At 38.8% G+C, this 59,163-nt stretch overlaps 1 protein-coding gene across 5 annotated transcripts; it reads left to right on the top strand.

Moving 5' to 3' along the window:
- The first annotated feature begins 1,467 nt into the window (after positions 1–1,467).
- On the top strand, positions 1,468–33,777 carry LOC119648706 (flotillin-1). 5 transcript variants are annotated; one of them, XM_038050517.1, is made up of 8 exons: positions 1,468–1,820; positions 11,918–11,993; positions 12,050–12,404; positions 12,650–12,661; positions 23,836–24,306; positions 24,437–24,580; positions 24,643–24,807; positions 33,462–33,777. In XM_038050517.1, the coding sequence occupies exons 1-8, from the start codon at positions 1,769–1,771 to the stop codon at positions 33,513–33,515; spliced, it is 1,329 nt and encodes a 442-aa protein (XP_037906445.1). In that variant the 5' UTR covers positions 1,468–1,768; the 3' UTR covers positions 33,516–33,777. The 5 variants fall into 5 exon arrangements, with proteins under 5 accessions (XP_037906445.1, XP_037906460.1, XP_037906468.1 ...); XM_038050532.1 differs by lacking the exon at positions 33,462–33,777 and adding an exon at positions 31,146–31,970; XM_038050540.1 differs by lacking the exon at positions 33,462–33,777 and adding an exon at positions 25,679–26,223.
- The last annotated feature ends 25,386 nt before the right edge of the window (positions 33,778–59,163 follow it).

Raw genomic sequence — 59,163 nt, forward strand, 5'->3', positions numbered from 1 at the left:
GTGATATCACCTTAAAGTATGATATTACATTACCATCACCGAGCGTGATCCAAACATTACAACATCATCTACCATTGCCGCATCAGGAAGCATCACCGCATTACCAAGCACCATCGCATTACTTAACATCATTGCATTACAAAAATAATGTTGTAATATAACATCACCTAACATTAGCGCTCCTCATAGTATAAGTCGCGGCGGCAGTTGTCGTCACCGACGCCAGGTGTCGGGCTGTCTTTGGGCTTATTTTCGGTTGGCAACGGGCTGGCATCGGGCTGACTTTCAGACTGGTTTCGGACTAGCTTTGGATTTGCTTTAGGTTGGCTTCGGCCTGGTTTTGGACTGGTTTTTGGATTGTTTTTGGGTTGGCTTTGAGCTTCCTTTAGGTTTGCTTCGGGCTGGTTTTGGGCTGCTAGCTTTGGATTAGCAAATGATTTCGGGGGCATGCGCATATGGGAATGCAGATTCTTGGCTTTTAGTTGTAGATTGTAATGTTACGTCTTAGAATAAATGTGACATTGGTCTACGGAATATTTCCTAGTATCATACAAGCGACCGTGGCGACTATCGAGTGCTGATATCGACCATGAGTTGCGAATCTGTACCCTCGGCCAGCTATGATGTGAAAAGGTGATTTTGATTTTGAGTGTGATAGGCAAAATTTAATTATGCCAAGCAAACATAACATTTAAGTAAAGTAATGCTCGTTCGCAAAAATCTTGATCCCCTAATCTTTGCATATGAAAATATTGTACTGTCCATTATCTTATGTCTTTATGGGATCTGTTTTTTTTCTCCTTTTGCATGAGCATTCCTTTTTCAATGATACTTATTTGGCGCTGTCGTATCCTTTACGTTTTGAATGTAATAAATGCATGCCAAATTATTCTAGTAATATGTAATATTTGCTCATATGGGCTGCTGAACGTTAATGTTTAATGTTGATGATATAACATCATATGCCCTGCTAAGGTGATGAAAGTTGGTGCTTGTGATATTACTTTGTAATATTACTTTGTAATATCACCAAACAAAATTAAAAAATAGATATGATATCACATTATCTACTAAGAAAATATTTTGCGCACCTCTACTTTACACATATCTTCTTCTGAAATAATAAAAAAAAATGTTGTTTCTTTTTCGTTGGTGTGGATAATTTATTCTTGCAAATACCGATATTTCGGGAATCACTTGTTCCCTTCATCAGTGCTAACAAGTTCTCCTTCTGTTTTAGTGCAAATACGTATTTCAAAATAAATATTCTGTTGTCTATGCAATTAAGATTTCGAGGACAGTTCTCTGGAATGTGGGAAAAATAAAAGAATAAAAAAGCGAGAGGAAGGACGTAACGCATTCCATTTCGCGCCTTTCTCGCACTGCATAGCCATCTCTCATAGTTTTAATAAAATGTACTAGTTTCGCTTACAATTAATTTCAACGGCAACCCGTCTCTATGTTTACAATGCGCAGATGTCAAAACAGGAATTAATGGCGATTTGTTGAGGAAAATAGTCGGCGATTTTCCTATTTTCCTTCCGACCGGGCCGTCTGAAATCAAAGGACTTATTGTTCAAAATCACAATAAAGCTAGCTCGACTTCGTGTTCGACTCCTTAAATACGGGATTCAGTGCAAATATATGTTCTGAGTGGCTATTTTAGTGAAGTGGAGTATTCTTGAGTTTATTCTTATCATTTTTGGATGATTGGCGCCCCGATTGGTTTTTGGGGTAGTGAAGTGTTTGGCTGAGTTTCGCAGAAAACATGGCTTGGGGTTTTGTTACTTGCGGTCCCAACGAGGCCCTCGTTGTTTCAGGTGAGTTAGAGACTTTCCGTAATTAGTCAAATGGTGATAGAATTTTTTACCCCCGCCTGTCGCTGCACAGGTCTGCATTCCGCCATAGTAGCAATTAATATACACATTTTATTGAGCAACAACAATATACTATGCATGTGTGAAATGATGTCATCGCAAAGAATGTCTGCTCTGACCGGGCTGACCTTTAATCTGTATCTGGGGTGGCAAGGGCAAGCCGCGAGTGCCGCCTTTTGATTTCTGTCTCACTATTAGTTGAACGAAGCTGATCCTTGCACTTTAAAACACAAAAAAGACTGAAACCCTTTACAAATGAAATGGACATTTCTAAAAATATTCTCATACACATAATCAATATCAAAGCAATCGTCCTTAGGCTTTCTACATGTATATGACGCCTGCATCCTGTCCTCAATGAATTAAAAGCCGACAATATGATGAAAGGACTTCCGTGAAGCAGCGATGAGAAACTTGTGGTTAGGGAGTCTGGTCGGTGTGGGTGGGAGGTGGGAGGAAGTCTATTGCCATTATTAGAACAAATGTTACAATTTTTCATTGATTTTGAGGGAAGTGGCGCTTTTTTGTAGATGGGGATTCATCGTGACGACCGAGCGACCGATTCGATGACTAATCGACACACTTAGTTAACGGGTCAATTAAGACCCCAATTAGCAAATACAAGAGAAAAATAAAGGGGGAACAATCCTCTGGAGTGTTTGAAATTGTGCATTCGCTGACGAAGCAATCGTGAAGCTTATCATTGCCAGCATTGAGAGTGAGTCTCGTGTGCTTAAATTCTTCGCATTTTGCACAGTTCAGAATGGCGCGTTCAATTGTTTCTGATTTATTCGCTTTTGGATAAGAAATACAATCAAACTGGGTAATAGAAGATATATGCAATAGCAGCGCCAGACAAATACGATTTGAATAAAAGAAATTAAGTGTTCTTATGTATAGTGAATAATGTAAAATGGAATCCAACAGCATATTATTAAGTGAGGGTTTTCTTGTGTTCGATAGTTGTTTTCTCGATTTTCAGATAAAAAATCTTAAGAGAGAGAACTTGAGAGGCGCAGCGTCCGTTGAAAATGTTTCCGGCTTTATAATTAGAATGGATTTATTTTTCAAATTGAATATAAACAAGTCGGGAAACCGGAAACTTGACGCCTCAGATATAAAAGGTTTTGTGTTCCCCTATGTGTGGAGCATAATGTAGTTCTCCATTGGCTGATAGCATTGACCCGAGATATTTAAATCGTTCAGTTCTGGGCAGGTTACTGCCATTGCCAGAACTCAGCGATTTAAATATCTGAGTCAATGCTATCAGTCAATGGAGAACTTCATAATGGAATTGCTTCACGGATTAACGCAACCTGGATGAAGTTGCATTCCACAATTGGTGTTCATTGTGATTGACGTATCAGCGCACGTCCCAAATCTAAAATTTACTGCAATGTCGTCCGTCTGCCGCTCTCTATAGTTCTGAGTGTTGGCCGACTATAAAAGACAATGAACGGCGTCTTGCGATAATGGAAACGAAGATGTTGCATTGTAGTGGTGACGTGACATGCTTTGATCATGTCTGAAATGAGAATATCCGCGATCGATATGGGGTTGCACCGATCGTGGAAAAACTACGAGAGAGGCGTTTTCGATGGTGTGGTCATGTAATTCACGCTAACGAGAATTCACTTACCAATATTGGTCTGAACATCAATTATTCTCGTTAATTATGACGTCAGCATCTTATTTGTATGGCTTGGGATGCTGTTAATTCGCACGAAATTGATAAGTTTGAACTGTTATAACTTTGGCGTTAATGGCTAGATTTCCATGAAATTTAGCATGCATATACGAAATATTGTCCTCTATGCGGGTAGTCCTAGGATGAATTTAAGGGGGGTTTTTCAGTAAATTTCTAAAAGTTAGTAATATACTATTAGTAAGTTTATTTGAGCAGATATCGGAATGGGACATATTTTGAGGCCTAGATTTCGCGCAAGCGCGAATTTTCTCGGATTTTTAGTTTGGGTAGTTTCCGAAAATGAGTCCTGTCTCACTTTAAGTGCGTACATTTTGACTCCTTACTCACGCATTTTGCAACTCACGCGAACCGGATGATGTACAGTGATGAACAGTAGACGAATAATTTTAGAAGCTACTTAAAGTGAAGTAAGGATGGGAAACTACGGGAGGAGTTAGGGAGAAGAGTTAACAGGTAAATAAGGTAGCAATGTTTACAACTTATTAAGAAGTTAAAAATTCGATAGATAGCAACAAAACTAACTAAACAGTTCTCGCAACGTCTTCCAACTAATTCTGAAAATCTGTTGTAAAGAAGAGTCGCCAAGAGACTAGATCACATTAATATGATGCTTTCATATACACTGTGTCCCATATTTATAGGGCCACATCATTTTTTGAGGATATGCCAATTTTTGGGTGGATAAATGAGTTGAATTAACGATTTTTCCGTGAATGTAAGTGAAATTCCACTCGTTCGTTTATTTGGACTTTTTTTTCACAAAAATGGGTGTCGCAAAATTTATAGAGACACGAAAGGAAACTTCTAATTCGTAAAATAATATAATTTAAATTCGTAAAATAATATAATTTAAAATATATAGTTTTCAGATTTAACTTTTTTTTCATATTCTAAACTTTTTGAATGTCATTAACATACAAACTAGCATTATTGTGCGTGAATTCCCAAAGTAATTCAAGTTGTGTTTTTCTTTGAATTCAATTTTTTCCGGAGGGAATTTATATGCACATGTTGTATCCCGCATTTGTAAAGAAGATTCTCGACGTATTTTCCTCATTTTCAAAGTGGATATTCCTACCCTACAAACAGCGGAAATTTCCGGGTATTTTCGCATTTACCTGGTACATGTAGAAATAGGTTTCCGAATGCTTTTTGGCCAGTTCAATTTTGCTTGTGCGTTGATAACATTCGAGATAACGAAACAATTACGGAAACAGCGAAAGCATTTTCTGCAGAAGAAAAGGCATTAATTGATGCGTATGAGAAATCAGGAAAATAATATATGTACCAGTATGTAAGGAATTTAGGTAACGAAACAGTTAAGAAGAAAGATGGACTACGGTCAAAGATCAGATCGTGAAAAAAGAAAAATAGTCACCGCCGCTTGTCAAATAATAAAGGGGTGTCGAAGAATAAAATATGAAGTTGATCCTCACGCCGATTTTTTTTTACATTTTTTTTTTGTTTTTTTTTTTGAATCCTTTAATTCAATGCGTTCGCAGCAAAGCGGAAAAGTTATCAGGGGAAATTTTGAATAAAACCCCCAATAGGGAGGATATCATTTCCGACATGAACGAGTACTTCCGCAACTATTCTCGGAGATCTCCAGTATTTTTTCTATTCTACGTTTAAATCACAGTTAGCATAGATGAGCATGGTTAACTAACGCCTATCTTACGCTAGTTGTTTACTGCCGTGGCTTTCTTTGCCTTTCTATCAAGGATTTCTCAACGATTAGTCTGGTCCAATCTAATTTTCGGAGCAAGCTAAATAGCGAATAAGCGTGGGTGTTCCTTTTTAAATATTTTAGTAAATAGTTATTGTTAATTGACTTTCTTATTCATTTCAACTTGCTTTAATAATATAGTTTCCATCAATTAATGAAAATTCATTTGAATAAACACTTTTATTTTATGAAGCAGTTAGTGGCGCTACCACAACTCCAATTTTTTTCTAAGGACTTGTAGAGGTTTGGTAGTTGACTTTGCCTGGGTTTGTTATGCCACTCCATCCTCGATATCATTGCTTAAAATCGCAATGTGACTGAATTTATCAGAGTTCCACCAATCTTATGATGTGTATTCTTGGTGTTCGACGAACTAGCATGTACACTCTTAGACTTGATTTTCGACACATCCGTAAAGAGATTCAAAGAATCTCTAAGTACAGGTTCAGGCCCTATTTAAAGCTTTACAGCAAAATGATCGGGAAATTTTTTTTACATGTAAAAAATTAAATTCAACCAAGTATGTTTTGTTAAATGTGAACCAAAATGTATATTTATAATTCACTTCTTATGATAACGGCTCCAGCTAATCCTAAGTATTTTGAATGCGAATAGTAAGCAGGGATCACTTCTGATTGTCTTTTTAAAATTTCTTTGTAGTATCAGACGGGAATTGAATGTCGGACTTTTGCTGACGGCTACCGCATGGGAGCCGATTCTGAAGGATCTTGATTAAAAGATTCCATATAAGGATGTGGGCTCTGACAACACCTGCTTGCGAACTATGGGTCGAGTCAGAATTCATCGTCCAGTGAACAAAATCGAGTTTTTTTTTCTATCTGGCATTAATAGGGAGACTTTTTTTTATCATTGTTTACATTTTTTTATTAATTCGGTAACAATGACGAAAGTTAGGGAATCATCCTTTTTTCGGCTCCTATATTATGTGTAGTTGCCAATAGACTTGTGGAAGACGTCAGGTTTCATTCAATTTCGTAAATGGAAAACGTGGTTAAAGCAGTCTGCTGAAGATATGGCTGCAAAATCTTCAGCTAGTGATCAGCAGTCATCTCCAAACCCTCACTAGGAACCAGCTTTATACAATGACTTAGATTTATTCGAAAGGAAGTCTGTGATTAAGGGGAACACTTGAAACTATCATGCAAATGGGGATTCGATGTCAGTACCAATCGTAGCCACTATACGCTCACCAATGACGCATCAAGCAACGATGAATATTTCAGAGTGAAATTATGCGGTGTTTCCAACGATTAATTAATTGAAATAATAAAACTTGTTGTTTTCTTTTTTTCGTTGGTGTGGGTATTTATTCTTGCAAATACCGATATTTCGGGAACCACTTGTTCCCTTCATCAGTGCAAACAAAGTTTGCTAATCTATAGACATTATCGTTCTATTTATACTACTCTATACTATGATATTATAATACGACTAAAAACTTATATCTAGGTCCTGAAAAAGAAAATAAATATTTAATTTAACTACCTAATAGCTAATGTATCTTAAAACTTATATCTAGGTCCTGAAAAAGAATATTTAATTCACTTCCTAATAGCTAATTTATCAATCCTAAAACAAGACGAGATTATTTTACTTTAAGAGTTTTCTAAACAATGGGGAATAGCAGTTACCCAAATCTGAGTTCAACCTAGTGTCAACCGGTTGTTTGTTGATGAACCAGCTTTCGTAAGCATCCAGTTGGTTAGTCTTTCTACTTGCTTTAGGACTTTCAAGTCATCAGCGCTTACTTTATGGCCGCATTCGACCATATGTTTTGCCACCCATAGATTTAGTGGGTTTTCGGGAGTGCTTTACAGCCAGCTCTGCCTCCTTCATGTGCTCCCTAAATCTAGTGGTTGCCAATCTTTTTGTCTGCCCGATATATACCTTCGGGCAATCCGAGCAGGCGATTTTATAGATGCCGCTCATCTCTTCCACCGTTTTTGGATCTTTTTCCCCCGCCAGCTGGGTTTTTAGCTGGTAGATACGGCTTGATCCTACCAGCTGTATGTCAAACCTTTTCAATGTCCTTTGTATGTGTTTGGACAAGTTTGAGAAGGTGACACTTGATCTTTTCTGAGCAGTTAAGGTTGATTGTTGGCTATAGAGTGTAGTAAGATTACTACGTTTCTAACCTTCGGGTGTGTTTCTTAATCATTGTTTCTATGGTGGCGCTGGGGTACCCGTTTCTTCATAGCCGTGTCCAAGATATAGAGTTTTTCGCTCAGGTAGTCTTCCTCAGTGAGCGGAATTGTTAAGAGGCGGTGGATCATGGTGCCATAAGCAGCCATTTTGTGTTGGTAGCTGTGGAACGAAGTGGCCGGGATGATTTGACAATCAAACGTCAAAATGGACAAGTTACCTTTTCTATTTTCAGGAAACCGACCAGCACTCAACGCACCATCCCGGCCACTTCGTTCCACAGCTACCAACACAAAATGGCTGCTTATGGCACCATGATCCACCGCCTCTTAACAATTCCGCTCACTGAGGAAGACTACCTGAGCGAAAAACTCTAAAGAAGAGAAAAAGGATAATATTTGTTTGATGGCAGGCCACACGTAAGGACTTTAATTTTGGACAAAAAGTGCTTAAACTGCTTTGTCCACAATCGCCTTCATCATTGAAAGCACCTGTAAGGACCAGGAATGTATCGAAGGTTTATTTCTTATATTAAAGGATGTTCTAAGTCTATTCCTGCGAAATGTCTCCCTAAGTTTCTTATTCCACCATAATTATTGGGCTTTGCTTGGGAGATTGATGCATTGACAAGATTTTATAATGAACTGAGCCATACGTTCTAGACTTTTACATTAAGTAGTAGACTGCTGTGTAAGCGATTTACATAGACCTTTTCAGTAGTTTCTCTCGAGTGTTTGTACGCCTTGACTTTTTTATATAGGTTCGCTTTACTCTTTTGCAGTTGTAGGAGTTGCTAGCCATAAACATATACTGAGGCGATATCAAGGGTTGCTGGCCCCGATTCTCTTCAGCATGTATTGCGGTTGGATCACTTATGCTTATCTCAGGGTCTTGAGAAACATGAAGGTTTTTATTTGTTAAATATTCATCCGAACGCACAGGTCCTGTAGTTATTTCGTGAGATTACGTTTTCTCCCTTTATTCATTTTCACTATCAGAAACAACAAACGTCTGAGTCGATTGTTTTAGTTACGCCCTCTTTCTACCACTTTACCAACTAATTTATAAGGTATAGTAATTATAGTAATTTATTCCATTTACTATAATTTCTATATAATGGAAATTCTCTGAAAGAGTTCGATTTCAATATCATTGGTTTACTTTGATAATATTCAGTACTGCTTTGCAATATGTGCTAGCATCGAGCATGCGAGCATATTCGGTTTTACACAGCTCAGTCCATTTGAAGGAATGTGAATAGTATTTAAAACTTATAACAGAAGAATACCTTGAATTGAAGTCTAGGATGACTTCACATTAAATATCGTGAATCTATTCATCATGTATTGGGTCTTGTATTTAAAACCTGCCAAAAACTATTTTTTTGGAAATTGAGTTAAAAATATTAACATTGGCCATGTTTGGCTCTTATAAAGTTAAATTGCAATCCACTGAAACTTCCGTAAGGTTGTCGCAAAATAAATGGGAAAACTCATGTCTGTGTGTAAACACTTCAGCAACTTTGAGTATACAACGAATGACTCTAATGTTTTGTTGATTTTTAGGGGGGGTAATAACTGGCCTACTGTCGCCAGGATTACATTTCGTGTGTTCATGTAGTCTAGACTCAACTGACACGGAGGAGGGTTTTTTACGTTCAAGTTCCTCCTTTTTTGCATTCAAATTGCCAAACCTACAAATGTTTTCAGTTGAACGATATCCCTTGCTCTAACCTACACAATTTTCGGTTTCATATTGAAATGGAGTTGTTTGTCCATGGATATCATGCTTTGCCGCTATATATAGAATGTTTATGAGCGGCTACAAACCGATTGAGAATTAAGTGTGCATGCCGAGTGGGAAGAATTTTATTTTCTGCGATGACGAATCATGACAGACACTTTGGAACACTGAAGTGGGGAGTTTTGATTAAGATTGCGGAGAGTGAGGCGAAACTGGAATCTGGATATTAGCCGATAGATAAAACGTAAAATGTTGATAACCCATTTTCGAGTCTACCCTTCCTTTTTATGCAATACATTGCAGCAGATTTTCGCTTCTCTTTAGGCAACTATGTTAGGTACAATGAATTGAGACATTGAAATTGAAGTTAATATTGAACCTATTGGATCGAAATAAGAAATTGGTTAGCAAAACAAAATTATAAATTCTATTGTTTTGTATTCCTTTTATTTCTAAGCGATTACACAATTTTTTTTTTTCATCTGCGCTGATTTTCTTTCCAGCGAGCGTTCTCTTGTTTTCTCCTATCTAGGGTCGAAAATCACAACCGATAACAGCTACGATGATGAAATCCACGCACGGTTGTTGTTAGCCAACAGAGCCTATTTCAGCTTACAAAGACTATTCCGCTGGAAACGTCTCACCATAGGGTCAAAGCTCTTACTGTACAAGACTATGATCTTGCCAGTCTTCTTGTATTCCTCGGAAACTTGGGTTCTTAGCAAGAAAAATTGCGAACTCTTGGCCGCGTTCGAGAGAAGAATCCTCCGAACAATTTTTAGCCCCCTTGATGAGGATGGACGATTCCGTAGCCTACACAATGACGAAATCTATGAGCGATACCGTGACCGTCCGGTTGTTGACAAAATCCGGCTCAATAGGTTACGGTGGGCGGGTCACTTAATCCGTATGGATGAGGATGATACCACCCGGAAAGTGTATAAGGGCAATATCTATGGTAGAAAAAGAAGACGAGGCAGACCCTGCTTAAGATGGAGCTATGGCGTAGGTCAGGACGCCAGACAGCTTTTAGGGATATCGAATTGGTGGACCTCGGCGCAAAACCAGGATGTCTGGAGTTGCTTATTAAGGCAGGCCTAGACCGGATACCGGTTGTTGCGCTGTTGATGATGATGATGTTCTCTTGTTTGAGAACAGGAAAAAAGTCGCTGTTGGTAAAATCTGGAGAATACGGTGGATGCGGAAGCAATTCGGAGCCCAATTCCTGCAATTTTGCCAACGTTTTCATTAATTTGTGACACGGTACATTGTCTTGATGAAACAGCATTTTCTTTTTCTTCAAATGGGGCCAGTTTTTCGCGATTTCATTCTCCAAACGCCGTGGCTTCCAGACAATTTTTTTTCGCCAAAGGGCAATGCTTTTCTTCAAACTAGCAAAAGTTGCTTCACTTAAAATGTTCTATCCCACAAACGAATATTCCAACAGCTGTCAAATTCATATACGTGTCCTTTGAAGGTTAGGGTTAACTAAAGATCGCACGGATTTAATACTAATAGCGCCAACGAACTTTTCAGCCCAGCTTTTACTCCCTGGATGTATTAGAATAATAATCGTTGGCACAACAATCCATATTGGATCACATAAAACCGCTACGTGGGGCATAGCACGTCAACTATACCTACGGACTTCGCTACTGTTCTCTGGCAATACGCCTCAGCTTCCATCCCTTGCCGGCTATCCGCTCCCCCGGCATACTTTCGTTCTTCTTCTATTACTTAATATGTGGCCTATTCACTGCTACTTACGCCTTCTGATCAACACAATGACAAGTATTTGGCGCATACGCCGGGGAAGTTTCTCATTTGTTATTGCCAGAGTACTCAAAGAGTCAGAGTATTGTTCATGGGCCAGAGTACCCCGGCGACACGACGCATATATTAGTTAACGAAATCTTGGAGCTTTCGAGCAACAGTGGGGGTCACCTTTCTACTTCCTCTTATACCTTTCCCTCTTATACCCTTCCTGGGAATCCGAGAGCTTTCTCAGGCAGTGAAAGACGGGGATGTTTGTTAAGTTTCCGAAAAAGGGAAGGCAGGTCTTAAATACAATTAGAGGGGTAATAGCAAGGCAAAGATAATAGCTAAAATAATCGTGAACAGCATCAAGGAACAACTCAAAAGCTTGATCGATAGAGACAAAGTTAATTTCCGCTAAACCTGCGGGTTATGTTGGAACCGTGCGCGGAGTTTAGATCTCCGCTTCATCTCCACTCGGCGCAGAACAGTTGAGGACAGTGTTGGGCTCTCAGGAAGGAATTGAAGTAGATATCGGAGGGTCGTGTACGAAAGGGGGTGAATGGCAATCATATATGTTATTATTATATTTTGCTCGAAACCTTGTTTTTGGAATCGGGAGGAAGAATTTTGTATTGTTTACGCGGTCATATAGCCGCCATTTTGTACACACTTGCCAATAATAAATTTTTTTCTTACTCTTGAAGAGTTGCTTAATTGATTGGTATATTGGTAGTGAGTTATAGTTTAAACATATACTCACAGAACAATCTCGAATAAACGTTCTTTTGAGCCTCCCAAACAGATATAACCCTTTAATTGAGAGGAGGAGACCAAAAACAGTCTTAGGGCTGATGTCAGCAGTTAAATAGAATTGTGTTCTTTCAAAAACTATTTGCGGATTTGTTTTTAAAATTAGTATGTATTTTACTGTGTATTTTTCAGGATGCTGCTACATGAAGCCTCTTTTGGTTCCAGGCGGTCGAGCGTTTGTGTGGCCAACCATCCAACAAGTGCAAAGGTGCAGTTACTCTTTTCACTAGAATCTACAATTTTTTCATGACTTTGTATTTACAGGATATCTTTGAACACAATGACATTACAAGTTGAAAGTCCATGTGTTTACACAAGCCAAGGTGTTCCGATATCAGTGACTGGTATTGCACAAGTGAAAATTCAAGGACAAAATGAAGATATGTTGCTGACAGCATGCGAACAGTTTCTCGGTAAATCCGAAGCTGAAATTCAACACATTGCTCTCGTTACGCTGGAAGGTCATCAGAGAGCCATCATGGGATCAATGACAGTTGAAGAAATCTATAAAGATCGGAAAAAATTCAGCAAACAAGTATTTGAAGTTGCATCCTCCGACTTAGTGAATATGGGCATTACAGTTGTTTCGTATACATTGAAGGATATTAGGGATGAAGAGGTAATTGCTGTAAATATTATTATATGGAAGGAAAAAAAGAAGTATAAGATAAAGTTGATTTAGAAGAAAACGTCATTTGGCAAATTATAGCTAAAAGGTCTGAGAACCGTTTTATTGTTAGAATGTTTCTGTTGTAGTTGGTTCAGATTTTCGAAAATTGTATTTCTTTATTTCTTCTCTAAGTAGACATAAATTTGAACAATTTTCCTTTTGATTCTTTTTGCTATCAATTTTAATAAAAAAAGGGTGATTCTAAGGTATGTTTATTTGTTCCTACAAATGGTTGACTATATTTTCATTTCTATGTTTAATATCATCATACATTCTAGTGCGTAAAGGTTTCTGTTACTTCATATTGATTATTTCTTTTATTGTCACCTTTTTTGGTTTTACTGCTTCAGTTCAATATTTACCAAAAAAAAAATGTCTCTTTGATGTGTAGATGTCATAATCAATGTTAACATGCAACCATAATGGATGTTATTTTTCGAAAATTCTCCAATTTCAACATTTTGCATTATATTCATAGTAACATTACTGTAATTCTAAAGGCGTAGTAGTCAATTTCGTAGCGCATTGATAAGGCTTGGTGTTATTTATATGGCGTTTTTTATTTCGTCGGTTAATGTATCGACATAACAATGTTGGCATAAAGAAAAGGCGGAATATATTTCGAAATATTTAAGGCTAAGTATCAACTCTTAAAAGCTGTAGGTAACACCTAACGCTGGCTGAAATACACATTTTTGAAACTCGTAGGCGACACCAATGCTTAGTTGGGTTCTCATATTTATTCACTTTCAATTCTGGAAATTGTGTGAAAATAATTTCTAAATGCGGATTCCGCCATTTGTTTATTAATGCATTTCATGTTTTAAAGCAATTTTTTTGATATTTTATAATTTTTAATAAGAAAGAAGGATTACATGAAAGGGTAGCAAGATCCACTTGTATCAGTTAATGTCAAGTTGATAGAAACCTTTCATCCATCATCATCAACGGCGCAACAACCGGTATCCCTTCTAGCCCTGCCTTAATAAGGAACTCCAGACATCCCGGTTTTGCGCCGAGGTCCACCAATTCGATATCCCTAAAAGCTGTCTGGCGTCCTGACCTACGCCATCGCTCCATCTTAGGCAGGGTCTGCCTCGTCTTCTTTTTCTACCATTGATATTGCCCTTATAGAATTTCCGGGTGGTATCATCCTCATCCATACGGATTAAGTGACCCGCCCACCGTAACCTATTGACCCGGATTTTATCCACAACCTGGTATCGCTCATAGATTTCGTCATTGTGTAGGCTACGGAATCGTCCATCCTCATGTAGGGGGCTAAAAGTTGTTCGGAGGATTCTTCTCTCGAACGCGGCCAAGAGTTCGCAATTTTTCTTGCTAAGAACCCAAGTTTCCGAGGAATATATGACGACTGGCAAGATCATAGTCTTGAACATTAAGAGCTTCGACCCTATGGTGAGACGTTTCGAGCGGAACAGTCTTTGTAAGCTGAAATAGGCTCTGTTGGCTGACAACAACCGTGCGCGGATTTCATCATCGTAGTTGTTATCGGTTGTGATTTTCGACCCTAGATAGGAGAAATTGTCAACGGTCTCAAAGTTGTATTCTCCTATCCTTATTCTTCCTGTTTGACCAGTGCGGTTTGATGTTGGTTGATTTGTCTTCGGTGCTGACGTTGCCACCATACACTTTGTGTTGCCTTCATTGATGTGCAGCCCAAGATCTCGCGCCGCCTGCTCGATCTTGATGAAGGCAGTTTGTACGTCTCGGGTGGTTCTTCACATGATGTCGATATCGTCAGCATAGGCCAGTAGTTGGGTGGACTTGAAGAGGATCGTACCTCTTGCATTTACCTCAGCATCACGGATCACTTTCTCGAGGGCCAGGTTAAAGAGGGCGCATGATAGGGCATCCCCTTGTCGTAGACCGTTGTTGATGTCGAATGGTCTTGAGAGTGATCCTGCTGCTTTTATCTGGCCTCGCACATTGGTCAGGGTCAGCCTAGTCAGTCTTATCAGTTTCGTCGGGATACCGAATTCTCTCATGGCGTGTACAGTTTTACCCCGGCTATGCTATCATGGGCGGCTTTAAAGTCGATGAACAGATGGTGCAACTGTTGTCCATATTCCAACAGTTTTTCCATCGCTTACCGCAGAGAGAAAATCTGATCTGCTGCTGATTTGCACGGAGTGAAGCCTCTTTGGTATGGGCCAATGATGTTGTGGGCGTATGGGGCTATCCGGCTTATCAAGATAACGGAGAATATCTTATAGATGGTACTCAGCAACGTGATACCTCTATAATTACTGCACTGTGTGATATCTCCCTTTTTATGTACGAGACAGATAATGCCTCGTTGCCAATCGTCAGGCATTGATTCGCTGTCCCATACCTTGAGCATAAGTTGATGAACCACTTGGTGTAACTGGTCGCCTCGATATTTAACCAATTCGGCTGTAATTCCATCGGCTCCTGGCGACTTATGATTTTTTAGCCGATGAATTGCACGGACTGTTTCTCCTAAACTTGGTGGTGGCAGTATTTGTCCGTCGTCTTCAGTTGGCGGGACCTCCAACTCACCGAACCCATCGCTCCAATATGCCCATTCTGTCGGAAATCAGATTTTCCTCTTTATCTCGGCAGGATGAGCATCGAGGTGTATAAGGCTTCATCCTGCTGACTTGTTGGTAAAACTTGCGCGCCTGGTGCGGTTGCTCCCTGTACTTTTCTAGTTCACAGACTTGTTGGTTCTTCAAGGCTTCCTGTTTCCGTCTGTGAAGTCGCTTCTCCGCTCGACGGAGTTCGTGATAAGTCTCTGCGCGTGCCCGCGTTTTTTGAGAATGCAACATTAGTCGGTATGCGGCATTCTTCCGTTCCGTTGCTAGCTTACATTCATCGTCAAACCAGCCGTTCCGACTCCTTTTGCGGCTGGGGCTAAGTATGTTGGTGGCCGTATCCACGTTCTTCAGGTGATTGTGAAGATAATTTATTGATGCTTCATTTCCAGGTCCTCTGTTGACTGCGGTTATTACGGCATCCATTTCCCTCTTATAGGTGTCGCGGAGGGTTGTGGTGTGGATGGCTTCAGTGTTCACTCTCACCTGATTGTCAGAGGGGATTCTAGGTGGTATTGTTATTCGAGCTCGGAGCACCATGCCAACGAGATAGTGATCCGAGTCTATATTGGCCCCCCTATATGTTCTGACATCAAGGCTGAGAGGTGGCGGCGTTCGATCAACACGTGGTCAATTTGGTTGAAAGTGGTCCCGTCTGGAGAGGCCCACCTATGTTTGTGGACCACTTTCCGCGCAAACCAGGTACTTCCAACAACCATTTCGTGTGACCCTGCTAATTGAATAATCCGCAGTCCGTTATCATTTGTTTTTTCGTGTAAGCTATGGGAGCCAACGTATCGCCTGAATACGGGCTCCTTCCCTACTTGGCTGTTAAAATCCCCAAGTATGATTTTGATATCATTTCTGGGACAGGCTTCGAGGGTTCGTTCTACTGCCTCGTAGAAGGTATCCTTCTCCGACTCTGCAGTCTCTTCTGTAACAGCAGGTTTCATTTTTTGGCTGACTAAGAAACCTACTCCGAGCACATGGTTTACTGGATGACCGCTATAATATATGGTGTAGCTGCTCTTCTCCAGGAAACCGGTCCCTGTCCATCGCATCTCTTGTAACGCTGTTATATCAGCCCTATATTGGGACAGGGTATCGGCTAGCTGCTCATCAGATTTATCTCTGTACAGGGAGCGTACGTTCCATGAGAAAATGCGCAAATCGTTAATCCGTTGTCGTTGGTGTTGGTTCAGCAGGCATTTCCCAGGTTTTATGCTCCATCGTGGGTACCAATCCACGTTTCGCCCTGGGACCTATACTACCCTTTGACCACCACCACCACCCTTTCATTAGATGTGTATATTATATAACCTCACTCGAAATGAAGTGTTGGATTTCCTTTTGTTCCTTTTGTCTTGCTTTTCAATTTATATGAATATTTGTCCGAGTCTAGGTTCAGAAGAACATTGAATTAAAGACATTTTAAATTGAACCGAACTGGATCTGTAATTTTTTTAATTATTACATTGACATTTAATATGTTAATATGCCGCGCTTCACTACTGCCGACTTTTGGTTTTCTACCTCGGTCACTCTCTCCCGCTTGCAATATAAACTTCATCTTTCTTTGAGGTGTGTTCGGATAGCTTCGTGGTTAGAGAAAAAGGCTGTCGTACGAAAGGTCATGGTGCGAATCTCGCTAGTGGCAGTGAGATTTGACGTCGGATACCAGTCGACTCAGACTACCTGAGTCAACTCAGGGTATTAATCTCGGGCGAGCGCAATGCTGACCATATAGCCCCCTATAGAGTACTGTGATCCTTTGGTGTACCGTTACGGTCCTGATTGAAGTGCTCCAACACACTTTGAAGCCCTGATTCAATATGGATTGTTACGCCAACGTTATTATTATTTCTTTGAGGTGAGATATTAATTAATAAAATTTCAAAGAATTTCGCTGGATAGATTTTGGGCTATGGTGGCAGTCGATTTTCAACATGCAGTTTCGAGAAAAACGCATTTAAAAAGTAAAATGCGATTTTTAGCCATAAAACCTTAACAGGCAGTTAATCTGCTATACCTAATCCATGAACCTTAGATTTCTTCAAGAAACACATAGCGAAGTCATTCGAAGGTCATTCGGGCCGACAAATACGAGCTTTATTACGGCGATCGACATAAATCTGGCATGTGACTTATCACATGTATAATTTTCGGACGACTCCGAATATCAAAAAATCGCTTTGCCCATATATTCTATACTATATCTAGATGCAATTGGTGCCAAAAAAAATTCGATTCCTCGGATCCGACACACGGGATGACCCTCTTAAAGCCGTTTAAAAGCCATCAAGTTTTCGAGGCCTGCGAACACCTTATCTATTTAATGTTGTACTTTCCGAACGAATATCAGAAAATTACTTTACTCAGATATTATATATTCTATTCGAATGGAAAAAAGTTACTTCTCGAACCCGACACACGGAATAACCCCCTCTAGGCCGGGCGCAAGCTGAGACGTAGCTTGGTGAGATCGTGATTTTGTGAAACAAGGAATCAATGCAACAGCAAATGTTCGCACGCGGTGAATTAAAGTATTCTACGAATTTTTCACGAATCCGAAAAGCTTGAGATCCATTTCGAGCACTGGTTGGGGGAAGTGAAAGCAAATATTTATCAAATATGTCCAGGTTGCGAAATTGGTGCTTACTTTACATTCAAAAGGTGAACGAAAAAAACGAGAACGTGAAGTAAGGATACCAAAACAGCATTCCATAATGTGGTTCGCCCGTGAAAGTCTATAATTAAACACTTTGTCTTCGTAGCTATTAGAAACACTTCGTGCTGGGTATGGCCGCATCAAATTTTTCGATAAAGGAAATCTCGAGAAGCAGGTGGAAGATTTTTAAATACTTTAGTATTTTCCTGATTTTTTTCGCCAAAACACCGTTAGCAAAGGTGTTTGCATCGCCAGATCTTCTCATTAACCCAACATCATACTGATAAACTGGTAGTCTGAATCAACAGCGGCCATTAACACAGTGGAGAAAGTAATTTTGTAATTAAAAAATGAGGATCCGGTGTTCGCTCCCGTTTTTATTATAATGTGTTTCCGTGGAAATCCGTTCAAAGCCATGAACAATTGTCCCAAATAGCTTCTGTACTTGTTTTACAATATTCGATATTGGCGGTCGCTCATTCTACAGCTGCAATACAATCACAATACGTGTAGACATATGAGTGATGTGTAGATATATAATTAAGGTTGTAACATATAGTATTGAAGGAAGGAGTAGCTCAGAGGCTAGGAAATCCAACTTGTACCCTGTAAGTCCCTTGCTCAAATCCAACACACCGCAAACATTTTTATAATCACATCAATTATTTGTAATGGAAGATCTCCCTCTCTCTCGTATTTAGGGTTCTTGGAAAACTCCTGTTTTCATTAGCCGTGTATAGCGTAATAGCAGAACGAAACCAAAATAACTAACAACTTATAACATTATTTTAGAGAATTCTCACCGAACGATATTCGTTTCGAAATAACAATTTCTATCATACAGGTTCTGAGGCCAAAGTAATTTGGGAAGAGTTAAGGCATTCCTTAAAAGATACGCTTAGGAGACAAAGAACATTTGCGAGAAGTGGTGTTGCAGCAATTTCCATAAAGAAGTGGAAATATTACCAGATGGGGTTTCTTTAGCTTTATACAGTGAGAAGAGCGGGGACAAATTTGATAGACAAACCGAAGATCTCCACACAAATTTGCGAAAATATCCATCTTTATCATCAACGGCGCAATTGCCAGTATCCGGTCTAAGTCTGCCTTAGTAAGGAACTCCAGACCTTCCGGCAGTTGTACCAGAATAGCAAAAGCTCACCGATCTCTCTCTTACCAATACGATTTGGCGAAGATTATGCCTTTTTCTTATTTAGCGTCTCTGATGTGTACAGAACTCCAGACATCCCGGTTTTGCGCCGAGGTCCACAATCCGATATCCCTAAAAGCTGTCTGTTGTCCTGGCCTACACCATTGCTCCATCTGAAGCAGAGTCTGCCACGTTTTCTTTTTCTACCATAGATATTGTCCTTATAGACTTTCCGAGCAGGATCATCGTCACCCATACGAATTAGATGACCTGCCCATCGCAATCTATTGAGCCGGATTTTATCCACAACCACAGGCGGTTGTGGTATCACTTAAAAATTTTGTCGTTATTTAGGCTACAGAATCGTCCTTCCACATGTAGGGGGCCGAAAATTCTTCGGAGAATTCTTCTCACAAAGTTTGCCAAGAGTTCGCAATTTTTCTTGCTGAGAACCCAGGTCTTCGAGGAATGCATGAGAACTGGCAAGATCGTTGTCTTGTACAGTAAAAGCTTTGACCCTATGGTGAGCCGCTTCGAGCGGAACAGTTTTTGTATGTTGAAATAAGCTCTGTTGCCTGCCAACAATCGTTTGTGGATTTCATCGTCGCAGCTGTTATCAGTTGTTACTTTCGATCCTGGATAAGAGAAATTATCAACGGACTCAAAGTTGCAGTCTCCTATCTTTATTGTTCTTATTTGCCCAGTGCGATTTGATGTTGTCGCTTCTCTGTTCTTTGGTGTTGATGTTGCCATCATGTACTCCGTCTTGCCTTCATTAATGTGCAGCCCAAGATCTGTCGCCGCCTGCTCGATCTGGATGAAGGCAGTTTGTACATCTCGGGTTGTTCCTCCCATAATGTCAATATCGTTAGGATAGGCCAGTAGTAGGGCGAAGTTAAAGAGGATGGTGTCTCTTGCATTAACATCTGCATCATGGATTACTTTTTCACTGATGACTATATTCCAACAGTTTTTTCCATCCCTTGATGATTTCCTGGGCGTATGGAGCTATCTAGCCTTGCAAAATAGCGGAGAATATCTTATAGACGGTACTCAGCTACGTGATAACTCTATAATTACTGCACTGTGTAATATATCCCTTTTTATGTATGGGGCAGATATTGCCTCTTTACCAATCGTCAGGCATTGATTCGCTGTCCCACACCTTGAGTATAAGTAGATGAACCGCTTGGTGTAGTTGGTCGCCTCCATATTTAACCAATTCGGCTGTAATTTCATCGACTCCTGCCGACTTATAATTCTTCCATGCTTGGTTCCCATCGTTTTTAGTTGGCGCTCTAATATGTCCATTCTGATGGAAATCAGATTTCTCTCTTTGGTTCGGCAGGATAAGGATCGATGCTTCATCCTGCTGACTTATTAGTAAAACTTGCGCGACTAGTGCGGCTGCTCCTTGTACTTTTCGAGTTCACAAACTTGTTTGGTTCTTTTCCTTTCCTTTTTCGTTCTGTGGAGTCATTTTTCTACTCGACGAAGTTCTGATAAGTCTCTTCGAGAGTGCAGTATTGCCTGGTATGCGACATCCGTTTCGTTGCTAGTTTACATTCATCGTCGAACCAGTCGTTTCGACTTTTTTGCGTCTGGTGCCAAGTATATATGTTACCGTACAAATGATAACGTTTTTTAGGGGGTTGTGGAGGTCATTCTTCGATGCTTCAACTCCAGGACATCTGTTAGCTGCGGTTAATGTGGCATCCATTTGTCCCTTATAGGTGTTACGGAGGTCTCTGTTATGGATAGCCTGCAGTCTTCACTCTTTCCTGATTGTTAGACGTGATTTGCGGTTGTATTATTCGAGTTCGAAGCACTATGCCAACGAGATAGTGGTCCGAGTCTATATTGGTCTGACACGTGACACATGGTCAATTTTGTGGAAAGTAGTCCCGTCTGGAAGGCCCACTCATGTTTGTGGACCGTTTTCCGCGCAACCAGGTACTTGTCCGCCGTCCGTTGTCATTGGTAGTTTTGTGTAAGCTATGGGAGCCAATGTATCGCCTGTATACGGGCCGACTCTGCAGTTTCCTCTTATATTTCGAAATTTGTCTCGCAAAGCAGAGTGCATAGCCGTTCACTTATATTTTGAAAGCCGATAACAGCAGCTTTCATTTTTTAGTTAACTAAGAAATCAACTCCGAGCACGTGGTTTACCGGATGGCCACTACAATATATGCTGTAGCGGCTCTTCTCCAGGAAACTGGTCCCTGTCCAATACATCTGCAACGCTGTTATTGGGATAGGACATCAGCTAGCTGGGAAGCTCCTTCTATGTAGAGGGAGTGCACCTTCCATGAGCAAATGCGCAAGTCGGTATTCCGCTTTGGTTGCCGGAGTCGTGTTGTGTTGTCAGTCCTGTCCGAGGCTCCTTTCGTGGCTTCCCACTTCGTGTAGGGTTGTTAGCCCTATTCAACCCCCAACTTGGAGGACCAGTTGGTACAATTTTCCCCGTTTTTAGGCGCGGGAGACTTGAAGATATGCAGGAAACGGAAAATGTGATGGAAAGTGGATGCGATGAGCGTGATAAAAATGTTAGTGTTTACGCACTGATTCTTTAACAGCTGTCGACATTTGAAAAAAGTCTACTGATTCCGGATTATCCTGGTAAATTGTGTAATGACTAACTATGAATCCTGAGTGTCTGGAGACGACCTAGTCGAAAGAGCTATCCCAAAAACAAAAAAAAATGGCTAAATTGACCGTAAAGGTTCGCCCGAAAATGTTGAAGCTCCATCGACACGTGCTTAGACGCCTCTGTGTTAGCCTGGCTCGGGAATGTGGGAAAGGGGGGCCTTTGAGCACTTTGATAACTCACGTGTCATCATACAAAATTTCACGTGTGTTTGTCGCCCTCCTCTTCATTTCGTCGTTCTTTCTTCGGCCGGAAATACAAACAATTATGTTGCCAGGGGTCGATCTGCGCATTTTCTCACTAGCTGGAGTAATTAGTTCCTGCTAGCCACGTAACGAAAATGCAAATATCTAAATCGAAGCACCACCACGATCATTTATTTTGACTTTATCTATCTTAATGTATTAAACCTATTTTGAAATATAACGAAATTATTTTCAATCATAGTCGAATCTGCTTAAAATCACATTATTCATAAATTCTGGTTGCTTGAGCTGCAGACTGCCCATCACCCATTATTTGAGTAATAATTAGTTTTGTTCGGACACTTTTGAAGTCTTGGTTCAGACAGGAATATCAGATTTTCCCAATTATGTAGAAAGTAGTGCAATAAACACTTATTCAATAAGACGAAGTTGTAGCTCAGGAAATTTTTAATTTTTTTACCGAGATTATATATGCTGAATCGGACAACTTCGATGTCTTCGACGTAACTGCAATAAACAACAAACAAGTCTTGGGTTTAGTGGCCAAGTAAGTTTGCGACAAATCTATTTGTCTTCCAAATGTTGGTCATCCTGCCTAACTTCGAATTGAATTGCCCGATGCAACCTTTGTATGCTGCAACTTTTATATATTTGAAAATGCTTTGTTGTGGTATCGAAAATATCACGTATGCTGCTGTCAAGCCACATATTGTCTGGAATATGTTTTGCTGAATTCCTTATTTTCTCTTTCAGTTCCATGGGAAGTATCCACTTATCTTCAATTCTTTAGGAAAATCCCATATTTATGAAGTCAATGTGTCAACATTGTATTTATTTCTTATCGATTTATTCTGTGTTTGCGGGTAATGTTTCCTCCTTTCTCTTCTAGATGCATTAATTTCGTCACCGGACAAGGATCTTTAATTTCTCTTAATAATTTTGGGATGTTTTTGGGGCTCATTGCCCGAACACTCCTGCCACCAGGCACTTAACCGGGAATTAAAATGTAGCACCATCTCCGTCGTTAGTAGTGATTATTTTATTCAGCATATATCGATATTTCAGGAACAATTTGTTCCTTTCTTCAGTGCAAGGGTGTATACTGGTTGGGTCATGGATACGGCCAATAAGAGCGGTTTTGATAGTAACATGATAGAACCCATGATAAAAGACAAAGCTCGAAAAATGGAGAGAGAGAACTTAACTACATTATACTCGTAACAAATACCAAAAAAGCGCATAAATATAACTTACTCCCCTGTGCAGCATAAGCTAAAACGAATTTTCAAAAAAAATGATGTTCTTGTCACTGGGTCTAGCAGTGCCATTCCCACTCAAAACAAGCCTGTCTTGTGAAAAGGATCCCAAACGGATATATGAAAATGAGCGGAATATACCCTGAATGTCCAAAAGTACGTCGGACAAACAAAAAGATTAGTGACAGAACACCTAAGGGAAGCAGAAGCAGCGAGAAGAAATAATAGAAAGGTTTCGAAATCCATGGTGGCCAAACATATGTTACGTTTTAATAACTTAAATCTTTTCGCTAGAAACATCGCGGCCACACATATACTTAACCGGGAGCAAACTACAAGTGAAAGGTTAAAACATGTTATCTTTCGTAGAAGCAGGAAAATTATCCTTACTTATTTTCTTATTTCATATTCATATAAGCGTGTATTGGATTTAATGCAGTTTATTTAAGGTTTTCACTTTAAAAGGAGCAAGGTTCAAACTAGCAATAATCCGTACACATTCTGCCGCTATGCTAGGGTCATTTGTCGCTTTAAAAACTGTACTCTGTGTTATTTTTATCAGACTTGCACATGCTGCACGACCCTGGCTGACATTTTCTATTTTTTGTTGTCTCCTAACACTGTTTCCATCGGCCGGCGTTATGATTTGAATGATGTAAATATAGCTTTGTTTTACTGGCATCGGTTGCGAAATAACGAGGAGCAGCTTCAGCGAAATACATTTTAAAGATAATTAAAAATATAAACATGCGACATTGGCGAAATCATATTGTTGCGAGCTTCCAGCATAAGTTTTATTTTAACAAGGCTAATCAACGTATGAATACAAGAAATTATTTTGCATACTATGCTTGAATCGCTTTGTATTTTTCAGGGATACCTTAAATCATTAGGTATGGCGCGAACAGCTGAAGTAAAACGAGATGCTCGTATTGGAGAGGCTGAAGCACGTTGCGACGCACAAATTAAAGAAGCTATTGCTGAAGAGCAACGTATGGCTGCACGCTTCTTAAACGATACAGAGATTGCGAAAGCTCAACGAGATTTCGAATTGAAGAAGGCCGCCTACGATGTTGAAGTACAAACGAAAAAGGCGGAAGCTGAAATGGCTTACGAGTTGCAAGCGGCGAAAACAAAGCAACGTATTAAAGAGGAACAAATGCAGGTGAAGGTGGTCGAACGCACACAGGAGATTGCTGTTCAGGAGCAAGAGATGCAGCGTCGGGAAAAGGAATTGGAAGCAACTGTGCGACGACCAGCTGAAGCAGAAAAATACCGACTAGAGAAAATTGCGGAAGCGAATAGAAATAGAGTGATTTTGGAAGCGCAAGCAGAAGCGGAATCGGTGAGTTTTTAGCTTCTTAGTGATAGTGATGTAGTATTGAGTGCTCACCTAAGAAGTTCGATTTTCATCGACAACAGTTTGATATCTAATTAATGGGCATGAAAAATGAATAAAACATTTTATTTTTAAGATTAAAATTCGTGGAGAAGCTGAAGCTTTTGCGATATCTGCTAAAGCAAAGGCAGAGGCAGAACAAATGGCTGAGAAGGCTGAAGCCTGGAGAGAATATCGTGAAGCGGCAATGGTCGACATGATTTTGGATACTCTACCTAAGGTATTTTATTCTGTTCTGTTTGTTCCGTTTTAGCCATGTTCATACTAATATTTGTTCGTTAGATTGCAGCGGAAGTTGCGGCTCCTTTATCACAAGCCAAGAAAATCACAATGGTGTCTTCAGGCCAGGGAGACGTGGGAGCTGCTAAACTCACCGAAGATGTGCTTCAAATTGTAAATAAAGTGCCAGAATTGGTTAAATCTATAACCGGTGTCGACATTGCCAGGGTAGGTCCAAATTCGAAATATATTTAAGCGTAATCAAAACAATAAGCACCTAACAGCCAAAATATACTAACAAGGTAAAAGCATAAAGAATGTCAATCAATCGAAAGCCAATCATAGGATGTGAGAGAAAGCAAATCGGAACAGTTTTTTCAGTTAGACAAAACAATACTCCACTCCATGAAATAAGACTTGCAGTAGCTCTTTCAAATCAAACCCAAACATAATTTCAAAAAGACTTCATCCATTAATATATGTATCATAACAATAGCCAAACCTTTTTAGATTTTCTATGGTTATTCAAAAAGTGTAGAGCTTTCGACATGCTGCTTTTAGAAAATTAAAATAAATATATTTTTCCAGAAAATGTACTAGAACGTGATAAAAGAGTATCTAAGATATTAGGACATATGATTTAGAGTTGAAAGTTACTAAGGAACTATTATTCTGAAATTGGCTTCTCGAAACTAAACAATTTACTAACCCCACGCATGATTATAAGATCACTTGTTCCTTCATTTCAACCATTTTCGTTGCTTACGGTGGAAAAGAAATCACTGCCCCGTTAAGTAGACATAAAACTGTAGTTTTTTAAGTCTTAGCATCCTCCATAAAATTAGAAATTAGAAAATGCCACCAATTGAGATATCGTGGCAGGGTTAGGAGATGGCAGAGTGCGGGTTGTGAATATATCTCAATTTTTCTTTATTTATTATGATAAATAATATTTTTTTAATGTTTGAAGGTAACACTTAGGACTATTGCACGTATTCAAAAATGAGTGTTAACACCAACCTCTGAAACATGTATAATTTTACTTCCTTTATCTAAACTCCTGTGTTTCATCTTATTAATCTTTTCTTGTGACTTTTAGGGAACGTTACAACAGTAGAAGTTTTATGATGGAAGTGGCCATTTGATATCATGTAGTTTGCGTATATTTTAATGTATTTCGATTCAAGTCAACTAAGCTTAAGATGCAAGACCGTTTTCATTTAGAACAGACTGTTTTTTATAAACCTATATTCGGAATTATCGAATCTCAAACTTTCAATTATGACTATGATGAATATAATTTTTTTCCTTGATATATAAATTTATAGGAAAAGAAAGATGAAATGCGGTGCATATGTATGTTTTGAAAATAATGGAATATTTGCAAGAAATTGTGTCATTCAGAAGCAAACAGTTATTTATTTCATATAGTTCGTCATAATTCCTTAGAGTTAAATTTCTGATTTTAGAATTTATGTGTCTGCCAGTTTCTACGTTTCCCGAAAAATGGCATTATTATCGAATATGAAGTGTTGTATTTTCCATGAATGTTTTTTCTGCCTTTTTTGTTATTTGAAATACAACATCCATTCAGATCATATTAGAGTGTAACTTCATGGAATGATAAATGCTCAAAGTTAGATTGCTTGCGTGAATGTCGCTAGTCGTAAACCAATGACGAAATTATCTTCTTTTGGAATGTTTGCTGATTGTAATTAATTTAGAAAAACATGTTAGGGATGCTCTATATTCACCCTGTGTATTAGAGTTAGTCGAAACGATTTCAAGATCGATTACATTTGTGGTTTTCCGTCCATCTCTTTTACTGATAGTTCGCTTGAGAGCAGCGTTAGTAGCAACTTCAATCTCTGGTTCATAGCAGGCTTGCATTGAAAGTGTAAAAATCAAGCCGTGTGGAGGTAAAATCCGTCAGTAGGATTTTTAATCCATGAAAATCTGAATGAAACTGCATGAGAAGACTTTTTCACTTCCTTTTTTTGTGATTTTATAGTGGGAAGAATGAATTGGAATTCAATCAAATTGACCAAGAAATTAGTCATATTTTCAACAACTTTAAAAAGGTTGCCCGATATAATTCCGCCGAACGTCGACAATAGAGTTCTTCACCTGCCGGACGTGTGGTGACTCCAATTTTTATCTAAAACCGGGAAGGCTTTTAATTTCACATCACTAACTTATTTTCTAAGAATATGAACCTCATCTGCAATCGAGAATATCCAAAATCAAAAATTTTTGCAGGTGTTCCACTAATTATGCAAAAAGGTACCTTTAAAAATATGATATCCCAAGTCATGGTTCATATTCTTTGTAATTTTGTAAAGATTCATACCTCCAAATGCCACAATTATCGCTTTGTTACTTTTTGAGTTAAATTTCCCGTAAATGTGAAAAACGTCATTTTCGGACAAAAACGTTTGATCAAAATTTTGAAAGCCACCGATATGAAGCCATCTATCACCCTTAATTGCAAACAAAATACAGTTACAATAAATGCAAGGAACTGACGTCAAGTCTTTATAAATACCCTATTTACATAGCGGTACAAGATCTCGTAAGTCCATAAAGCGATTACTTCCTGGACGTTTGAGCCTAAGTTCAACGTCCGCACACGCTTTGAAATGTGTGCAGTGTATTCTGGGATAGCCAACGATCTATGCAATAAAAAAATTCGATTCTGAAGGCCTCCTAATGAGGTTTCTCTCCTTAAATTTACGAAACTCGCGCATGTAGTAGCTGTTAATTGGAAAAGTTCTAAGGATTCCCGGTGTGGCCTCCATACAAGATTCAACATTTTGTTTCCAATTTTCATCTAATCTCAATTTAATGAGATGTGATATTTAAATATTGTGCCACTTGTGAATTGTGGGTTAAATACAATTTTGGGAATAGTAAATCGTGTTATACTTTTATATTTTTGTATATTCTAAAATGTTTTTTTTTTGTTGTCATTATCAAGAAGACCAAGTAATCGACGAAGTCATAAGCCTGAGTTTCTATGAATGTGAACAATTATCAAACTTTCAATACTTTTGTTTTGAAAATTTTATTTTTGCACTTAACACATTATTCACAGATGAGGTTAATGATTGATAGCTTGTGTAATATTCTGAGGCAAACATGCACTATTTTATTTCCTACTTTCTTTTGTTTTAGAATGAGAACCTAAAGTTCCTTTTTGCCCTGCGCTAGCGCGAACATTTCTAGCATTTATCAGAATATTGGAACTTTCTTTCAATTTTCGTTTAGATAATGGATAGTTATTCTTTTTGCATGCTCGGTTTATTACTCCTAACGCTTTGCAATAGTTCCGCGGAAATGGAAAGTTTTTTGCCCATAGTTATACACAAATTTTTTGCCAGAATTTAAATCATTAATTTTGAGTTTATTTGTCGTAATTTCGTTCAAAAACGAGGTGTATATATGTAAAAAGTTTTCATTTCTATTAAGTAACTAACAGAAATCAGCTGCGGACTCTTCGGATTAATATTTGGTATTGAGAAAACCATACTACTTGATGGACAAATGCGCTATTTCACATCATTTATTGCATATCATTCATCAACTGGAACATAAGAACATCTTCCGAAAACCTTGGTGCGAACCGCTAAAATCCCAGTAGAGTCTTTTTACTGGCTGGAACTGGTTAGGTATTTGTATGTATGCTTGTACAGGAGCTCATACAACTCATACACTTCCCCACAAGTATTTTTCATTCATATGATATATTCTATGCTATGATTTCCTGAAATGAGTGTAGTTCCATCCCCTTTGAGAGGTACCACACTTTTGTGTTGCAGCACTTGTCATTTCCTATATTTAAAGCTGCGTGTCATATTCCATACTCAATTCCCGCTTAAATTTGTGCCACTTCACATACACTTTTGTTTCGGGATCCTGGCCACATTAACTGGCAACGGGGTAATGCACGGAGAACTGCCTTTTAAGGGAATGGCGGGCTCAGGACCATTCTATCGCAAAACAAAAGTTGATGTGTCTTAGCGGAGACCAGACAAGGTTGCAAACCTGGCGGTTTCGAAGAATATAATTAATACCCTTGTCGGTTAGGAATTTAATATAGGCGGAGCAAACAAAATTCGTAATCGCTATCGGTCACGCTGCTCCTTAAAGCAGAAGTGCGAGGCAGCGTTTGATGAGATCACCTCTGCCCTGTCGAAACCGATCAGCCAAAACATTTTTACACGTACCATTTGCTCTTCCCTTTGAAACTGTTGGCAAATGCCTGCATTAACGCTGCCTCTAACATATTCTTCTTGTGGAATAAAGCGAATCCACAAATTTCATTTTGGCTTCTTTCATTGTATTTACAATTCATACTGCCAAATGAGGCAGCAATAGACAGAACAAAAACGACACATAAATTTCATTTAGGCAGATCAAGCCGGCGGTTATTTATTCTTCGATTATTTTTTCTTGAAATTTCCTTATTTTTTATATTGAAGAGGAAGCTGGTTTTCACTTCACCCAAATTTTGTATTGAAGTCTGTTTTGAAAACTGAAGAGTTAATACTCTTGCTTTGGAAATCTCGCTCGTTCTAAATGAGTAGTGCACATGTTTTTTCATAATATGGAACAATCAACGTTCGAGGACCCATTAGTGGAACGTAACACCTTCAAAGATCAATAGTAGATATTTCGATTCAGTTTTTGTTAAAGTTCTCGTTTATAATATTATCAGTTGAAGGTCGCCACAGATTTCGTTTCCCAGGGTTATTATTTCGGAAACTATCCAATATGTTGTATGATGCGGGATCAAGATCGCATGCAATTAGTGACGGAAAATATGATTCTCTTCGGTAAGTCGACTCTTTTCGACTAACCTAATTTGCCGTATCGATACAAAAGAGTGCGTCAAAATATTCAACAATATTTCACCTCACCTATAGAAGTAGTACTGGCTGTAAGGAAATTCGCCTCGAAAAATTAAAAAGCAACTCAAAGCAAAAATGTTCTATTTTGCCAGTTCTTTTTTTTCTTTGTAAGCCATTACCAAAGGAGCTAATTAATACAATATACATGCAATCTAACGTTTATTATTTGGTCGATTGTTTAGATAAACAAATGTGAAAGGTACCAGATCGTATTGTAAACATTCATAAATAGAGTACTTCATATTTGCTATACAGGTATAATGCAGAATAAACGAGTAACATTGTCTCTACAGTACATCGCATTAACAGCGCAAACAATTTCATCACATCAGTTGGTGTTTAAATCGAATCCCACTTCGCATATCTCGCTTAGTTAGATGTGTATCATGTCTTTGAGTTTGTAACGCTGATGGCTGTCGCTTCAATTGAAGTGGTTTGATTTCGCCGACTCGCCTCGTTTGTGGTGAATCGCATCACTCACATAAATGGACTGACTGGCACATTTAAGTCGCGTCACTCATGACTTACACATTCGTACTTTCAATCAGCAAAAAATATATCTAGTGTGTTTAAGAGGCATTAAGTTGTTCTCAGTGCAATGAAGATTAGTTGCTTCCGAGTTCTGAATCTCCGGTATTGCAAAAATTCGGAGCTGCGTACTATTGGCTGGCCTGATTTAACAAGTGTCACCATTTTATAAATTAGGGGTTATTTTAGTGTTAAGGATTTTCTTTTCGATATTTTTTCTTTAACATGTTTTGTTAGATAAAAAATAATCCTTCAAAACATTACGTTGATATCTACTTTCATTTTGATTGGATAACTATTTTTTAGAACACTTGTTGGACGGTGCCCATACAGTAAAAATCAGTAACAAAAGTTTTTTCTCAAAACATGTTTTTGGTGCGTGGAATAGCACAGAGAAAAATCTAATGAACTGATTTAATCCCTTTTATGTAAGCCTATGGCTTTACTTGCGAGTGCATGCACATAAAATTATACACAAATTTTAAATTTTTGAAATTTGGAAGCAGTTTTTCCAATAAGAAAACAACAAAAATCGGGAATGCTATTTTCAAAAGCATGCCAAATTGCCAAAATCAAAATTTATTGCTGAATTTCCCCTGGGCGATTCTAACGCTGCAACATCTGGATACTGCATCCACCATTTTACTTGTAAGGACTCAATAAAAATTTTGTTGTTATAACAATTTTAAAATGATATCTTTTTTACGGGTTCAACGCTAGAATAACCCCTTAAGAAGGATAATTTTTTCGCTGCAAGTTTTTGCACATGCTATTTTCTCGCTAACACTGCAGAATTATTTAAACTACTTTCTGAAGATTTAGCTAAGATGTTTAGGCTTGCTTTAAATAATTTACTTGAGTTTACTTCACGAATGCAAGCAAACCTACTGTTGAAGGTCTTTAATGCTCAAGGAAAGGCGTTTACCAAGTAAAGACTACCTATGTGTTGCAGTGGTGATCCGGAAAAAAAAATCGTTGAAATTCAGCCATAATTATTTTGTTTACATTTTTCTCATCCCATCAACATTTAACGAAACAGTAACATAAAATTCTCGTTTCAAATAAAAAATGTTTCTTAATAAATTATATGTAATTTTTATCACGACTTCTCTTTATATTTTATTTCAGTCTTTGCATGCTGGCTAAATGCTTAAAAGCAGAACATGTACACACGTACACAAAAATGATATTTTACCCAAAACAACATTTACTTGGGATTGCATTTCAATTATATAAGCAAAATTCTTAACAAATTTGTTCAATATTTGTACGAAAGCCTTTTTCAAAGACATTCTACAAGCGATAAGCGTTGTAGACAAGTCAATATACTCAATGGCGTTACAAATTCCACACTAAAATACATAAACCGTGGTTGAATATTCTACACATGAGATTCTCGATTTGTACTACTTTCACTCTCTGTGTTGTTTATTTCAGATAAGAAAAGGTTCTTCTAAAACTTTATACAAAACATTATAAACAGAACAATCAAATAGTCTTTGATACTTATACAAGCATATACGTTTGAGTTGACACAACAAAATTAAACAAAGGAATACCACAAAACATGTTCTAAGACCTTTATAAGAAAAAATTAACAAAATATTTGGTGTGTTCATATAATGTATTTAAAGAGTAAAAGAATAAAAAGTAAAAATAAACAAAAAAAAACAGAAGAAGAAATCCTTAACAACATATTTTAATAGCGAATTGTTTAAAGAGATTAAATTGTGACCTTTTGAGCAATTTAATATAAAAAAGAAAACTAAGGAAAAATTCGAGAATTAGAAAAACTTCTTTCAAATGTAGCTTTCTTATTATGTATTACCAAAACACTACCTTTACGAGGAAAAAATATGCATTTTTCTGTTCCAAAGATTTAGTATTTATTAATTGTATAAAAGAATTTTTGTTCGGTTACAAAGGGTAAATAAAAAATACTCCATTATAGAAGTGGAACATGTTTAATTTAGTTGCCAGTAGCTGCTAGCTGATTCGCAATTGGGTCAACAACACATTTTTTAACAACCAAATGTGGAAATATATTGTTTGGGCTTTCAGTGTGAGGAGTAGTCTTTAATCAACTATGGCAAGGAACTGTATTCGTCATTCGTTGGTTCCATTTAAGATGTCGACGAATTATATTCATTAAGTACAGGCACTGATACCCAAACATCCAGCTTTTTTTGGAATCCAATCTTCTGCAAATGGCTCCAAATGATTTTATGGTCTATACCCAGTTCCTGGCCAATCGAGCGAATGCTCACATGCCGGTCCACTTGGATGATTTAGACGATTTTATCGGTTTCTACGACGTTTGGCCTAGCAGTACGCGGTGTATTTTCGACATCCACTACACCAGAACAAAATCGATCGAATCAACGCTGTGCGAATCGTTACAGTATCGGGTCAACCTCACAAATTTTTTCGGCCGCCTTCGTTGAATTTTTAACTCTCAGGTAGTATAAACGTAAAATATGACGAATTTCTTGCTTGGTGGACTCCATTTTTGACGCGCCATAACTTGAGACTGAAACATACGATCACAACACTGTCAAAGAGACACTTGTAGCACAGATTGTCGTCTTTAAATCACCGTATAGTATGATCAGATGCGATAAGTACAACACAAGATATGTTTAAGTTTCGCCATCTATTGACAAAATATGACATTTCTTTTTCCCCAACCCAATATACCATCTGAATGTAGACGTTCCACATGCATAAGGGTGCAGATTAATAGTTTCTATACTCGACTAAGGAGTGAACAGGAAACGGTAATCTAGGACTTAAGCTGCAAGTGGAACTTATAAAAAATATAAACCTTTCAAAATAAAGTATTCTGAGATCTAGTTCATGTTTGCCTGTTTATGCCCGTTGGGTTATGCCTAATAATGACTTGCAACGTGATCTGCAAGTAGAATTGGTATTGGAAGAAATGGAAACACATGCTGTTAGGCATATGCAATGACTCCGTCACCATGGAAACTCGCAGATCCAGGTGATTTTAAATCACACAACCCTTTGTCAGCTAGAAAGGTTAAGAAGTCACGATCTCATGATCTAATATTGTAAGCACGAGATTTTAATTTGCTAAGAAGGAGCAACTACCAAAAGCCAGACGAAGTTTTACATGTGAACAGTGACTCGACTGTTTATCAAAGCATAATACTGTGCATCAGGTACCTAAAGGAAAAATTCTGGTACTGGTCACGGGAACTGCTGCACTTTTACTATTGCTTCGAAAATAAAAAGTGTTGAATCATAATAAATCAGAAAGTGAAAAGATATTAATTTCATAACATACACTACATATTTTTGAATGTCTGGTCCCGCCTCCGTTCTCTCAAGAACTTGCACTATATACATTAACAGAAACATTAGTTTTACTAATATTTAACTCGGTTTGACATCGTTTATTATTTTCAACATTATTTGTTTCAGTTAACCAGCTTCGAAACCCCACGTACAATCGGTGATAACAAATTACGATCCTAAACTTCAAGGAACCGATGGATACAAATTACTCGTATATGTGGTCGGCTGAAAAACACGATTTTTGTTATAACATTTTTTTATTATTATGTTTTGTTATATTGCACTGTTTTTGTTTAGTAAAATTGCACTTCTGTATGTTACCTCATGAGAAATACTTTTATGTTCACAGAACTTAAGGTTTTTACAAGGCAGTGCTGGTTATTTGCTTACGTATTTTGTTATTCAATTAAATAAAATATTAATAAAACGCAATATAAAATGATTTTGTGATTACGATTGTACGTCTCCTTTGAAAAACGCATAACCCTGTCCCAAGTTAATTTTTTTTAAAATTAGCCTTTGAATATTGAGGTCTTTGAATATTTAAGCTGTTCATGAAAAGGCAACCTAGAACGGTCTGTCGGGATCAGTTGGTTGTATCATCTGTTTACTAAACGACGAGGTCGGACAGAAGCCTCGTTGCGATTTCTAGTGTGAATGATGCCAATTTTGACAAGCCATCTGAATTAAATTGCGGAGTCAACAAGACTTTTTCATCCTTACTTTTTTATTTACGACGTATGCTGAGGTGCTCTCCTGTCGTTGAAATTATACTAGAGAATCATTGTGACTCCAACCGCAGAAACAATTAGAGCTAGCGGAAAGCAAAGTAAGGATTGAAACTCCAAACGAGAGAGATATTCCTTATGTCACCCCTTTTAAGGATAAATCTGGATCTTTATACGTTGGTTTTGGAAGGAAAGTCTATGATCTGGAAAGCAATATTAAAATAAGGGAAGCGTGAGGAATAAAGAAATGAACTTTTGTTGCTCTCGATAAAGAAATGGAAGATAGTAGGCACATGTTCTTTCAGTACTTCAACATCATGTACAGTGACGGGCATCCGTATTCGTACACCACCAAAATGAAACAAGAAATTCAAATAATTATGATTTTTTTGGATGTTTTAATTTTTTTGCCTCATAACAAATATCATTCACTTCTAAATAAATATAAATCAAAATATTTAATTTCAAATTGTTTAGAAGTTCAATAAAGTTAGAAAACCAAAAATTCAATTAAACTCCACACATTTTTACTCGTACACCAACAGAAATTGCCACTCAGCAGTTGTGTATAACGGAGAAATTTCATTCGCTTCATCCGATTTACTTTTCTAAAAAATGATGAAAGCCCAATAACTTATTTTGCAATTTTCATTGAGTATTGAAATCTTGCAACAAACAATTAAAAACGGAAAAATTAGTTACTCGATTACGACTTTCTAGCTAATTCTGTAGGAACTTTTGGAAAACGGCTGAATCTGTTATTTCACAATATGATGGGCAGTACGTTATCGACGATGTTCTTAATATGTAATTACGCCATGGGATCTCTTTTTTAGGGGTTCTATCCTGGGTTATTATTTGGTTTAATAGGTACTTTAAGGAGAATGTTGGAAGAGTGTGTCGCCGTTATCGTTTGAGCATTTCGTCAACAGGGTCGTCACCTTCGAGATTTTTTAATTTTCTTTTATCTGGAATGGTTACAGATCCCGGATCGTTTTCCATAGAAGATTTTCGGTTTGCCGCTGCTGATTTTGTAGATCGTACATTTCGGAAAAAAAGGGTTACGGTTTGAGGATTTTCGGCGAATCGAAATCGCAGAATAATAGGTTGCCTAAACTGAAAAGTTCCTAACTTTCAGGTTACTATGTGAAAATATTATAACTTTTCAAGCGGCACCGGAGAACTTGATTAACAACACAACTCCAAAATAACGTCTTCAATAATTCAATAATTCATTAGTTTATTGGTTTTTAAATTAACTGATTTTCGTGCAACTAATTGTTAGTCAATTGAAATTGTTCGTGTAATGAATAAAAAGTAACAAAATAGTTGCAGTTTTTCGAATAACAATTGAATTTTAAATTAATTTTGAATTTGAAAAATTCAATTGTTATCGTGTTAATGCAACTAACTTTTGAATGGTTTAGTTTTAATCGTTAGTCGTAAGTAACTTTTGCATAGCACTAGCACAACGGAATTAAAAGTAACATCTTCAATTATTAAAGAAAAACATAATTTTGTTAATATTATTATAGTTTCTCCGTGATTGCACAATGATTTTTTATGATTAAATTTTGCGAACCTGAAAATGTCCTTTCAGAAGCAGCGTTGGTTACAGATATCGACAAAACTCTGCAACTAATTTGATAAAATAATGCGCTCTAGCTCATATTTGCATTCAAATAGTTTTGGATTTCATTTTCAATCTTATGGGGCTCGAGTTACGTTATCCGAAACCACACATTCCACACAAAATATGAACGACGTCCGTCCCAGCAACGTGACAAGGGAGTCCAGTTTGACTAGAGGACCTGATAGCCAACTTCAGGCCCAGGAAAAGTTACAAAAAAACTCATGGATGAATGCCGATCTCTTAAAGTGAATACTCCTCGTGAATTATTTGATAACTTTAGATGTCGACGACAATAAACCCACAAATTATTCACCTGAAAATAATAATAAAAATTTAGTAGGTGTCGTTAAGAACATGCTTATTGGTATTTACTGTATTAACATTACTCAAAATATGTCCTTAATTGAGGTCTTCAATAAATTTGACGATTTAGGTTTGTTAGAGGAGACGGAAGTAATTCATATAGTTATCGTAAAAATAGCAATCGTGAAGTGAATAGAAAAGAATTCAAAAGTTGAAATTCTGGAAATAACAATTTCAAATCGCATCCCCGTAGTAACGATTCACAACCAAACAGTGATTATAATAATTTCAAACCAAATCGCTACAATAACAATTTCAATCGTGATAATAATAATAACAAAAATAACTCCCAACCAAACCAATACAACCATTCCAATGGTACTAAAAATTATAATTCCAAGCCAACCGACGGCTATAACCAAAAATATTCAAATTATAATACAGATAACTCGGGACAGTTTCGACGAAACACAAACTCAGAGCAGTACAGAAACTTCGATAACAATAGTTCTGGACATAGTAGACAATCTAACAAGAAAAACTTTAGACGATTTAAAACAAGACAATACAATTTTGACGATTCAGAATCTGTGGAAGTTGGGAATATCCAGGGAAATATAAATTTTCAGGAAGGGCCTCAGGAAAAACCTTGCCCTTAGTGTCTTTAACTATCGATAATACCAAAGTTAGGTTTCTGATTGATACAGGAGCAGAAGTAAGTATTGTCAAACCAAACATTTTAAAAAAGTACCCACTAAAAAAACTTCCAAAATCACTTTTCTTCACAACATTAAACGGTATCAGTGAAGTCCGCAACAAAATAGAAACCCCTATACCCGACGAATTCAATATTCGTGGAACTCTTTCATGGAAAGTGATGGAGTTAGTAGGCCGCAAATATGACGGTATCATTGGAACTAATTTTCTTATCTCGCTAAAAGCAAAAATCAATTTAGACAAGGGTTACATAGAAATTAACAACAATAAACTTTATTTCGAGTATAAGGACGACCCTTACATCATAAACGAAATTTTCAACCAAATTGTGTCGAAAAACAAGCCATATTAAAAACATTAAAGGAATTTCAAAGCCTTTTTTATAAAGAAGGTGACAAATAAATTTGCACAAACGCAACAGTTTTGTCTATATATTTTAAAATATATAGATACCCTCAAGTCTATGAGGAAGAAATTGGAAAGTAAATTAAAGAAATGCTTGACCAGGGTATCATTACGCACAGTAATTCCCCTTATAATAGTCCACTATGGATCGTTCCAAAAAAATTGGACAATTCCAGGACCCAAAAATGGTGCATCAGACGAAGTTAGAATCAGCGACCGCTACCCTAAACCAAACATTGAGGGCAACCTCGATAAACTAGGGAGAGCACAATATGTTAATAGCATTGACTTAGCGAAGGGATTTCACCAAATCCTGGTGAGGCCCGAAGACAAAAAAAACGGCATTCTCCACTCGATTTGGTCATTATGAATATATCAGAACGTCATTTGGATTGAAGAATGCACCATCAACCTTTCAACGGTTGATGAATACCGTTCTGAGAGGTCTAATTAATAAAAATTGTGTGGTCTACCTCGCCGACATTTTAATCTTCAGTCGCTTGAGGAGCACATAAATAGTATAAGGAAAGTATTTGATAGGCAGGAGTCCAATCTAAAAATTCAAATGGATAAATGCAATTTCCTGAAAAAAGAAACAAAATATCTTGGCCATGTTTTAACCTCTGAAGGAGTTAAACCCAATCCAAACAAAATCAAAGCAATTCGTGACTTAAAATTACCTACTACCACCAAACAAATTAAGCAGTTCCTGGGAGTAACTGGGTATTACCGTAAATTTATTAAGGATTATGCGAAAGTTGCATACCCTCTAACTAGATACCTCAAAAAGGGAATGACCATAATCAAAAATGATCCCAATTACATAGCAGCCTTCGATAAATTGAAGGAAATCATTACTAATCACTCCATTCTTAAATATCCAGACTTTACAAAAAAATTTAAATTAGTTACAGATGCTAGTAACTTTGCCTTGGGAGCAGTCCTTACACATCTTATAAGTTACGCATCTAGAACTCTTAACAACCATGAGAAAAATTACTCAACAATTGAGAAAGAGTTACTTGCCGTAGTCTGGGGAACACGATATTTTCGACCCTATTTGTTTGGTAAGGAATTCGAGCTCCAAATAGACCACCAGCCATTCAAATGGCTCCAAACAAAGAATACTGGCAAGGATATTAACCCACGCTTACAGATGTGGTTAATTTTACTAGGAGGGTATAATATGAAAATTGATTACATAAAAGAGAAAGAAAACCACATAGCGGACTTTCTAAGCCGAATCAACAGTAACACACAAGAAATTAATTTACTATAGGAACTAGTTCTCGAAATAAACGGCATATTCGGAGATAAATGGAACAACCCCTCTGAAGATGAGGTGAATGTCATCGATGAATCAATAGAAGTCCAAACTATTCACTCACAAGAGGAGAAATTTGATGTTCACTATTTTGGAACCAGTAGTAAATCGATTTAGAACCCAAATTATACTTAAAGAATACGGAAGTTCGCGCTTCGGGTATAAAGGCTTTGTGCTCATCTTATGTAAGAAACTTCAACGCACATTTTTCTATCCGTATACAGGTACAAATCCAACCCATTCCTTCATATTTTTCCAAACTACGAAGCATACGTACATATTACAGCCATAGATATTATACTCACTCGTAACAAACAAACTGCCTATTTCCGAATACTGTACATTTATATGCACGTATATAAATTCGTTCCCATATTTCCGATTTAAATACGGCTGGCTTAATGTACAAATATATCTATCTGAATTAGACACTGCCCGCAAACTTCATTAGCACGCATATACTATATACCTATATACACACATGTCTGGTTGGAGTAATTGATATTCATATACAAGTGACTAAAAAACTAAAACAAAATCTTTACGACCCCTTTCATAAGAACTCATTTGCTTATGGTATTGATGAATTGATATGTGATGATGACGTCATACCGGTTGTAGATTGCACGAAATTCACAAAAAAGGGCAAAGTTTCACCCCCTATAACTTTGTTAATAATAGCTGGATTTTTTTCAAACTTGACCAAATTGTGTATTACGTTCTTTATTATACCCACGCTGTACTTTTATCATTACTTTTGTACTTCTGGGGTGAACATAAGAGGGGTTACCGGGTAAATTTCTAAAATGTGGAAATATACTATTTTTAACTTAATTTGTGCAGATATCGGAACCGGGTGTGTTTTGAGGCCTAGATTTCGGAGATATGCACCACGGTGATTTTTTTTCAGATTTTTCGGTAGGATAGGTTCTGAAAACGAGACCTATGTTTCAACCAATATCAAATATAGCACCAGTTTCGACTATTACTACTACTATTACTAATTGAGACCTTTCATTTGGTATCCCACATGGCCAGATTTTATGAAAAGAAATTTTGCACCCTCCATTCACCCATTCGTGGATACACAAGATTTCGAAAACGGAAATCTTAGTGATATTCTACGTAGATATATTACCAAAGGAAAAGTAGGTATTTATTCGTATTTTAACAGTCGGGAATATAATAAACTGCATTAAATCATAATCAATTTATACAGAGGTACTGACGCAACCAAATTCGTCAAATGTAGCTTTCTTGCCACTGATATCGAAGAAGAGGAAGAACTGCGTAAACAGATATCTCTGTATCACAAAACTGAGTCAGGACATTCTGGGATAATTCCAACATACGAGGGAATCAAAACCAAAATTTACAACCAAAAATTGAAAGTTGCAGTTCACCAAATAATCAATAATTGCGATATTTGCAGCGGAACAAAATACATTAGGAACGCGATCAAGAAAAAAGTTCCATCTAACTGAAACCGCCTCAAAAATTAATGAAATCAGTGCATGTTGATATTTATTCAATTTGCATTTATAAATTTCATCGATAAATTTTCCAAACAGGCAGTCAGCTTAGAAGATAAAAATAGCCTACACTATTCTTGAAAAAATAATACAATTCCTATCAATCAAAGGAAAGGTAAATAAGTTTATACTTAACAATGGGTTCAATACAATTATATAAAAAAATATTTTAAAGAACGGAAAATACAATATCATTTCACAAAGCCCAACAGCTGATATCGAAAGCACTAAATTTGGGGGAAAAACGCCCTATATGGATACAAGTGTTACTAGCAGTAAAATATTATAACACAAGTTATCAGTTCCATAATTAAATCCACTCCTCTAGATGTCATGGAACATAAAGTAAACCATGATACTATCAAAGAAATGATAGAGAAAACAAAACTGAAAATTGTAGGAAAGAGAAATGAAAACCGACAGAAGTACACAGAAACCAAAAAAGAAGTCTTTATTAGAAGCTATAAATCCGTTAGGCACAAAGAGCAGCCTAAATTTAGAAAATATAAACTTGAAAACATTCATGAGAGTAATATCAATATAATTAGTTATAGAAAAAATCAACTCCGAAGTGGGATACGTCGAAATAAAGACCGACGAAATCGAATTAGTTAGTAACTTCGATATAGTGCTCCTACATAATCCACCCCAAGGATATATTAGATTTAGCCAATAAAATCGCATTAACTATAAATTCAATTAAACCAACCATAAATAAGAATCTAGCAACTTACCAAATAGAAAGTATCAAATCTTGCATCAGAACACTAATCCCGCATAAATCCAAACAAGGTCTTATTAACCTGAGTGGTACAGCAATGAACTGGATATTCGGGGCAATGGACAACGATGGTCGACGAAACATAGAGAAACACTTGACCACCATTGACCAGAATACGCACAACTTGATACAAAACCTCAACCAACAAATAAAAATAAATAACAATTTTAATAAAACCTTAAATCTCATTCGAAACGCTGTCGAATCAGATAGATTGGCAATTTCAAATAAAATTAACAGCATTACCCCAGCAGGAGATCGAAAATTTGAGCAAAACCTATTCCTAGAACAAATGATTAAATTAGATCTGATTAAAAGACAAGTCGAAATTATACAGGAAACCATATCATCAGCCAGAACCGGTATTTTATTTTCCAACATACTCACCATTGAAGAAATTAGGAATTATGACATTGACTTTAATAAACTTTCGAACATAAAACTAGGAGTAGCCAAATGTATCAATGATTCAACCGTTCTCGCGATCAAAATTCCAACCAAAACTATAAAACTCGATGAAAAGCTTTTAATACCCATTGCAACATCTGACGGTAAACAGATTGATCAAGAACAGGAATACATTATTGAACTCAATAACAAAACATATTACTACCAGGAAGCAAAGTCCCCAAAAGAACTTTTTCCAAGCAAAAATTGTATAGTCAAAAATAATTGTAACTTCATCAAAAGTGGCGTAAGATGAATTAATCGAAATTGGAAACGATATTGTCATTCTTAATAATATGAAAAATGTAAAACTTAATAGTTCTTGCGATTTCAAAAAAATGATACTTATCGGAAACTATTTCATTAACTTTAGAAATTGTACCCTTCAAATCAATAACAGGATTTTTAGCAACAAAATTGTTAAGTAAGAAAGTAAATTTGTGATCCTAGGAAACAAATACTTACCGTAAACCAATGCAAAATTAACTTTTGAAGAAATTGTATATAACCACGAAGATAACATAAAAGAAATTCAGGAACTGAAGTCTCATAATTGGTAAATTCCAAATTAAATATTTCAATATACGTAATAATAACCATAATTTTGATTTCAATAACATATATTTATTGTAAACATAACAAATTCAAAGTTAAAATTATTAACCGGTTCCAAGAGAATCCAGGATTAAGGGGGGAGGAGTTACGTTATCCGAAACCACACATTCCACACAAAATATGAACGACGTCCGTCCCAGCAACGTGACTAGGGAGTCCAGTTTCACCAGAGCAGACTGGTCTTTGCTTAACCTGCAAATTTAGATCATGGGAATAAATCCCTTTTATGTTAAAATTAATAAGTTGTCAGACGGGTCGGCAGCCCAAATCTTCTTTAATTTGTGTAGGTAAGGTAGAACCAGATGGATTGTCTGAAATTTACTGCACTTAAGTTTTTTTGAGGCATCTTCGAATGGTGCTTAAAGTCGTACTACTGAGCCCAAAAAGGATATATTTATACCTTCTATTTGATTTGCTTCGCTTCCTTTTATTAGCATATTGGAAATGCCGACCCAATTTTCTTCAACTTACCTTAATAAATAGTAAGGCGTGTTCTATCGCGTGGGGCAATAGCTTTTCAGAATAATCCCTAAATTGAAGCTGATGCCAGACTTTTTGGACAATTTTACCAGCTTGCTGCACAAGTTTAGTTTTATCAACAGCGTTGCGCAACAAATGATTACCACAGTGAACGTTTAGATTTCCTCTAAACTCTGCAATCATGTTTGCCCCTATCGGTAACGATAACGGCTGATCTTCTTCCAAATTGCATCCAAAATGTTACAATATATTATGCATTTTCGTTTTGATATTGGGATCTGTAAAAGGATGTACATCTTTGATGGGAATGCCTTTTACAAAATAAGATGAAGTCAATGACGTGACCAACTTGATAACGAAAATAGGGAAGGATTCTGATTTCATTTTCTCTTTATTTTAGTGGTTAAAATCACAATCAAACACACGCATGGAAGAAACCCACTATTGCGACTAAGAAAGGAAAAAAATACTGAACAATTATGAGCACTGCCCGACTAACTTGTTTCCAGGAAGAATATGTCCGTCCGGAACCAGAAGGAAGTAGAATTTCAACGCGCCGGCCTCGTGCCAGGCCGCCAAATGTGTCGACGGCAGTTCAGTGGGCGGAGGGATTCTCACCGCCGGCAATGGTGATTCTTGCTTCCGATTTGCCGACACACCCACTTTTATTAAAAACTTTGCCAACTTTTTCAGACTAGAATTCTGGATAATCTGAAATGAGCGGCAATTCTTGACTATCTACTCAGTAGCCAGTTTGATGTCTTCTTGTTCGGTATCCATGCTCCTGTTTCCTTCGATTTACTGCCAACGATGTATCATCGGTGCCTGTGAATGCTATAGCACACCTTGCTAGCAACTATACCCTTGATCTCTTCGCCGTTAGCATTTTCTACTCTTGATAACGTGTCCTCTTTTGAAATTGAATTCAAATTCGCCATTGAGAAGCTTCTCCTTAATTAAAGAACTTCGTTCAAGTATGGAGCCATTTGAACCAGATGCCAGATGCTAAGTATAATTGAAATTACATTGAAATCATCACTACCTTTTCCAATTGAACATCAAACATTTATGGACCCTCTTTACGAAAAAAATATTGGCACAAAAACAAATTCTTAGAATATTGTCAAATAAGCATCGGGAAGACCCTACACATGGATTAGATGTCAGACATTTAATAATTATACTGCGTTACAAATGAAAATAAAAAGTATTCGGTTTGAAATCTCATGATTTCTTAGTTATTCCTATCATTTAGTAAAAATATATATATATATTCTTTCCATCACATCTCGTTTTTCTTCCGTGAGGATGTGCCAAATTATATTAAAACTAGAAAGGCCCAAACATCATTTAAAGAAAACTAATAAAATTGACTAGAATTTTTTTCATTTTTCAAGTTTGTTTTTACCATTTAAATATAAAAAACACAATAACAATAATAGCTAACTAGATTGTCCACATTTTCGGTTCTGTGGGATCCTAAAAACTCTTCATAGCCTTGACAAAATTTTTGATCAAGTCAAATTTTATGTGGGGTGATGGTAAAAAGACATTTTTAGGATCTATTAACGGCGCATCTTTCACATTAGAAACAAGCTCTGACCTTTCAGGCCATACTTTTGCAGTATAGTAGTGTAATTAAGAACACCTTTCTTTTGTTATTTAAATTAAATTGCAATTAAAATTACTTTGTTTTATATATTACAATATTTAAATCTACTAATAAATTATTTGAACATATTTATTTTTCAGTAATCGAACTCCAAAGAATACAGCTTTAAAATTAACGATCCATTAGGATTCGCAGTCGTAGCCAGAAGTTTTTGCAATTATTTTCTTTTTTCACTAAAATGACATTTTCCGTCCCCTTCATGGCACTCTGTTCTTCACTCCTGTGGCGAGGTCTAAACTGAGTGGAGAGCGCCGGTGACGTCATCTGTCCGCTGGTATTCGCAACATTCGAAATAAATTTCGAATGCCGCGAATCGTGCCGCGCCACAGTTGTTTTCAGTGGCTATGCTGTCCCACATATAAAGAAAAGAACAGTATTTAGTAAATGCACCCTTTAAATCAGTGCATACTTTAAAGCTGTAATCTTTGCATTTTTTTTCTTCTTTGGCCGGTCTGAAATCTACAACATTGACATATGACAGACAGGCAGATAAACATTGAACCGATTTTAAAAGGTTTTCTTTTACAAAGAAAACCTTAAAAAAGTACAATACATCGAAAACGTCAACTGTTTCTTATACGCTTAAAGTGGGGTTTTTTTTTTTTTTTTGGGAGTAGGGTAGGTGAATGCGTTGACGCACAGAGTGTTGGACCCCCGCAACAGCACGCTGGCGGACTACCAACTAAACACCTCCCTGTCATCAGAGAACTAGCCTGGAACCGTTTGACACATTACTTCGGGCTAGCTCTCCCGCTCTCCCGGCTTTGGGAGCCTTCAAGTCAGGGAATTCGTTTCACCAACGGGAGGGGAGGGGAGGAAGGGAGTTGTAGTTCAGGGAACCCTTACCGTCCGATCCCTCTGCCGGTCGAGTTCAATCTTCTTCGTAGTAAGAAGAGCCCGAACATAATGCGCAATACGATTCCAGCTGCCAGCGCTCTTCAGCATCTGTCTGACAATGTTGTCTGGAGAGAGCTCCCCTGTGTCTGCATAAAGCTGCTGGCGGAGGCCGTCCCACCTCTCGTAAGAGAAAAAGGTGTGTTCAGCGTCATCCGCCACTCTATTGCAGAACACACAATCAGGAGATCGCGCCTTCCCAACCCTGTGCAGGTAAGACTAAAAACCTCCATGCCCACTTAGAAGTTGGGTAAGGAAGTAATCAATCTCACCGTGCTTTCTGTTCAACCATGTGTCTAATTTGTCGATGAGCTGCGCAGTGCCACTTGCCTCCTTGGCTCATTTTGCCAAGAAAGTTGCCACTTGTTAAGGGTGCGTTGACGTTCTTCACGGGCAATCATTTCTCTTAAGTTTTCGCCCTTACGGCGATAGATAGCTTTGCGCTCCTTGGCAAGGAGGGCAACGGGGATCACTCCCGCAATCACCATCACAGCCGGTTCGGAGACGGTGCGATAAGCAGACGCCACTCGCAAAGCTCCCCGCCTCTGCACTTGAAGCGAGGCGTTTACGATGCACCTCCTTGTCAAGGGCATCAGCCCATACCTCCGCACCATAGAGAAGGACGGACTGCGTTGCTCCCATGAGGAGACGTCTCCTAGTTGATATAGGGCCCCGACATTCGCCATTAGCCGACTTCTGCTGCAGCCCTGTCAGCGGCTGCTTTGATTTGCTCGAAGAAGCTCATCTTCGAGTCGAGCATTAAATCAAGGTATTTAATCGCTGGTTTTGACTCTATAGTCAACTCGCCGATCGATATGGGACGCAAGGTCGGGATTCTCCTTCTGGTCAGGATGACTACTTCGGTTTTTTTCCAGCGCAAGGTTGAAACCGTGAGCAGTCATCCATCCGCTTACCCGTCGCATCAATATGCCAAGTCTGCTTTGCGCCTGTTCAACAGTGCGTCCGGCAACAAGTGCCGCAACGTCGTCTGCATAACCGACCAGGCGCGACTCTTCGGGCATATCGAGTCTCAGCAGACTATCGTAGGAAGCGTTCCAGAGGTCCGGCCCTAGGATGGATCCTTGCGCTACTCCCGACGTGATTTCCATCCTCCTCTGGCCCTCTAGCGTCTCATAGAACAGGGAACGGTCTTTCAGATAATCCCTCAATATCCGCAAGAGATAGCTTGGCACGTGAAAGGAGTTCTCTAGTGTGCCTAGCATATCTGTCCATCTTACGGAATTGAAGGCATTTCTGACATCAAGCGTTATGAGGAGCACTATCCGTCGAGATCGGCGGCTGTGTGCCCCGGCTCGATTAAACGCATCTATGACCTCCATAACAGCATCCACTGTAGATTTCCCTGTTCTAAACCCGAACTGCCTTGCGGATAAGTCCCTGGCAGCACGGATCGCTTCAGCGAGTCTACCCCTGATGAGCTTCTCGAGCACTTTTCCGGCCGTGTCAAGCATACACAGCGATCGGTATGTAGACGGGAGCTCCGGGTCTCCTTTACCCTTACTGATCAACGCGAGTCTGGCCACTTTCCAGCGACAAGGAAAAATGCCCTCCTTCAAGCACGCGTTGAACGCTTCGAGCAGCAATTCTGGCCGTTGGCGGAACATCAGTTTGTAAACTTCCGCCGGGATGCCATCAGGACCTGGTGCCTTCCTGTTTTTCATAGTGAGAACCGCTTTTTCGAGTTCTCCCATTGTGAAAAGGGGGCAATCCATGACGCTTTCCGCGCTTTTTACATCAACCCGTACAGGGTGTCTGGGGAACAATGCCCGCACAATGCGGTCCATCTGGTCGGTGCTCAATATGCAGGGCTTCCGAGAGCCCCGATTTTCCGAGTGACAAGCTTATAGCCAAGTCCCCACGGGTCATCATTCACCTCATTAACAAGATTTTGCCAGCCGCGAGCTTTGCTTTTATTTATAGCGCTGCGGAGTCTCCTTTTTGCTGATTTATATTGTGCCTTTATGGCACATGCTTCCTCGTTGGCATATAAACGTTGTGCCAAACGGCGGAGCTTATGACACTCCTTCCGTAGGTGGGCAATTTCCTGCCGTCCACCAGTACATAGAAGGCTTGTCGCGCCTGGGGCCTCTCCGGGGCATGGAAGCCTCACACGCCGTCGTTATCAGATTCATCACTGAATTTACGACGGTGTCAGCTGCGACACCACCGCCCCCCGGAGTGCCCCCCAGCGCGGCGCTACCTGCTCCAAGAGCTTCGACGAACCTTCCGATGTTCACCCTCGCGACATTCCACACGCAGGGGGAATGTCGTGTTGGTGCTCGCCGGCAAGTAGCGTCAAACACTTCGAACGCAATGTACTGATGATCACTTGCCGAGAAGTCTTCTAGGACTCGCCACCCGTCCACCGATGATGCCAGAGATTCCGACGCAAAAGTGATGTCAGGAATGCTTCCTTCACAACCTGGGCGCCGAAACGTTGGCGTGGATCCGGTGTTTAAAATTACGAGCACGGTTCTCGCCGCCATTTCCAGAATCCGTTTCCCTCTGGAGTCTGATTGAGGCATGCCCCATTCAAGAGCCCCGGCATTAAAATCACCGCCAACCAGGATTCGTCCCTCCGCGCTCGAAACGGCGTCCTCCAGAGCATCAAGCCGGCGCTGAAAGTCCGGAATCGACTCATTCGGCGTCAGGTAAACGCTAAAAAACGTTATCCTTTAAACACCGGATCCAGACAAATCCGTCCCCCCGGCCTTCGGCAAGAACACGAAGTCGAACGTCGTCACGAACCCAGATGGCAGAGGTGCCTGATAAGTCGAGATACCATGAGGACGGGTCCTTGTTTCGGTATTGCTCGCTAATCAGCACTAGATCAGCATTTACTTCCGTAGCGAACTGTGCTAGCAACTGGTGAGCGGTTGCACTCCGGTGCATGTTAATTTGTAAAATGCGGATCATGGCGTTCGCACCCTAGCCCTCTCCAATTCCGCCCTGAAGATCGGACACCGTCCCGAGCCCGCAGTGTGTGCGACGCTTGCGCCAGACGCGCCACGATCCCTGCAGAGAACACAACTCTCGCTTTCCTTGCAAGTCTTCGCTTGATGACCCGCTTGGCCGCATCTCCGGCATGCTGTCCTCCTGTCCGGACCCTTGCAAGCTGCTTACGTGTGTTCATAGTCCAGACACCTGTAGCACTTGGTGGGGACTATCCGCATTCGCACCCTGCATACTACCCACCGATTTTGATTCTCCCGCTGTTAAGGAGTTTCCTCGCATATTGCTCGGGAACTTCCACCACGGCGAGCTTTTGGTCTCGAGCATTTACAGAGGTAATACCTACCCGGGCATTGGTCACCTGTGGACATTCACGCTTTAGCGCCTCCTCTACTTCGGCCTTTTCTGTGAGGCAGTATTTTTAGAGAGCACATGGGTTCTAGGCAGGAAACAAGAGCCTTCTCCCCCAATAGCCCCTTGACCGCTTCGCAGAACGTGCTCTTGTTGGTCGTCTTTGGGCCCAGTTCGACGAGAACTCCACCACTCCTCGTTTTCCGTATCGAAGACACCTCTGCTCCGTTCTCCTCCCGTTTCATCCTGTAGCGGGTTTCACTAAGGACTTCCGCAAATGTCTTGCCTTCCGTCGGCTTAATGAGCAGAGCCGACGGTCTAGTCCTTCCTCGTTTCCTCGTTTTTTCCGCTACTGGCTTTGGGTTGGCAGTCTCCTTGTTTTTGGACAGACGTGTCTCTGGCGACGGAGTCCGTTGTTTCTTTTTATCCTTTTTCACCTTCTTTTTTTGGGCCTTGGAGACTACTTCGATAAAGTCTCCTTCAGGCACCTCGTCCTGTTTCCGCTTTTTCCCCAGTTCACTTTGCAGAGGGCTATCTGCGGTCCGTTTGACGCAAGCAGCATTCTCAGCGGGGAATGCAACTGTTTCTGCTCTACAATCGTCTTCCGCTACTCTCCACGTTCGTCTGTAAAAGGAAATGCGGTCCAGTAGTTCCTCCAGTTCCATCAGCCCGTTTTTGACGCCTTTGCTGACGTTCCTCTGAAGGAACGTTGCCGACCGCATACGTTTCACAACTGCTGCGCACTTTCTGATGAGCCTTTCCTCTTCGGCTCTAGCGAGGACGCTCGAATGCACTTCCACTCGATTTGTGTCCAAATCCATCTGCTCAGGACTAGCGTTTCTCACCGAGCTTACTTCCAAAACAGGGGCACTGCAAGGTAATGGAGTTGCCATCTCCGCACGGTCAGTCGCGCCACTTGATGAGGCTTCCTCTTTATTTGGGCACCCCGGTGTCTCATCGGGTATATCTCTTTCACTGATCGCTGCGGTGAACGACGCATTTTTGTGCTCCACCCAAACGCACCCAGCTCTTCCTCCTTGTCTGTTGTTTCGTCGTTTTTTTTTATAATTTTCTGAATATTCTCCATGAAAAAGGTACCAGTGCATCGTGTGCAAGGGAGCAGGCCGCAATAGTCAAAAACGGATATACCCTCGGGGTCACAGCCCCTACGCCAGTTCCCTGAGGCCTGACCTACGCTTAGCTGATCCCGGAATTCACGGACGGATCAGCACTCGCTCGGGGCAACGCTATCTACTAACACCGGTTCAATGCACACTTCCCGACCAGGGCCCCGAAGGGGCTGGCTCCTGATACACGTCGCAACTACCACCTTGACAGAGCTACGCTCACATCACCCCGTCGACGCCGACAGAGAGTTGTCGACGGCTCCGGAGACTCCCAGTGTGTTCCGACGTGTACCGGTCATTCGCGGTTCGCTCTTCACCGAGAAGCTTTCTCAAGGCTACTACCTAGGACGCAGGTATGCTGCCAGCTAGGGGGCAGAACTACTTACTCGGGCACCTCGGGGACGTCACACACCGTATCGTAAGCGACCCGTTTAAAAATCGCTAACGACCCCTGAGGGGGAGTGGGGGTGGTTGAAATAATAATTAACATGTATAATACCTTGAAGACTGGATGTGATGGATACTTTTGGAGCTTTTCATCTATCACTGATAACCTATTCATTCCAGCTATCGGTTAAGCGGGTACCAAAATCGGGTAACGCAGTGTTATTACTTAATACAAAGCATATTCGATATTTATGTTTTCAAAAGAATTTTCAGAACTCATTTTTTACGGACTTTTTTCCAAAATTGAGCAAAATGACTTATTCACTTATTTATATATTATATTTAATTTTACAAGTACTATATTGGCCACTTAGGACTTCAAGAAGAAATGTAGTATTTTGCGAATGCGGGAAACACTAAATGAGTTTGTTTTTCGATTTTTTTTCGATTCTGTAGTTTGATTGTCTTGCATGATCCGAATTGTCCATTGTACTCTACTCGTACTCATTCGATTCAGTTTCGAATACATACACATTCATTCATACCGAATGCTGTATGCACTTCAAAGCATCCGAGCATATACACTCATTCGAAAATAAAAATATGGCTTATGAGTATAATGAATATAACCATTTCTGAGTATATTCAAGCAGCTTTCGAGTTTGTAGTAATGGTCGTAGACCATGCTTTTGGATTTTTCCCACTTGTTAAGGTTTTGTTTGCAAAACAAAGCCTTGTTAAAATCGGTTCAATGTCTGTCTGTCTGTCTGTCTGTCCGTCTGTCACAGGCACTTTTCTCAGAAACGGCTTTACCAACTGACACGAAATTTGGTTAGAAGGTCGGAGCTGTGGACCCCCAGACATGCAGTGATTGATATCCTTCTACATGTAAAAGGGAGGTGTAAACATTTTTATCACCAAATATAGTCATGTGGGGTATCAAAGGAGAGGTCTTAATTAGTACTTTTTGAAGTACGTCTAGTTTTGAGATTTGTTAAAAAGGCAGGGGGTGGGAGTTGGTGGAAAGTGATGATTTCTTTAACGGACCCATTGTCAGAAACTGTCCAACCGAAAAATCTGAAAAAAATCATTAAGCTGCCTCTATATGGTGCCCAGGCCTCAAAATACTCTCCATATCGATATCTATTCAAATTAAGTTAATAATAGTATATTACTATATTTTTGGGAAAATTGAGTAAAACCCCCCTTAAGTTCATCTCAAAGTTATAAAAGTAAAGCATATTATCTCCAAGTTTGATCAAAATCATACTATTAGTAACAAAGTTACAGTAGCTCAAAGTTGTCTTTACCGTGTAAATTTACAACCCGAATCTGACATGCTAAATGCATATTCTTAACGGGCTACGTACAAATGGGATAGTTCTACACTCAAATATACTCCCACAAAAAGCAAGCAAAACCTTTCATACCTGAAGCGCACAGCTTCCGGTTTCCCGACTTGTTTAGATTTTTTTTGTGATAAAGATACAAATACGAATTTTTCACCATAGATTTAATAATATCTTGAGCGTGCATAGTGATTTTTCCACCCTGATCGCATAGTTGGTTATTGAAATACAGAGCAATTTATACACCCATCTCCAGAAAAAAAGTATTTTCCTGCTGCCACGCTAGACGGCGCTGCGATGATCTTAAAGCAAAAAGTAAACGGCATTTAACGTACAGGCTTAGCTACAGTCTGCAAACTAGGATTGTTAAAAAATATTAAAAGTTAAATTTTTGGTGTCTTCTTAAACTTTTTTTTCCTGAATTTTCGTGTTTTTTTCACGGCTTCTTTAATGAATAAAAAAAAACTACTGAATGAATCGCAGTTATCCTAGTTTGCAGACCGTAGAAATATATTCTGAAAATTTCAAAGAATTTCGTTGGATAGATTTTGGGCTATGGTGGCAGCCGATTTTCAACATGCAGTTTCGAGAAAAACGCATTTAAAAAGTAAAATGCAATTTTTAGCCATAAAACTTTAAATAACCATTAATCTGCTATACCTAATCCATGAACCTTAGGTTTCTTGAAGAAACACATGTACAGCCTTGGCTTCAATTTTTCTCCTTTTGGCGAAGTCATTCGAAGGTCATTCGGACTTATAAACACTTGCTAAACACTGTAATTTCCAAAAGACTCCGAATATCAAAAAATCACTTTGCGCATATATTCTACACTATATCTAGATACAATTGATGCCAAAAAAAATTCGATTCCGCGAATCCGACACACGGGATGACCCCCTTAAATACAAGACAGTTATATTCTTAATCAATTTGAAGCTTTCTGATGTACTATATTTTTTGTTTTTTTTTTTGCGGTGTGTAAATATATAACAAGTCGGGAAACCGGAAGCTTGACGCTTCAGGTATAAAAGGTTTTGTGTTTCCCTATGTGAGGAGCATAACGTAGTTCTCCATTGGCTGATAGCATTGACCCGAGATATTGAAATCACTCAGTTCTGGGCAGGTTACTGCCATTGCCAGAACTGAGCAATATAAACCTCTGGAGGGGCAGGTTACTGCGTTTGCCAAAACGATTTAAAAATCTCGAGTCAATGCTATCAGCCAATGGAGAACTGCGTAATGAAATTGCTTCACGCATTAAAACTACCTGGATGAAGTGGCACTTCACAACTGGTGTTCTCTGTGATCCACGTATCAGCGCACGTCCCAAATCAAAAATTTACTGCAATGTCTTCCGTCTGCGCTCTCTATAGTTCTGAGTGTTGGCCGACTATAAAAGATAATGAACGGCGTCTTGCGATAATGGGGACGAAGATGTTGCATTGCACTGGTGGCGTGACACGTTTTGATCTGAAATGAGAATATCCGCGATCGATATGGGTTTGCACCGATCGTGGAAAAACTGCGAGAGAGGCGTTTTCGATGATGTGGTCACGTAATTCACGCTAACGAGAATTCACTTACCAATATTGGTCTGAACATCGAGGTCAATGGTAAGCAACCAAAAAGCCGGCCGAAACAGTGGTGGCTTGATACGCTGGATGGGGATTTAAAGGCCTCGCGATCAGGCATTTGATAAAATAAAATTGCGAAACCGATCACGACGAGCCGACCCCGCTTGTGAACGGGACAAAGGCTGAAGAAAAAGAAAAAGATGTGAGGAGCGACGAGTGCACGACAGCTTCGTGTCACATGACTAAAAAATTCAATGCCCGCTATTTTTTAGAAAGCGATTAAATAAATCATTTGATGGAAACCTCTGTATTGATAATAGCCAACCTCATACGCTTCATACTCTGAGTTTATTATTTGCGGAGTTTTTTAGTCAATTTCTAAAAGTTGATAATATACTATTAGCAAATTTATTTGAGCAGATACCGGAATGGGACATCTCTCGAAGATTAGATTTCACATAAGTGTTTCACACAAAACCTTCAAAAGGCACTGCAGATAAGTAGATTCTTCATAAATGCGACTTTAACATTTCACACGAATGTCAATTATTCCCGTTAACTATGACGTCAGCATCTTATTTGCATGGCTTTGGAAGCAGTTAATTCGCGCGAAAGTGCTAAGTTTGAACTGCTACAACTTTGGCGTTAATGGCCAGATTTCGATGAAAGTTACCACGTATATAGGAAATATTTATATTATTATTCTCTACTGCTGGTGCAAAATTCGGAAGTCCTAGGATGAATTTAAGGGAGGTTTTACAGTAAATTTCTAAAAGTTAGTAATATACTATTAGTAAGTTTATTTGGGCAGATATCGGAATGGGACATATTTTGAGGTCTAGATTTCATCTAAGTGCACCACTCTGATTTTTTTCGGATTTTTAGGTTTTGTAGTTTCCGAAAATGAGTCCTGTCTCATTTTAAGTGCGTACATTTTGACTCCTTACTCAGCCACTTTACAATTAATGCCAACTAAACTAACTAATATCAGTTTCGCAAAGTACAAATTGAGACCTTTCATTTGATACCCTACACGACTATATCTGGTGGAAAAATTTTTTTTATTGAGAAAAATGCGTGTGACAGACAGACATTGGATCGATTTTGATTAGGTTTTGTTTTACACAAAACCTTAAAAAAATGAGCAATAATTTTTTTCTTATTCTTGAAGAGTTACTCAATCTTTTGGCATATTACTTGTGGACTATAATTTAAAAATGTGCTCATAGAAAAATCTTGAAAAAAACCCTTTTTTGGCCCATTAAGGGGGGTTTCGGGTAAATTTCTAAAATATAGTAATATGCAATTATTAAGTTAATTTGAGCAGATATCAGTATGGCGGATGTTTTGAGGCCTAGGTATCGTATAAACACATTACCATGGTTTCTTCAATTTTTTTAATTGAACAGTTTCTGAGAATGGGTCCTTGACTTAATCCTCAATTTTTTTGCATTTGCGTTTTTAATAAAAAAAAATCTTCAGATTGAAATTAAAATCGGCTTTATTAAAGTAAAGTCAAATCTGGTATCACAAAATGTTGTCGGAACGGGATTTATTTTGAGGATTAGATTTTGTGTAGACTCAGGCACCTATGACAACTGGGATCCGAACCCACAGCAGCAAGATCCACCATGCCTCGTTACAAAACCGCAAAAAAGTAAAAATAAAATGATTTAAGGCTCTTAGTATTATAATGATTGGGCGATGGGCAAGAAACCACTGTAGTTGGTTGAAGTCGACCTTATAGTAAATAGAAATAGGCAAGATTAGAAATTAGCCTCTTCCTTCCGCTAGTTTTATTATTGAGAATCTGGAGTTAACCATTTCCCGTTGAACCCGTTGAACAAATCAAATTCCCAAATGAATTATTTCCGTTTGTTGGCGAAAGTAATCTATGGTTTTTTTCGCCGAATTAATTTAATTCGTGCAGTGGTTGAATATCTACAGCGTGAAATTCTATGATGCACCATTAATTTACAAATTGTATTCCCTTGTTCGAACTTTTTACGTAAATCCCAACTTAGGTAGTTAAACATACCAAAGTTTTCTTGCTTGTTGCTTCCGTTTTGCTGATTTTGGTTATTCCAGTTCCATTCCAGGAGTTAGAAAATCCGGTATCCTGCTTCAGAGTGATCACTCCAGGAATTGAATCAAGCTAATCTTTCTTTCTTTCCTAGTAGGTGGTTTTGCCACACCATCGGTAGGTATCATGTTCTTTAGGGCTTTTCGACATCATGAATTTAGCCATCTTCCAGACCTTTAATATGCAGGGTGCTTTCATTTTTTCTGTAATAATAGCCACTTTAACTTTGGCCTTAGAATTGTCGGCCATCCTTGAAAATATAAATACACGAAAATTTTCCCAAACCATTTATAATGTAGTAGTCAACTGGCGACATGACGTCGTTCAGTTCAGTTTTATCTTTGCTGGAAGAGCTGCTTCACTGTTATTTATTAACGAGAAGTTGGAACAAAATTAACAACGAAGAAAACCTAGTAAGTACATATTAGCAACTTCTTTAGAAAGTCTGTCACATCTAACACCGATATCTATAATTTGCCACAACATGAAAGTTGATTATTTAATAGAAGATCAAGATTCTTGCATTGAGTAACTAAAATGTGAAGTGAACACAATCACTACTACTGAATCAAGCATCAATTATCGTCTACACGTAACCAACCACGGTTGGTTATTAGCTTCATGTCGTTGATTTTTTTAAACACAATTAGATAGTAGTCGTGGACGTCAAGAGGGGTGAAATTAGTGCTTTTGATAACGTGTTGATATTGATAGCAGTTACATTGGTAAATTTAAGATAGCATTCGAAAATAAGTTGATACCCCCGTTTTGCCTCAACGATGTTAACTCTTTCCTTATTTCCGATATTTAATTTTGTCGTATACTGTTGTGCGGGGCCTTGTACTGTGTAGCCAGCTTTACTTCGTTTGACTGCATTGATGATTTCTTTGCTATTTGGAGGATCAGTCCGTGTCCGCACGCTGCGATAGTGAAGTATGTTTCCACTTCTTCAACTGTTCATCATTGTGGATGAGAAATCGACTGTTAACGTGCCTCGCAATACCATTGAAATATTCCCATTCCATTTTTCTGGCCAGCGCAATAACGAATTTAGTTTTATCACAGCGCACATTACTTTGAACCCCTCGTAATTTCACGGCATCCAAGCTCGGACGCATCACGCTCGCCCTCATTCACAGTGATCAACAGAGCCTTAAATCTCTCCTGCTCATCGACCCACTTCCATGATTCGGTAGTCAGTCAGATCTTATGACGCAGCTTCAAGACGAGCTCGCAGCAGAGATAAGCAACCATCAGATGATAATCATTTTCGAGCGTTGGTTTTGTTACGCACATTTTTAAAACAACTCCTAAATCTACTGCTGATCGTGAAATAAACAATCTAATTCTCTATATGGTCTCAGCCAGTTAAAAAAAACTACTGTTATGACAAACTCTGTGCTTGAACAATGTACCACCAATGACGAAGCGATGAAAACCGCAGAAACCTACAAATCTCCGACTATGTCGTGACGGTTTTCAAGACCGTGTTTCCCTATCACACGTCCGAGTAAGCTACTGTCAGAGCCCATATTGCCATTCAAATCATCCATCACGATCACAATGTCATCCTTAGAAAGCTTCTCCTGAACTACATCTATATCTCGTAGAAAGCATCTTTTTCCACTATATTGGAAATTTTCATTGGTGCATAGCACTGTACAATTATGATGCTCCTTAACCTAGACCGAAATCTCGCAAACAAAATCCGGCCAGAATCCGGTTTTCTGGTCAAGAGCGCTCACTTGCGATATCCGTCACTAACAATTTGACACTGGATTCGCGCCTGCTACCACTTGACTTTCCAGAGTACAAAGACACATTGCCGTAGGAGAGAGAGAAATACTCTCCAGAGTTCCATCCTCTTATTTCACTCAGGCCAATTATGCCTTACCTATATCGTTTGAGTTGGAGAAAGCGAGTGTTCCGGGGGTATTCCTGTTTTTGATAGCCAGAGGTCCTAGTCGTGACGTGAGTCCTATGCGAGGCGTTGTTGACTTTTCGGTAGCAGTAAATTTTCAAAATTTGCTAGGTTCTAAATTTCCCAACCCAGGGCACTCCAAGTAGGAGGGTAGCATCTGTCGGCCGCTCTTGTATATTGAATACCACTGAGTGGCACGGATTTGAATTCTCGGCCTTCCTCAATGAGTGGACACTCCACTGCTAATTCCGGTATTTAATCAACACGTCTTCGATAGCTGCCCCGGTCGTCGATGTTGACACGTTCCAAATAAATACTGACAAAAATGTGAGTTGTTGGATTAAAGTGATGTGTTTAGCATTGCTTAAGTGCCACTCAAATCCTTATCCGGATATACAAATTGGCAAACTACGATTATTCCTCGAATTGAGAACCTTGTCTTTTGTTGGTGCCGATATTTAGTCCAACTCTCTTGGCCCTTTCACTAGATCCAAGTTTACAATTTAGTGGGAAAGAAGGCATATTTCATGAATGAATTCGAAACGCTTAAACACTGATATTACGGTCTACTTTTCAGCGTCCTCCGGTCAAGACAACTGGAAAAAAGTTACTGATTAGAAGAAGAAATAGTTTCCGTGGGAGTATACTTCTTTAGATGTCAAACTCCTCGAGATTCTAAACTCCTATTGGTACCGGGCTTTTGTATTTCGCTCTGATAATAGTTATTAGTCTCTGTGGAATGCTTCTCTCGTGTATAGTATTCTAAATACACTAAATACTCTGCTGAAAATTGACGAAAGGGGGGGGGGGGGATAAAGGCGAATCGGCATCTGAATGAATTGGCATGACAAAACTGCCAATCTTTAGAACTTTTTAATTTTGAAAATCAGGCTTTTGTGCTGCACTTTGTCGAAGTGCTCAGTGTATTCCTCATCTCAAAGACTATGGACTTTTTCCTTTCCAAAACCAAAATTTAAAATCAAACAGGGAAAAATAACAATATGAAACAAGTCGGGGTACCGGAAACTTATGTGAGAAATTCTCTATGGACGATTTTCCATTCGTACATAGCTAAGAAGATAAAATATTCCGCCATATTTCGCCAAAATCCAAGATGAAATACAAACATTTCAACGCCATAAATACTGTTTTTATCCCAAATAAACATGTTTATTGCCGCATGACGATGCATACATATATAATATATTGATCTAACGCATCTTCACTCATTTCCACTTTACTCCGTGCACAAAGGCATATATATATATGTTATGTTATGTACGTACCTTAAAAACAGCTGGTAACCATTTACATATACAAGTAACTAATAAAAGCCAAGAAAGGAAAACTAAAATGTCCCCATGGGGTCCATGGGCCGTTCATATAAGTTCATTTTATATGATGATGACATCAAATGCGTTTTAGTGTGCAATAAATTAACCTGAAATGCGCAATTTTGGCATTCTATCACTTTATTAATAATAGTTGGAATTATGTCCTGTCTGGGATGAACTCGTAATATACTATTATTAACTTTATTTGTGGAGATATCGGAACGGGATGCATTTTGAGGCCTAGATTTCACTTTGATACATCACTGTGATTGTTTTCATATTTTTCGGTTTAGTAAGTTCTGAGAACGAGACCTGTTTCACTTTTTGGGGTACACGTTTTGAGTCCTATGTTTCACCCAATATCAGAAATAAAAGTTTTGAAAAGTACTCATCGAGCCCTTTAATACCTCTCATAGCTATATTATCTGAAAAAAATTTACACCTCTCTTTCGCATGTGTGGGGAGCCCTCCTTCAAACTCGATACAAAACGGCATCACTCCCTACGTGTAAGAAGCGTGATCACCAAATTTCGTGACAATTGGTTGAGCCTATTCCGAACAAATTGGCTGTGACAGACAGACAGTCAGGCATTGAATCGATTTTAATAAGGTTCCGTTTCACATAAAACCTTAAAAACCTTTCAGCTTACACTAGTATAACCCATGCGTTGTGTTACTAGGAGCGGTGAATGACTTAAGGCCGAAGCACAACAGCGCAATAACTACGTGAAGTGAAGTTTATTACACGGACTTCTATAAAGCAATATACAACAAGTCCGATGCGCAATGCGGCACGCAAAAAAGTTCGGACAATTGAACTTTTGCGATGCGTGACAGATAATAGTTTGTTGCGTCATTTGCAATATGGCGGTGCTTTTCGTTCGTTTTGAGAACTGTGGAAGGCACTATTTGCATTGCAAGTGCTAATTATTAATGTCACTTGCATTAGTTCCGTTCATTCATAAAAATTGAATTTAAACCGGAGGTATGTGGACTCTTAGTGACATTTAATTGTAATTGTGCACCCTCCATTCACATGTATGAGGAGCCCCTTCCACCCTTAAAATGGCGCCACTTACTGTATGTAAAGAGAACAACAGACCACAAATTCTCACCAATTTTTCTGGCAATTGGTCCTGCCGTTTCCGAAAAAATTCGGTGAGACGGAAAGCGACCCTCATTGTCTTTGGAACCA

This window comes from Hermetia illucens, chromosome 1 (genome assembly GCF_905115235.1).
Source record: "Hermetia illucens chromosome 1, iHerIll2.2.curated.20191125, whole genome shotgun sequence".
Classification (NCBI taxonomy): domain Eukaryota; kingdom Metazoa; phylum Arthropoda; class Insecta; order Diptera; family Stratiomyidae; genus Hermetia; species Hermetia illucens.

Coding starts and splice junctions, on each gene's coding strand:
- LOC119648706 (XM_038050517.1), top strand. CDS start 1,769: ATGGCTTGGGGTTTTGTTACTTGCGGTCCCAACGAGGCCCTCGTTGTT. Junction 1,821..11,917: donor CGAGGCCCTCGTTGTTTCAG/GTGAGTTAGAGA, acceptor TGTATTTTTCAG/GATGCTGCTACATGAAGCCT. Junction 24,307..24,436: donor CGCAAGCAGAAGCGGAATCG/GTGAGTTTTTAG, acceptor TTTATTTTTAAG/ATTAAAATTCGTGGAGAAGC.